We start from the raw sequence: 68,449 nt of genomic DNA, 5'->3' as shown, positions 1-68,449 counted from the left end.
CGCCAGATGTTCCGGAGACAAAAGATCAGGAAGGCACCGGGCCCAGACGGCGTGTCACCTTCCTGCTTGAAAGTCTGCGCTGAGCAGCTGGCGCCCACCTTTGCACGGATCTTCAACCGTTCCCTGGAGCTGTGTGAGGTGCCCTCGTGCTTCAAGAGCTCCACCATCGTTCCAGTGGCCAAGAAGCCCGCCATCACAGGTATGAATGACTATAGACCTGTTGCACTGACATCTGTGGTCATGAAATCTTTCGAGAGGTTAGTACTGAACCACCTGAAGGATGTCACGGGCCCCCTGCTGGACCCCCTCCAGTTTGCCTACCGGGCAAACAGGTCGGTAGATGATGCGGTCAACATGGGACTGCACTACATCCTGCAACACCTGGACACCCCAGGAAAGTACGCCAGGATCCTGTTTGTGGACTTCAGCTCGGCGTTCAACACCATCGCTCCTGACATCCTCCAACAGAAGCTCATCCAGCTTGCGGTGCCTGCCTCCACCTGTCAGTGGATCACCAGCTTCCTGACCAACAGGAGACAGCGTGTGAGGCTGGGGAGCATCACATCTGACACCCTGACCACCAACACTGGAGCCCCTCAGGGATGCGTCCTCTCCCCACTGCTCTTCTCCCTCTACACCAACGATTTCTCCGCAAGTGACTCTTCCGTGAAGCTCCTGAAGTATGCAGACGACACCACTCTCATCGGACTGATCCAGAACGGTGATGAGACTGCGTACAGACAGGAGGTGGAGCGGCTGGTCCACTGGTGCAGCCAAAACCACCTGGACCTGAACCCGCTCAAGACCGTGGAGATGACAGTGGACTTCAGGCGAGGCCCTTCACCACTTTCACCCCTCACTATCCGCAGTAATACTATTCTCTCCACAGACACCTTCAAGTTCCTGGGAACCACAATCTCTCAGGACCTGAAATGGACCGGCCACATAGACTCCGTCCGGAAGAAGGCCCAGCAGAGGCTGTACTTCCTGAGACAGCTCAAGAAGTTCAACCTGCCACGGGAGCTGCTGAAGACCTTCTACACTGCCATCATCCAGTCTGTCCTCTGCACCTCCATCACTGTCTGGTTTGGATCGGCCTCCAAACAAGACAAGCACAGACTGCAACGGACAATAAGGACTGCAGAAAAGATAATTGGAATCAACCTCCCATCTATCCAAGACTTGTACCTGTCCAGGACCAGGAAACGTGCAAGTAACATCTCAACAGACCCTTCGCACCCAGGTTGCAGCCTGTTTGAACTACTCCCCTCCGGACGCCGTTATAGAGCTCTGTACACTAAAACCAGCAGACACAGAGACAGCTTCTTCCCCCAGGCTGTCGCTCTGATGAACTCACACCACTCTTAGAGTCTCAGAGTCATTACTGTGCAATAACATCCCGCTTGCCACACCTTTCTTGTCTACACTGTTTGTACTATGTGTCCTCTCTGCATCCATTGCAGCCTGGTCATCCTAGAAGAGGGACCCTCCCATCTGTGGTCTCTTCTCAAGGTTTCTCATTTCCCCTAGCTGGAGTTTTGAGTTTTTCCTTGCCCTCTTGGGAGTTTAAGATCAGGGGGTGTTTGAGAATATCTTTCGTTCTTCACATGTCCTGAGTGTTGTTGTTAGTCACCTAAATGTTGAACAGAGGCTGTGATTTACCGAAGTCAAATTCCTTGTTTGGCACGCTCAAACATGGCGAATAAAAAACTCTTGAACTCTTGAACTCTTGATCTGCGGCAATACGGTGTCTTTTCAAAGGTGCAAATAAATCCAGCGTGGGCGGAACACGCACGTCTTCGGTTTTTCCCGCTTTGTTTGTGTGACAGCTGTTGTGAAAATTTTATACAAATAAAGTTGTATAGTACAGGTTTGGCCAAGCCGCAACTCCCGAACCGCATGCGGCTCTTTTATGTTCATATCAACATTTGTGTGTGTGTGGGGGGTTGTGCGTGTTGGCTTCACTTGAGTTCAATTTGGTATTTTGGTCAAAAGCGCATGTGGTGAAATTCCACAAAGTAGGATGGGCAAACACATTTCTTTAAACTATGAGTGTCAATTGGGCTCTCGAAATGGCAGGGAAAAGATGCACAGCAAAACGAAAATACGTAGATGAACACAGGACGTTTTAATCAGAGTGGGAAAGTTTCTATTTTTTGTTGAACGTGATGGCAAACCATTCTGCCTGATATGTCAGACCTCAGCGCATTTCAAAGATTCAAATCTTCAGCGCCATGCACTTCAGCTCACTCCATGCTAACATTGATCAGGCGTCGAACCCGCAACATCATGCTTAAGAGGTGGCCATGCTAACCAGTGCGCCATTATGTCAACGCATAATAACTGTAAGTCTACTGATCAAAACAGCGGTTACTATATGACGTCGCTACGTCGTGGTCACGTGACGCAGACAAGACGTCAATGGACGTGGGCAGAGTTAACTTGTTTAAAAGGGAGTGGGCAGAAGAAATATTTAATTTATTTAAATCTATTTTGAGTGCACACCATTATGCCAATGCATAACAACTGTAAATCTACTAAACAAAACAGCGGTTGCTATATGACATCTGCCACGTCGTGGTCACGTGACATACGTGACGTCGATGGGCGTAACTTTCGCCGGAATTCAAATCCGCGGGGAGAGTTAACTTGTTTAAAAGAGAGTGGGCAGAAGAATTATTTAATTTATTTAAATCTATTTGGTGTGTGCGCCATTATGTCAATGCATAACAACTGTAAGTCTACTAAACAAAACAGCGGTTGCTATATGACGTCTGCCACGTCGTGGTCACGTGACGCGGACGTGACGTCGACGCCTACTTTACATCCCACCGATCACAGGACCCCTCGGCTGCATAACCGTGCCCCCTTCCCAACCAATCGGATTTGCTATACGCGAAAACGACGCCAATGGAAAGAGCTTCCGCCCAAATTTAAATCCGTGGGCGTGGCTCGCAGCAGGAAGTAGGAAAACGGCGGCGATGTTGACAAAGACACAGCGGATGGTAACATACGACTAACAAGAGAAATATTTTTATTTTCTGCTTGCAACTGGACCGTCCAGAGCGTACACGGTAAGTACAACTCATCGTTTTTAAAAAGAAGTACTTTTGTTGCCCTGAAAAGCGAGTGAGCGTGGCGTTTGTGGGGGACGTCGAATTTCGACGATTCTTTCTGGTCAACGGTTGTAAATGATTGTGTTGATTAAAAAAGAAAACTTGATGTAACTCTACTTTTAACTGCCGTTTCAGATAGATTTGGAATTGCATCACATCCAATTTTGCCTAGAGCGTACACGGTAAGTAACACTCATTGTGTTTAAGGAGATTTACGTTTGTAATAGCAGAAGTGTAGCCGCGTTGCGTTGTACGTGTGAAAATTGGTCGAGGCGAAATGTTAATGTTTAATTTCATTCCTTTAGGTTCCACGGTGTTTGTTGGCTGCAAGTTTTCCACTGCAAGAAGAGGCTCGTATCATTGACCAGGAGCGAGCTACAATGGTGAGTAGCCATAACATTTATGTTAAACACTTCCTATTTCATGTCTAACAGTACTTGATTTAACAAATAACCATAAATAAATACAGTGTGGGCACTGAAGTTAACATATGTGATTATACTGCCTAATCTGTCACCGAGTAGATTGTTGCAAAGTAATATAAGATCCAAAGTTGTAATTCAGAATAGTTTTCAAAAGAAGGCCATTAGAATTATATACAAGTCTGATTACCCTGAACAAGCTATTAATTAAATCACAAATTCTTCAATTCAAAGATTTGGTAGATTATCAGACAAATAATGTCTAACAGTAATTGATTTAACACATCACGATAAGTAGATTGAGTGTGGGCACTCTCAAGTTAACATATGTGATTATACTGCCTAATCTGTTACAGAGTATGTTGTTGCCAAGTAATGTAGAATAGATCCAAAGTAGTAATCCAGAATAGTTTTGAAGAGGCCATTAGAATGATAAACAAATCTGATTACCTTGAACATAATAACAAGCTAAGTGTTTAATATGTCCTATGAAGTCAAAATTGGGCACCATCATGTGGTGAAATTTGGAATTGCATCACATCCAATTTTGCCTGGGAACAAACAGATTACATAAATCTTAGTTTTGAATAAACCACTCCTTCTCAAACAAGTAAACTCTGCCCATTTTGCGCAGTAGATGTTCTGTTAATATCTAGTATTTATACAAAGTCATAATTTAAATTGCTTTCAACCTTCATTCATCGGTTCAACCAACATTACTCGCTCTTATTACCAACTTGTATTGATTTAACTAAGCGTTTAATACTTCCTATCAGGTCTCAAATCGAGATTTGGCAAAATACAATTTCAGCAAATCCAATTTTGCCAGGGAACAAAAATAGATTAAATAAACTAAATAAGTCCTCTTCCCATTAAATAAATCAGAAAAGTCTGTCTTGTAACCAGTCCTCTTCAAACAAGTAAAGTCTGCCCATTTTGTGCCGTAGATTTTGTGTCTATGCCTAGTATTTAAACAAAATCATAATTTAAACGACTTCTTTCCTTCATTCACTTTGGAAATTTGGAATTGCAGCAAATCGAATTTTGCCAGGGAACAAAAATAGATCAATTAAACTAAATAAGTCTTCTTCCCATTAAATAAATTAAAAAAGTCTGTCTTGTAACCAGTCCTTTTCAAACAAGTAAAGTCTGCCCATTTTGTGCCGTCGATTTTGTGTTTATGCCTAGTATTTATACAAAATCATAATTTAAAGGACTTCATTCCTTCATTCACTTTGGAAATTTGGAATTGCAGCACATCAAATTTTGCCTGGGAAGAAAAGTAGATTAAATAAATTTAATAAGTCTTACTACTTCCCATTAAATAAATTAAATACGTCTTACTTGTTCCCACTCCTTTTCAAAACAGTAGTTTAAAACGAGGGCCCTTCACTCAACCTTTAACCCTATTTATTCACCTTCTAGGCTAAGTGTTAAAGGCTAAGTGTTAAAGGCTAAGTGTTAAAGGCTAAGTGTTAAAGGCTAAGTGTTAAAGGCTAAGTGTTAAAGGCTAAGTGTTAAAGGCTAAGTGTTAAAGGCTAAGTGTTAGAGGCTAAGTGCCAGAGGCTAGGCGCCAGAGGCGAGTTTTTGTGGGCTGAAGTTTTAGTGGGGTTAGTGTGAATACAATCCAAAAGAATACAACAGAATACAATACAATAGAATATAATACATAGATTAAATTCAATAGCTCTTACTACTTCCCATTAAATAAATTAAATACGTCTTACTTGTTCCCAATCCTTTTCAAAAAAGTAGTTTAAAACGAGGGCCCTTCACTCAACCTTTAACCTCAACCCCGCACGTCACATTGTGTTGTATCTGTGAATGTTGGTTGTGGCCAAATGATAGTTTTCTTTCATTCGTTTAGGTTCCACGGTGTTTGTTGGCTATGTTTTCCACTGTCAGAAGGATGAAAATACAAAGTACAACGCTTGGACGTGGGCGAAGACGTCACCGGTGAGTCCTTCCTTCCTATTTATTTACCTTCTAGATGCTAGAGGCTAAGTGTTAGAGGCTAAGTGTTAGAGGCTAAGTGTTAAAGGCAACACAATACGAACAACACAACACAATACGAACAACTCAACACAATATGAACAACACAATATGAACAACACAATATGAACAACACAACACAATACGAACAACACAACACAATACGAACAACACAACACAATACGAACAACACAACACATTACGAACAACACAACACAATACGAACAACACAACGATACTGCACTGAACAACACGATACCGCACTGAGAAACACGATACCGCACTGAACAACACGATACCGCACTGAACAACACCATGCCGCACTGAACACCATCCCGCACTGAACAACACCATGCCGCACTAAACAACACCATGCCGCACTGAACAACACCATGCCTCACTGAACGACACCATGCCGCACTGAAAGACACCATGCCGCACTGAACGACACCATGCCGCACTGAAAGACACCATCCCGCACTGAACACCATGCCGCACTGAACAACACCATCCTGCACTGAACAACACCATCCTGCACTGAACAACACCATGCCGCACTGAACAACATTATGCCGCACTGAACAACATTATGCCTCACTGAACATTATGCCGCACTGAACAACACCATGCCGCACTGAACAACACCATGCCGCACTGAACAACACCATGCCGCACTGAACAACACCATGCCGCACTGAACAACACCATGCCGCACTGAACAACACCATGCCGCACTGAACAACATTATGCCGCACTGAACAACACCATGCCGCACTGAACAACACCATCCTGCACTGAACAACACCATTCCGCATTGAACACCATGCCGCACTGAACAACACCATCCCGCACTGAACAACACCATCCCGCACTGAACAACATTATGCCGCACTGAACAACATTATGCCGCACTGAACAACACCATGGCGCACTGAACAACACCATGCCGCACTGAACAACATTATAACGCACTGAACAACACCATCCCGCACTGAACAACACCATGCCGCACTAAACAACATTATGCCGCACTGAACAACATTATGCCGAAATGAACAACACCATGCCGCACTAAACAACACCATGCCGCACTGAACAACACCATGCCGCACTGAACAACACCATGCCGCACTGAACAACACGATCCCGCATTGAACACCATCCCGCACTGAACAACACCATGCCGCACTGAACAACACCATGCCGCACTGAACAACACCATGCCGCACTGAACAACACCATGCCGCACTGAACAACACCATTCCGCACTGAACAACACCATGCCGCACTGAACAACATTATGCTGCACTGAACAACACCATGCCGCACTGAACAACAACATGCCGCACTGAAAAACATTATGCCGCACTGAACAACACCATGCCGCACTGAACAACACCATCCCGAACTGAACAACACCATGCCGCATTGAACAACACCATGCCGCACTGAACAACACCATCCTGCACTGAACAACACCATCCCGCACTGAACAACACCATGCCGCACTGAACAACACCATGCCGCACTGAACAACACCATGCCGCACTGAACAACACCATGCCGCAATGAACAACACCATCCCGCACTGAACAACATTATGCCGCACTGAACAACATTATGCCGCACTGAACAACATTATGCCGCACTGAACAACATTATGCCGCACTGAACAACACCATGCCGCACTGAACAACACCATGCCGCACTGAACAACACCATGCCGCACTGAACAACACCATGCCGCACTGAACAACACCATGCCGCACTGAACAACACGATCCCGCATTGAACAACACCATGCCGCACTGAACAACACCATCCTGCACTGAACAACACCATCCCGCACTGAACAACACCATGCCGCACTGAACAACATTATGGCGCACTGAACAACATTATGCCGCACTGAACAACACCATGCCACACTGAACAACACCATGCCGCACTGAACAACACCATGCCGCACTGAACAACACCATGCCGCACTGAACAACACCATCCCGCACTGAACAACACCATGCCGCACTGAGCAACACCATGCCGCACTGAGCAACACCATGCCGCACTGAACAACACCATCCCGCACTGAACAACACCATGCCGCACTGAACAACACCATTCCGCACTGAACAACACCATGCCGCACTGAACAACATTACGCTGCACTGAACAACACCATGCCGTACTGAACAACACCATGCCGCACTGAACAACACCATGCCGCATTGAACAACACCATGCCGCATTGAACAACACCATGCCGCACTGAACAACACCATCCTGCACTGAACAACACCATGCCGCATTGAACAACACCATGCCGCACTGAACAACACCATCCTGCACTGAACAACACCATCCCGCACTGAACAACACCATCCCGCACTGAACAACACCATCCCGCATTGAACAACACCATGCCGCACTGAACAACACCATGCCGCACTGAACAACACCATGCCGCACTGAACAACACCATTCCGCACTGAACAACACCATCCTGCACTGAACAACACCATCCCGCACTGAACAACACCATGCCGCATTGAACAACACCATCCTGCACTGAACAACACCATCCTGCACTGAACAACACCATGCCGCACTGAACAACACCATGCCGCACTGAACAACACCATGCCGCACTGAACAACACCATGCCGCACTGAACAACATTATGCCGCACTGAACAACATTATGTCGCACTGAACAACACCATGCCGCACTGAACAACACCATGCTGCACTGAACAACATTATGCCGCACTGAAAAACACCATGCCGCACTGAACAACACCATCCCGCACTGAACAACACCATGCCGCATTGAACAACACCATGCCGCACTGAACAACACCATGCTGCACTGAACAACACCATGCTGCACTGAACAACACGATCCTGCATTGAACAACACCATGCCGCACTGAACAACACCATCCTGCACTGAACAACACCATCCTGCACTGAACAACACCACCCCGTACTGAACAACACGATCCCGCATTGAACAACACCATCCCACACTGAACAACACCATGCCGCACTGAACAACACCATTCCGCACTGAACAACACCATGCCGCACTGAACAACACCATGCCGCACTGAACAACACCATGCCGCACTGAACAACACCATGCCGCATTGAACAACACCATGCCGCACTGAACAACACCATCCTGCACTGAACAACACCATCCCGCACTGAACAACACCATGCCGCATTGAACAACACCATGCCGCACTGAACAACACCATCCTGCACTGAACAACACCATCCCGCACTGAACAACACCATGCCGCACTGAACAACATTATGGCTTACTGAACAACATTATGCCGCACTGAACAACACCATGCCGCACTGAACAACACCATGCCGCACTGAACAACAACATGCCGCACTGAAAAACATTATGCCGCACTGAACAACACCATGCCGCACTGAACAACACCATCCCGAACTGAACAACACCATGCCGCATTGAACAACACCATGCCGCACTGAACAACACCATCCTGCACTGAACAACACCATCCCGCACTGAACAACACCATGCCGCACTGAACAACACCATGCCGCACTGAACAACACCATGCCGCAATGAACAACACCATCCCGCACTGAACAACATTATGCCGCACTGAACAACATTATGCCGCACTGAACAACATTATGCCGCACTGAACAACATTATGCCGCACTGAACAACATTATGCCGCACTGAACAACACCATGCCGCACTGAACAACACCATGCCGCACTGAACAACACCATGCCGCACTGAACAACACCATGCCGCACTGAACAACACGATCCCGCATTGAACAACACCATGCCGCACTGAACAACACCATCCTGCACTGAACAACACCATCCCGCACTGAACAACACCATGCCGCACTGAACAACATTATGGCGCACTGAACAACATTATGCCGCACTGAACAACACCATGCCACACTGAACAACACCATGCCGCACTGAACAACACCATGCCGCACTGAACAACACCATGCCGCACTGAACAACACCATCCCGCACTGAACAACACCATGCCGCACTGAGCAACACCATGCCGCACTGAGCAACACCATGCCGCACTGAACAACACCATCCCGCACTGAACAACACCATGCCGCACTGAACAACACCATTCCGCACTGAACAACACCATGCCGCACTGAACAACATTACGCTGCACTGAACAACACCATGCCGTACTGAACAACACCATGCCGCACTGAACAACACCATGCCGCATTGAACAACACCATGCCGCATTGAACAACACCATGCCGCACTGAACAACACCATCCTGCACTGAACAACACCATGCCGCATTGAACAACACCATGCCGCACTGAACAACACCATCCTGCACTGAACAACACCATCCCGCACTGAACAACACCATCCCGCACTGAACAACACCATCCCGCATTGAACAACACCATGCCGCACTGAACAACACCATGCCGCACTGAACAACACCATGCCGCACTGAACAACACCATTCCGCACTGAACAACACCATCCTGCACTGAACAACACCATCCCGCACTGAACAACACCATGCCGCATTGAACAACACCATCCTGCACTGAACAACACCATCCTGCACTGAACAACACCATGCCGCACTGAACAACACCATGCCGCACTGAACAACACCATGCCGCACTGAACAACACCATGCCGCACTGAACAACATTATGCCGCACTGAACAACATTATGTCGCACTGAACAACACCATGCCGCACTGAACAACACCATGCTGCACTGAACAACATTATGCCGCACTGAAAAACACCATGCCGCACTGAACAACACCATCCCGCACTGAACAACACCATGCCGCATTGAACAACACCATGCCGCACTGAACAACACCATGCTGCACTGAACAACACCATGCTGCACTGAACAACACGATCCTGCATTGAACAACACCATGCCGCACTGAACAACACCATCCTGCACTGAACAACACCATCCTGCACTGAACAACACCACCCCGTACTGAACAACACGATCCCGCATTGAACAACACCATCCCACACTGAACAACACCATGCCGCACTGAACAACACCATTCCGCACTGAACAACACCATGCCGCACTGAACAACACCATGCCGCACTGAACAACACCATGCCGCACTGAACAACACCATGCCGCATTGAACAACACCATGCCGCACTGAACAACACCATCCTGCACTGAACAACACCATCCCGCACTGAACAACACCATGCCGCATTGAACAACACCATGCCGCACTGAACAACACCATCCTGCACTGAACAACACCATCCCGCACTGAACAACACCATGCCGCACTGAACAACATTATGGCTTACTGAACAACATTATGCCGCACTGAACAACACCATGCCGCACTGAACAACACCATGCCGCACTGAACAACACCATGCCGCACTGAACAACATTATGCCGCACTGAACAACACCATGCCGCACTGAACAACACCATGCCGCACTGAACAACACCATGCCGCACTGAACAACACCATGCCGCACTGAACAACACAACGTCGCACTGAACAACACGACGCCGCACAGAACAACACGACGCCGCACAGAATAACACAATACCGCACAGAACAACACAATACCGCACAAACAGTTTTAGATAATATTTCGTCGCAGTCATGTCACGCGGACATGACGTCAATAGGCGGAACTCACGGCAAAATTATAATCCGTGGGCGTGGCTTGCAACAGGAAGTAGGAAAGCGGCAATTCTGGCAAACAAGACACAGCGGTTAGTAACACGATGACTTACAAGGCAAATATTTTTGTTTTCAGCTTGCAACTTGACCGTCTAGAGCGTACAAGGTAATTACAACTGTTTTTTTTTAGCCCTGAAAAGCGAGGGAGTGTGGCGTTTGGGAGGAATGTCGAACTCGGCGTCTGCTTCCAGCCACAGACGCCAAATTTCGACGATTATTTCGACTGGTCAACGGTTGTAAATTATTGCGTTGACTAAAAACTTTATTTAACTCTACTCTTAACTTTGCCGTTTCAGATATGCGGGTATTACACCGCGGAAATGACGTCAATAGGCTGAACTCTCGCCAAAATTCAAATCTGTGGGCGCAATGGCCTTGAGCGAGACACCGGATACAAACACGACGATTATCAACAGAAATATCTTTATTTTCTGCTTGCAAGTGGACCGTCTAGAGCGTACACGGTAAGTACAACTCATTGTGTTTAAAAAGATTTACGTTTGTGTAGTTTGCGTTGCGTTGTATCTGTGAATGTTGGTTGAGGCTAAATGTTAATGTTTAATTTCATTCCTTTAGGTTCCACGGTGTTTGTTGGCTGTATGTTTTCCACTGCAAGAAGAGGCTCGTATCATTGACCAGCAGGAGCTACAATGGTGAGTACCCCTTTCGTCTTCCATTTATGTTAAACACTTCCTATTTCATGTCTAACAGTACTCGATTTAACAAATAACCATAAATAAATACAGTGTGGGCAGTCACGTTAACATATGTGATTATCCTGCCTAATATGTCTATCACAAATATGTCACTAATCACTAATATGTTTATTTGTTTATCACAACACCTTTGGACCTTCAGCAATCGATTATTTCCCTTCATCTACATAGAGACAGAACGATGGTGTCTTAAACATCTCATTCATTTCACCAAATAACTTCACGCAGGTGGATAACGGCCGTCTCGGTCACGCTATGTTGCGTGATGCAGTTTTGAAGAACCAAATGCATTTATTCAATGAATAAGTCAAGCTAGTTCTATGTTTATGATGTTGTAAGTTACGGTACCGATTGAAGTTGAGTTCGAAGCCAGTGGAAAACAGCGCTGCGTTTGTGCTCTCCAGGTACAAATGTTGTGATCTCTGACTGACGACCGGGCGAGACTCGAGTAAGAGATGTCCAAACGAGCTCCGGCAGGGCGGGCCAAGGCGGAGCGAACGGACGCCCTTCAGGCCGCCAATGACGAGCTGAGAACCAAACTGATGGACGTCCAGTTAGAACTTCAGCAGGAGAAGAACAAGGTGAAAACCTCAACAGACAGACACTGCCTGCCTCCCTGCCTGCCTCCCTCCCTCCCAGTTTTCCCGATGTAGATTAGACATGCGTGTGCCATGACTGTGTCAGCCTACATCAACAAATGCACCGAGGACGTCAGCACCACTAAGAATATCATCACCCGGGGCAACCAACGACCCTGGATGACTGAGGAGGTACGTCAAACGCTACGAGCGCGGAACTCTGCCTTCAAGTCTGGCGACAAGGAGACACTGAGGACAGCGAGAGTCAACTTGAACCGTGCCATCAGGATAGCGAAGCGAGACCGCAGTCGAAAATTTCAGGATCGTTTCCACGACGTCAAAAACATCAGGAGTATGTGGCAAGGCATACGGGCGATTACAGACGACAACTCACCCTCCCCCCCCCCCGGTGGGTGTAGTTGATGCTGACTTTCTAAATGGTCTAAATAACTTCTTTGGGAGGTTCGAGGCACTAAACGGCACTCCAGCAGTTAAAACTGTCCCCCATCAGGAAGAGGAGGTACTCTGCCTTGACTCCGCCGATGTGTTGAAGACCCTGAGGAGAGTCAACCCCTGTAAGGCCCCTGGCCCGGACAACATTCCTGGGCGTGTGTTCAGGGAATGTGCAAGTCATCTGGCTGGGGTCATCACAGACATTTTTAACACCTCGCTGGGCCAAGCCACAGTGCCGGCGTGCTTTAAGACTGCCTCCATCATTCCGGTGCCGAAGAAACCTCAAATCACCTCATTTAATGATTACCGGCCTGTTGCACTGACTCCGGTTATGATGAAGTGCTTCGAAAGGCTGCTTAAAGGTCACATCGTTTCCAGACTCCCCCTATTATTTGACCCGTTCCAGTTTGCCGACCGGCAAAACCGCTCCACTCAGGAAGCCATCTCCTCCGTTCTTCACCTGAGCCTGGCTCACCTGGAGGAGAAGAACACCCATGTGCGGAGGCTGTTCCTGGACTTCAGCTCAGCGTTTAACACCATCATCCCACAGCATCTGGTAGGAAAATTGGAACACCTGGGCTTCAACACCCCCCTTCGCAACTGGCTGCTAGACTTCCTCACCAACAGACCTCAGTCAGTCCGGGTCGGACAGAACACCTCTGATGTCATCACCCTCAGCACAGGCTCCCTTCAGGGCTGCGTCCTGAGCCCCCTGCTGTGCACCCTGATGACACACGACTGCGTCCTCAGGTTCACCACCAATCACATCGTGAAGTCAGCAGACGACACAACGGTGGTGGGGCTCATCAGAGACAACAACGACCTGGACTACAGAGAGGAGGTGGAGCAGCTGGTGGGCTGGTGCAGAGAAAACAGCCTGATCCTGAATGAGGAGAAGATGAAGGAGATCATCGTCGACTTCAGGAAAAAACAGCCTCACCACGCTCCACTGATCATCAACAGCTCAGCTGTGGAGGTGGTCAGCAGCACCAAATTCCTGGGGGTCCACATCACAGAAGACCTCACCTGGACTATGAACACTACGGCACTGGTCAAGAGGGCACAGAAGCGCTTGTACTTCCTGCGGAGGATGAGGAGAGCCCACCTGCCCCCACCCATCATGAGGACGTTCTACAGGAGCACCATAGAGAGCATTCTGACAAGCTGTCTCTCTGTGTGGTGTGGAGGCTGCACCGCCTCCGATTGGAAGAACGTGAGGAGAGTGGTGAGGACAGCAGAGAGGATCATAGGGGCTCCTCTTCCCTCCATTCAGGACATTTCATCTCAGCGCTGCATGTCCCGTGCCCGTAACATCATCAATGACCCATCACACCCCCACCATGGACTGTTCTCCCTGCTGCCCTCTGGGAAGAGGTTTGCAGCATCCGCTGCAGGTCCACCAGGTTCTGCAACAGCTTTTTCCCTGCTGTCATCAGACTGTTGAACACTAGAACTGTTGAGCTCTAAACTGAACTCTGCATCACACATTCACAGAACTGTACTTTATGACACTACGGACCTCTATCTTGCACTATCTCGCACTACCAACTTTACTGAACTTGTATAAACCCTTTAAATAGAAGTTTAATACATGGTTTAGCATTCCTCTGCACACTCTTGAATACTGTTTTGCCTACTTGCACTATTGCATAATTATCACTGCTGCACTTTATACTTATTTTTAATATATATATATATATATATATATATATATATATATATATATATATATATATATATATATATATAGTATATATATATATATATAGTATATGTATATATATATATATATTTTCATAGGATATGTTACTTCTATTCAACTGCAATATCACTACTTTGTTGTAAGACGTATGCAACGGAATTTCGTTTTGTATGCACCATGTGCAGACAAGATGACAATAAAGTTTGTCTAAGTCTAAGTCATGTCAGGTCAGCTGTCTGGAGAGAGAGAGAAGTCAGGACCTGCGGGCGGAGCACCACCGTGCCACCGCCGCCATGACGGAACTCAAAAGCAAACTCCATGAGGAGAAGCAGAAAGAGTTAGCCATTACCAGGGAGACATTACTGCGGCAGCATGAAATGGAGCTGATGAGAGTGATCAAAATCAAAGATGGAGAGATCCAGCGACTGAATGCCTTGGTCCTCAGCCTGAGGGACGGCTCCATGGACAAGGTGATCCGCTCTATCCGTGTCTGACTATCCGCACGCCACGTCGGGCTTCGATGCGGCCGCTACCGTATTGTGTAGCTTGTCCCCAGTAAGCGTCGCGGCGCTCCGTTGCGGTCTCAACGGCCCGGTGTGGCGCAATGTCTGCTCAGGTGAGGAGGGGGGGCGCTTTGCTGGCGGAGGTGGAGGAGATGCGGCGGTGTCGGGAGACCGAGCGGTGTCGCCTCCACCAGGAGCGCGGAAGAAGCCCTGGCAGCGGCCCAGCAGGCCTGGCAGTCCCGAGCGGCCGAGCTCCGATCGGCTCATCACCAGCATCGGGAGGAGATGAGCCGAACCAAGAGAGACTGCGAGAGGGAGATCCGCCGACTGGTAGGACTGATCAGATGCGCGGTGCGTGGCTATGTTCCCAATTTCGTTGTATACCTGCAGTGCAATGACACCTAAGGCATTCTATTCTATTCTATTTCACAAGAAGAAAATGTCCGGTTGCTCGCTTCGCTTTTGTCACAGCAAAGGTGTTCTAGTCGATTCAAGAAAAAAATTGGCCGGTTGCTCTCTTTGTTTTTGTCACAATTCTGGCAAATGAGTTTGCCCGCCTGCCTGAGCGCTCCCCGTTTGTACATCCAGACGGATGAGATCAAGCTGAAAGACAGAGCGGTTAGTGTTTTGGATGAAGCCCTGGGGCCGGCCACGTCCACCGCCTTCAGCTGCAGACTCAGGCTGCCGAGCAGCAGATCGCTGCCCTGAGGGATTCCCAAAGGGCGGGCCTAAACTACCCTGGAAGTGGGGTCAACGCCGCTACTAGCAATCCTCTTCATTGCATAAGCCACCTCATCACACACTTGCAGTACGCATGACTTAGTTCGTTGCTGGAGGAAGGTAGCACAAAAACAGTTTTGAACTTTGAACGAGTGCTTGTGTGTGTGTGTTGCGGGGCGTTTTCAGTCTCAGGAGGATCGGGACACGCGACGGTTTCATCTGAAAATCGCTGAGCTCAGCGCAGTCATCAGGAAACTGGAGGATCGAAACGCCCTGCTTTCTGAAGAGCGCAATGAACTGGTAATTTATTGACGGCACGCTTGAAGGTTTGCGCTACGTTTGATGCGCGCCATCCAGCGAGGCACCCATTGCGCTTGCTTATTAGTTAAGCGGCGCGGCGAGTCGGTTGCCTGGTAGATGTCTTTTATTGGGAGCCAAAGCCACGATTCCGTTCAAACCGATGCAAAAGGAATGGATACGTTCTGGCCCGCGTGTTGTGCGTCTTTCACATCCCGCACTTCATGCTTGCAGCTAAAGCGACTGAGAGAAACAGAAAGCCAGTTTCTGCCACTCCTGTACAAAAACAAACGCCTGAGCAGGAAGAATGAAGAACTCTTGCTGGTGCTGTGTCGCCTTGAAAACAAAGTGCGCTTTGTCACCCAGGAGAACGAGGAGATGGCAAGCTTGGTAAGTCGACGCGGACAACGGCGGCGTGCCAACAGAGTCCACTGCATTTGTGTTCCACAGAGAAGGCCTAGTTCGCTCAATGACCTGGACCGCGGTTGCGGCCAGCAGGACGGTGAAATGGAGTTCCTTCAAGTTGTGGAGCAGCGGCACATCATCGACGACTTGTCCAAGGTCTTCAGGCAGGCGACTCGGTGCACGTACGGCAGCGCCGCGCTCGCTCGCTGTCGCCAGGAAACCTTTTCCGTCCAAAGCTTGGCCGGCGGCCGCCATCCAAAAAATTGGCCCCTTAAATTCCGACCTTTCAAGCAGGAGCATTGTGCGCACGCGTTTGAACACGCTTTAGACTTGTTTTGCCGTTTTCAGCAGCTCAAAGCTCCCGTTTTGTCCGCGCCTTTGCCACTCGCTGTGCGCTGAAAACGACGGACTTGCCCGGCTGCTCAGCCCGTCAACCATGAGCCGCGAGCGCGACGTCATTGTCCGTAGGCAGCTAGTGGCAAAATGCACCCTGTTAGAGTTGCGCTCGCTCCAACTTATTTTGCAAGAACCACACGGGAGACAAGTAAGTTCTTTTGGACACCTGCAGGTGGAGAGTCCATCCGTTGTACGAATGAAGTCTGACTCTCGGCTCCTGCACGAGCATTTTAATTAAGAGAAACAGGGTGGGTGTAAGAGTGGATTGAATAGAGGAAGCCCTTGACCTCTAGTCAAAACATAGCAAGGGGTGTTTTACGACTTTGTGTAGGAAGGGATAAGCGATAGGGATAAATAAGGGATAAATAATATTATTTATTACAGGTCGCAGTCAAAGTCAAAGCAACACAATGATACGATAAAGATAATCTGGAAAACCCTGACACACCCTGTAGTTGTCACTTTTGGAAAAGACGAGCGTCCCTCCAATCATCGCCGGTGACGTGTTTTTCAGGCTCTGGAGACAGGAGCTCATGTCAGAAATGTCATTGTGAGTCGCGTTTGTTTCTGCGCCGGAGCCGTTCGTTCCCTTTGCATCCAAAGAATCTCAAAGGCGGATTATTTGTGTCGACAGGAGAGAGATTTGCTGCTACGATACCGACGTCGAGAATCTCTGAGGAGGAACAAAGCGTGAGGTCCTGCAAGGTGAGTCTGTTTGTTTGCGGCTGCTTGGTGTTGCGCAAGATGAAATGGCCTTTTTCTCGCTATCGTTCCTCTCGTCGATTCATCGTGAGGTGTCGCTTCAGTTTGTTCAGAGAGATGTTTGCTTCCGCGCCCGCAGATCATCGAAACATTTTACGGCTACGACGAAGACGTGTTGGTGGACCCGGACGGATCGTCCTTGTCTTTTCACACCGACAGAACCCCCGACACGGAACCCGAAGAGGTAGCCCGCCATTTCTGCCAGCGTATTGGCACCAAACATTCCTCTTCAGCCTGGAATCGGACTCGTCTTTGCGTCGCGGGTGCTTTGTCGCCGGTCTGACTGATTCTGGTACTAGTGCTGTGTTGCATTGGTGTGTGCATGAAGAGGCGGAGCTTCGCTACCGCCAGCTGACGCAAGAATATCAAGCGCTGCAACGAGCCTACGCTCTGCTAGCCCAGACCAGCGAAGGGGACTACGACGCCGAGAAGGAGATCAAGGTGGCGCCCCTTCCCGCAACCCCCGGCCGGGTCGCAGCCTCCCCGTTCTCACCCAGCCTCGGGTGTTCTCTGGTCTGAAAGGAGGAGGAGGAGCCTCCCTCCTCCTCCTTTCAGACCAGAGAAAAGCTGATGGTAGAAATGGGTCACTATCAAAGCAGAGTAGCAGATCTGGAGTCAGCGCTGAAGCAACAAGGACAGGTAAGCTCATCAATGAGCACACCTTTTTCTCAGACAAAATAGCTACATTCTTCAGTCACTCATCCGTCTGGCATTACTGGACCAACCCCCCCCCCCCCCCGAACGTGGCTGGGAAAATGCGGAGAAAAGCAAATGTCATTTTCCAGTCAACCAAAGAATTTGTGGATGAAAATGACACAACATTCCAAAGCTGTCCACGCGTTTGTCTCTTCTAGAATGTCAAGTGGGTGGAGGAGAAGCAGCTGCTGCGTCAGAGCAATCAGCAGTTGGCCGAAAAGGTGACGGAAAGAAAGGCGCTGGGCGGAGTCGCTTGGCGTCACACCTGTCGGGAAGCCCCGCAGATGAGGTCTGACTGTCTTTTCAGGTCAGGCGGATGGAGGCGGAAGAAGCGCGTCTGAAAGAGCACATCCAGGATATCCGAGACCAAAACGAACTGCTTGAGTTCCGCATCCTGGAGCTGGAGGTGGGAAGACTCGCACAAGCGTGTTGAGGCCAGAGATGTGACGGACGGACGGACGGACGGACGGACGGACGGATGCATGCCTCTGCCTTTCAGGAGAGGGAGTGGCGCTCCCCCGTCTTGAAGTTTCTGCAAGTCCGTTTCCCAGACGGCCTCAGCCCTTTGCAGATCTACTGCGAGGCCGAGGGCGTGAGCGTACGTAAGGCGTCCCTTGCAACCCTAACCTTAACCCGAGGTCCCAGAACACCTTACATTGCTCCTTGCGCCTTTCCCCCGGACATCGTCATCAGTGATCTGATGAAGAAGCTGGACATCCTGGGCTATAACGCCGTAAGTGTATGTCGAACTCCTTATGTTCGCACTCCACGAGACTCGGCGGCTCAAATGTGACTTTTGGAAGGCTTTGCGCTGAAAGAAGCTTGTTGACGCTGTGCCTTTGGGCTCTTGCAGAATCTCACCAACGAGGAGCAGGTGGTCGTGATTCACGCCAGGACCCTTCTCACCCTAGCCGAGAAGGTAACGCGCACGTCCACGCACGCTCTCGCATTCTGCTTATGTGACAGCAGCCTTTCCTCAGTGGTTAGAATACATCAAAGTGACCAAGTCAGCACTTCAACAGAAGATGTTGGACATTGAAAGTGAGAAGGTAGACAGACACGCGACATCAGCCAAGGGGAACTCCGGCAATGTGCCCCAACAATTCTGACCTTGAGCTGTGCTAGGATATGTTCTGCAAGCAGAAGGGCTACCTGGATGAAGAGTTGGACTTCAGGAAGTGTTCCATGGACCAGGCTCATAAGGTAAGCCGCCCTCAAATCTCCCGCCGGACCACTGATGGACGAGGATTGCGGCCCAGAGGATCCTGGAGCTGGAGGCCATGTTGTACGAGGCGCTACCGCAGCGGGACTGCCCCGCCACGGACGGCGAAAAAGCCAGCCACGCTGGCGTGAATGACGTGCTGACGGCGGATCAGAGAGAAGAGCTTAGGAGCGCCGTGGACCAATGGAAGCGAGCCCTGATGTGCGAGTTGAGGGAGCGCGACGCTTGCAATCTCCAAGAGAGAATGGATCTGCTGCACAGCGCGCAACAGGTAAGGGCCCAAAGCCAGCCCGGCACTTACTTGCACGCTTACTGGCTTTTGAATGCCACTTTCCATTTGTCCGTCCTAGAGGAACAAAGAGCTGAAAGAATTCATCGAAGCTCAGAAGAGACAAATCAAACAATTGGAGGAGAAGTTTCTGTTTCTCTTTCTATTCTTCTCCTTGGCCTTCATTCTGTGGCCCTAACACCAGCTGGTGAGTGAGCTCCAGCGGCACCGCACTCGACACCTCCGATACACTGCCAGCCGGTCTCAGACGTTGGCAGACGCTCCGATGCCAACGTATACCCCCCGCCACGGTGACAGAGGCACCGCGTCACACCGGCGCTCATCCAATCAGAAGGCAGGAAAAGCAAATTCACATGCAGGGCACTTTTGAACCAGAAGAGAGCGCCACAAAAAACGGTTGTTGCCCCAAACGCGCACTAAAAAGGGTCAGAATAACAAGAGTCCCACTGGCCAGCCGGGGCCACCCGTCCAGCTGTTTCTTCAGGGGGGAAAAAAATTGGAGTCACCGGTGAGTACATTTTGCATTTAGCTCTGCTTTTCTGCTTCTGTCTTCAAGTGTGTGGCATCCTGCGATCAAAGATTCAGCCAACCCCAAAGCGGTTGACCTCAACGTCCCACCACCATGCCTACCAGAGCAGGTGACGTGATGCTTTGGACATCCTTCCGTCTCAGATGCCCAAAAGTACTCTTTGCCACATCTGCGGCAATACGGTGTCTTTTCAAAGGTGCAAATAAATCCAGCGTGGGCGGAACACGCACGTCTTCGGTTTTTCCCGCTTTGTTTGTGTGACAGCTGTTGTGAAAATTTTATACAAATAAAGTTGTATAGTACAGGTTTGGCCAAGCCGCAACTCCCGAACCGCATGCGGCTCTTTTATGTTCATATCAACATTTGTGTGTGTGTGTGTGGGGGAGGGGGTTGTGCGTGTTGGCTTCACTTCAGTTCAATTTGGTATTTTGGTCAAAAGCGCATGTGGTGAAATTCCACAAAGTAGGATGGGCAAACACATTTCTTTAAACTATGAGTGTCAATTGGGCTCTCGAAATGGCAGGGAAAAGATGCACAGCAAAACGAAAATACGTAGATGAACACAGGACGTTTTAATCAGAGTGGGAAAGTTTCTATTTTTTGTTGAACGTGATGGCAAACCATTCTGCCTGATATGTCAGACCTCAGCGCATTTCAAAGATTCAAATCTTCAGCGCCATGCACTTCAGCTCACTCCATGCTAACATTGATCAGGCGTCGAACCCGCAACATCATGCTTAAGAGGTGGCCATGCTAACCAGTGCGCCATTATGTCAACGCATAATAACTGTAAGTCTACTGATCAAAACAGCGGTTACTATATGACGTCGCTACGTCGTGGTCACGTGACGCAGACAAGACGTCAATGGACGTGGGCAGAGTTAACTTGTTTAAAAGGGAGTGGGCAGAAGAAATATTTAATTTATTTAAATCTATTTTGAGTGCACACCATTATGCCAATGCATAACAACTGTAAATCTACTAAACAAAACAGCGGTTGCTATATGACATCTGCCACGTCGTGGTCACGTGACATACGTGACGTCGATGGGCGTAACTTTCGCCGGAATTCAAATCCGCGGGGAGAGTTAACTTGTTTAAAAGAGAGTGGGCAGAAGAATTATTTAATTTATTTAAATCTATTTGGTGTGTGCGCCATTATGTCAATGCATAACAACTGTAAGTCTACTAAACAAAACAGCGGTTGCTATATGACGTCTGCCACGTCGTGGTCACGTGACGCGGACGTGACGTCGACGCCTACTTTACATCCCACCGATCACAGGACCCCTCGGCTGCATAACCGTGCCCCCTTCCCAACCAATCGGATTTGCTATACGCGAAAACGACGCCAATGGAAAGAGCTTCCGCCCAAATTTAAATCCGTGGGCGTGGCTCGCAGCAGGAAGTAGGAAAACGGCGGCGATGTTGACAAAGACACAGCGGATGGTAACATACGACTAACAAGAGAAATATTTTTATTTTCTGCTTGCAACTGGACCGTCCAGAGCGTACACGGTAAGTACAACTCATCGTTTTTAAAAAGAAGTACTTTTGTTGCCCTGAAAAGCGAGTGAGCGTGGCGTTTGTGGGGGACGTCGAATTTCGACGATTCTTTCTGGTCAACGGTTGTAAATGATTGTGTTGATTAAAAAAGAAAACTTGATGTAACTCTACTTTTAACTGCCGTTTCAGATAGATTTGGAATTGCATCACATCCAATTTTGCCTAGAGCGTACACGGTAAGTAACACTCATTGTGTTTAAGGAGATTTACGTTTGTAATAGCAGAAGTGTAGCCGCGTTGCGTTGTACGTGTGAAAATTGGTCGAGGCGAAATGTTAATGTTTAATTTCATTCCTTTAGGTTCCACGGTGTTTGTTGGCTGCAAGTTTTCCACTGCAAGAAGAGGCTCGTATCATTGACCAGGAGCGAGCTACAATGGTGAGTAGCCATAACATTTATGTTAAACACTTCCTATTTCATGTCTAACAGTACTTGATTTAACAAATAACCATAAATAAATACAGTGTGGGCACTGAAGTTAACATATGTGATTATACTGCCTAATCTGTCACCGAGTAGATTGTTGCAAAGTAATATAAGATCCAAAGTTGTAATTCAGAATAGTTTTCAAAAGAAGGCCATTAGAATTATATACAAGTCTGATTACCCTGAACAAGCTATTAATTAAATCACAAATTCTTCAATTCAAAGATTTGGTAGATTATCAGACAAATAATGTCTAACAGTAATTGATTTAACACATCACGATAAGTAGATTGAGTGTGGGCACTCTCAAGTTAACATATGTGATTATACTGCCTAATCTGTTACAGAGTATGTTGTTGCCAAGTAATGTAGAATAGATCCAAAGTAGTAATCCAGAATAGTTTTGAAGAGGCCATTAGAATGATAAACAAATCTGATTACCTTGAACATAATAACAAGCTAAGTGTTTAATATGTCCTATGAAGTCAAAATTGGGCACCATCATGTGGTGAAATTTGGAATTGCATCACATCCAATTTTGCCTGGGAACAAACAGATTACATAAATCTTAGTTTTGAATAAACCACTCCTTCTCAAACAAGTAAACTCTGCCCATTTTGCGCAGTAGATGTTCTGTTAATATCTAGTATTTATACAAAGTCATAATTTAAATTGCTTTCAACCTTCATTCATCGGTTCAACCAACATTACTCGCTCTTATTACCAACTTGTATTGATTTAACTAAGCGTTTAATACTTCCTATCAGGTCTCAAATCGAGATTTGGCAAAATACAATTTCAGCAAATCCAATTTTGCCAGGGAACAAAAATAGATTAAATAAACTAAATAAGTCCTCTTCCCATTAAATAAATCAGAAAAGTCTGTCTTGTAACCAGTCCTCTTCAAACAAGTAAAGTCTGCCCATTTTGTGCCGTAGATTTTGTGTCTATGCCTAGTATTTAAACAAAATCATAATTTAAACGACTTCTTTCCTTCATTCACTTTGGAAATTTGGAATTGCAGCAAATCGAATTTTGCCAGGGAACAAAAATAGATCAATTAAACTAAATAAGTCTTCTTCCCATTAAATAAATTAAAAAAGTCTGTCTTGTAACCAGTCCTTTTCAAACAAGTAAAGTCTGCCCATTTTGTGCCGTCGATTTTGTGTTTATGCCTAGTATTTATACAAAATCATAATTTAAAGGACTTCATTCCTTCATTCACTTTGGAAATTTGGAATTGCAGCACATCAAATTTTGCCTGGGAAGAAAAGTAGATTAAATAAATTTAATAAGTCTTACTACTTCCCATTAAATAAATTAAATACGTCTTACTTGTTCCCACTCCTTTTCAAAACAGTAGTTTAAAACGAGGGCCCTTCACTCAACCTTTAACCCTATTTATTCACCTTCTAGGCTAAGTGTTAAAGGCTAAGTGTTAAAGGCTAAGTGTTAAAGGCTAAGTGTTAAAGGCTAAGTGTTAAAGGCTAAGTGTTAAAGGCTAAGTGTTAGAGGCTAAGTGCCAGAGGCTAGGCGCCAGAGGCGAGTTTTTGTGGGCTGAAGTTTTAGTGGGGTTAGTGTGAATACAATCCAAAAGAATACAACAGAATACAATACAATAGAATATAATACATAGATTAAATTCAATAGCTCTTACTACTTCCCATTAAATAAATTAAATACGTCTTACTTGTTCCCAATCCTTTTCAAAAAAGTAGTTTAAAACGAGGGCCCTTCACTCAACCTTTAACCTCAACCCCGCACGTCACATTGTGTTGTATCTGTGAATGTTGGTTGTGGCCAAATGATAGTTTTCTTTCATTCGTTTAGGTTCCACGGTGTTTGTTGGCTATGTTTTCCACTGTCAGAAGGATGAAAATACAAAGTACAACGCTTGGACGTGGGCGAAGACGTCACCGGTGAGTCCTTCCTTCCTATTTATTTACCTTCTAGATGCTAGAGGCTAAGTGTTAGAGGCTAAGTGTTAGAGGCTAAGTGTTAAAGGCAACACAATACGAACAACACAACACAATACGAACAACTCAACACAATATGAACAACACAATATGAACAACACAATATGAACAACACAACACAATACGAACAACACAACACAATACGAACAACACAACACAATACGAACAACACAACACATTACGAACAACACAACACAATACGAACAACACAACGATACTGCACTGAACAACACGATACCGCACTGAGAAACACGATACCGCACTGAACAACACGATACCGCACTGAACAACACCATGCCGCACTGAACACCATCCCGCACTGAACAACACCATGCCGCACTAAACAACACCATGCCGCACTGAACAACACCATGCCTCACTGAACGACACCATGCCGCACTGAAAGACACCATGCCGCACTGAACGACACCATGCCGCACTGAAAGACACCATCCCGCACTGAACACCATGCCGCACTGAACAACACCATCCTGCACTGAACAACACCATCCTGCACTGAACAACACCATGCCGCACTGAACAACATTATGCCGCACTGAACAACATTATGCCTCACTGAACATTATGCCGCACTGAACAACACCATGCCGCACTGAACAACACCATGCCACACTGAACAACACCATGCCGCACTGAACAACACCATGCCGCACTGAACAACACCATGCCGCACTGAACAACACCATGCCGCACTGAACAACATTATGCCGCACTGAACAACACCATGCCGCACTGAACAACACCATCCTGCACTGAACAACACCATTCCGCATTGAACACCATGCCGCACTGAACAACACCATCCCGCACTGAACAACACCATCCCGCACTGAACAACATTATGCCGCACTGAACAACATTATGCCGCACTGAACAACACCATGGCGCACTGAACAACACCATGCCGCACTGAACAACATTATAACGCACTGAACAACACCATCCCGCACTGAACAACACCATGCCGCACTAAACAACATTATGCCGCACTGAACAACATTATGCCGAAATGAACAACACCATGCCGCACTAAACAACACCATGCCGCACTGAACAACACCATGCCGCACTGAAAAACACCATGCCGCACTGAACAACACGATCCCGCATTGAACACCATCCCGCACTGAACAACACCATGCCGCACTGAACAACACCATGCCGCACTGAACAACACCATGCCGCACTGAACAACACCATGCCGCACTGAACAACACCATTCCGCACTGAACAACACCATGCCGCACTGAACAACATTATGCTGCACTGAACAACACCATGCCGCACTGAACAACAACATGCCGCACTGAAAAACATTATGCCGCACTGAACAACACCATGCCGCACTGAACAACACCATCCCGAACTGAACAACACCATGCCGCATTGAACAACACCATGCCGCACTGAACAACACCATCCTGCACTGAACAACACCATCCCGCACTGAACAACACCATGCCGCACTGAACAACACCATGCCGCACTGAACAACACCATGCCGCAATGAACAACACCATCCCGCACTGAACAACATTATGCCGCACTGAACAACATTATGCCGCACTGAACAACACCATGCCGCACTGAACAACACCATGCCGCACTGAACAACACCATGCCGCACTGAACAACACCATGCCGCACTGAACAACACGATCCCGCATTGAACAACACCATGCCGCACTGAACAACACCATCCTGCACTGAACAACACCATCCCGCACTGAACAACACCATGCCGCACTGAACAACATTATGGCGCACTGAACAACATTATGCCGCACTGAACAACACCATGCCACACTGAACAACACCATGCCGCACTGAACAACACCATGCCGCACTGAACAACACCATGCCGCACTGAACAACACCATCCCGCACTGAACAACACCATGCCGCACTGAGCAACACCATGCCGCACTGAGCAACACCATGCCGCACTGAACAACACCATCCCGCACTGAACAACACCATGCCGCACTGAACAACACCATTCCGCACTGAACAACACCATGCCGCACTGAACAACATTACGCTGCACTGAACAACACCATGCCGTACTGAACAACACCATGCCGCACTGAACAACACCATGCCGCATTGAACAACACCATGCCGCATTGAACAACACCATGCCGCACTGAACAACACCATCCTGCACTGAACAACACCATGCCGCATTGAACAACACCATGCCGCACTGAACAACACCATCCTGCACTGAACAACACCATCCCGCACTGAACAACACCATCCCGCATTGAACAACACCATCCTGCACTGAACAACACCATGCCGCACTGAACAACACCATGCCGCACTGAACAACACCATTCCGCACTGAACAACACCATGCCGCACTGAACAACACCATCCTGCACTGAACAACACCATCCCGCACTGAACAACACCATGCCGCATTGAACAACACCATCCTGCACTGAACAACACCATCCTGCACTGAACAACACCATGCCGCACTGAACAACACCATGCCGCACTGAACAACACCATGCCGCACTGAACAACACCATGCCGCACTGAACAACATTATGCCGCACTGAACAACATTATGTCGCACTGAACAACACCATGCCGCACTGAACAACACCATGCTGCACTGAACAACATTATGCCGCACTGAACAACACCATGCTGCACTGAACAACATTATGCCGCACTGAAAAACACCATGCCGCACTGAACAACACCATCCCGCACTGAACAACACCATGCCGCATTGAACAACACCATGCCGCACTGAACAACACCATGCTGCACTGAACAACACCATGCTGCACTGAACAACACGATCCTGCATTGAACAACACCATGCCGCACTGAACAACACCATCCTGCACTGAACAACACCATCCTGCACTGAACAACACCACCCCGTACTGAACAACACGATCCCGCATTGAACAACACCATCCCACACTGAACAACACCATGCCGCACTGAACAACACCATTCCGCACTGAACAACACCATGCCGCACTGAACAACACCATGCCGCACTGAACAACACCATGCCGCACTGAACAACACCATGCCGCATTGAACAACACCATGCCGCACTGAACAACACCATCCTGCACTGAACAACACCATCCCGCACTGAACAACACCATGCCGCATTGAACAACACCATGCCGCACTGAACAACACCATCCTGCACTGAACAACACCATCCCGCACTGAACAACACCATGCCGCACTGAACAACATTATGGCTTACTGAACAACATTATGCCGCACTGAACAACACCATGCCGCACTGAACAACACCATGCCGCACTGAACAACACCATGCCGCACTGAACAACATTATGCCGCACTGAACAACACCATGCCGCACTGAACAACACCATGCCGCACTGAACAACACCATGCCGCACTGAACAACACCATGCCGCACTGAACAACACAACGTCGCACTGAACAACACGACGCCGCACAGAACAACACGACGCCGCACAGAATAACACAATACCGCACAGAACAACACAATACCGCACAAACAGTTTTAGATAATATTTCGTCGCAGTCATGTCACGCGGACATGACGTCAATAGGCGGAACTCACGGCAAAATTATAATCCGTGGGCGTGGCTTGCAACAGGAAGTAGGAAAGCGGCAATTCTGGCAAACAAGACACAGCGGTTAGTAACACGATGACTTACAAGGCAAATATTTTTGTTTTCAGCTTGCAACTTGACCGTCTAGAGCGTACAAGGTAATTACAACTGTTTTTTTTTAGCCCTGAAAAGCGAGGGAGTGTGGCGTTTGGGAGGAATGTCGAACTCGGCGTCTGCTTCCAGCCACAGACGCCAAATTTCGACGATTATTTCGACTGGTCAACGGTTGTAAATTATTGCGTTGACTAAAAACTTTATTTAACTCTACTCTTAACTTTGCCGTTTCAGATATGCGGGTATTACACCGCGGAAATGACGTCAATAGGCTGAACTCTCGCCAAAATTCAAATCTGTGGGCGCAATGGCCTTGAGCGAGACACCGGATACAAACACGACGATTATCAACAGAAATATCTTTATTTTCTGCTTGCAAGTGGACCGTCTAGAGCGTACACGGTAAGTACAACTCATTGTGTTTAAAAAGATTTACGTTTGTGTAGTTTGCGTTGCGTTGTATCTGTGAATGTTGGTTGAGGCTAAATGTTAATGTTTAATTTCATTCCTTTAGGTTCCACGGTGTTTGTTGGCTGTATGTTTTCCACTGCAAGAAGAGGCTCGTATCATTGACCAGCAGGAGCTACAATGGTGAGTACCCCTTTCGTCTTCCATTTATGTTAAACACTTCCTATTTCATGTCTAACAGTACTCGATTTAACAAATAACCATAAATAAATACAGTGTGGGCAGTCACGTTAACATATGTGATTATCCTGCCTAATATGTCTATCACAAATATGTCACTAATCACTAATATGTTTATTTGTTTATCACAACACCTTTGGACCTTCAGCAATCGATTATTTCCCTTCATCTACATAGAGACAGAACGATGGTGTCTTAAACATCTCATTCATTTCACCAAATAACTTCACGCAGGTGGATAACGGCCGTCTCGGTCACGCTATGTTGCGTGATGCAGTTTTGAAGAACCAAATGCATTTATTCAATGAATAAGTCAAGCTAGTTCTATGTTTATGATGTTGTAAGTTACGGTACCGATTGAAGTTGAGTTCGAAGCCAGTGGAAAACAGCGCTGCGTTTGTGCTCTCCAGGTACAAATGTTGTGATCTCTGACTGACGACCGGGCGAGACTCGAGTAAGAGATGTCCAAACGAGCTCCGGCAGGGCGGGCCAAGGCGGAGCGAACGGACGCCCTTCAGGCCGCCAATGACGAGCTGAGAACCAAACTGATGGACGTCCAGTTAGAACTTCAGCAGGAGAAGAACAAGGTGAAAACCTCAACAGACAGACACTGCCTGCCTCCCTGCCTGCCTCCCTCCCTCCCAGTTTTCCCGATGTAGATTAGACATGCGTGTGCCATGACTGTGTCAGCCTACATCAACAAATGCACCGAGGACGTCAGCACCACTAAGAATATCATCACCCGGGGCAACCAACGACCCTGGATGACTGAGGAGGTACGTCAAACGCTACGAGCGCGGAACTCTGCCTTCAAGTCTGGCGACAAGGAGACACTGAGGACAGCGAGAGTCAACTTGAACCGTGCCATCAGGATAGCGAAGCGAGACCGCAGTCGAAAATTTCAGGATCGTTTCCACGACGTCAAAAACATCAGGAGTATGTGGCAAGGCATACGGGCGATTACAGACGACAACTCACCCTCCCCCCCCCCCGGTGGGTGTAGTTGATGCTGACTTTCTAAATGGTCTAAATAACTTCTTTGGGAGGTTCGAGGCACTAAACGGCACTCCAGCAGTTAAAACTGTCCCCCATCAGGAAGAGGAGGTACTCTGCCTTGACTCCGCCGATGTGTTGAAGACCCTGAGGAGAGTCAACCCCTGTAAGGCCCCTGGCCCGGACAACATTCCTGGGCGTGTGTTCAGGGAATGTGCAAGTCATCTGGCTGGGGTCATCACAGACATTTTTAACACCTCGCTGGGCCAAGCCACAGTGCCGGCGTGCTTTAAGACTGCCTCCATCATTCCGGTGCCGAAGAAACCTCAAATCACCTCATTTAATGATTACCGGCCTGTTGCACTGACTCCGGTTATGATGAAGTGCTTCGAAAGGCTGCTTAAAGGTCACATCGTTTCCAGACTCCCCCTATTATTTGACCCGTTCCAGTTTGCCGACCGGCAAAACCGCTCCACTCAGGAAGCCATCTCCTCCGTTCTTCACCTGAGCCTGGCTCACCTGGAGGAGAAGAACACCCATGTGCGGAGGCTGTTCCTGGACTTCAGCTCAGCGTTTAACACCATCATCCCACAGCATCTGGTAGGAAAATTGGAACACCTGGGCTTCAACACCCCCCTTCGCAACTGGCTGCTAGACTTCCTCACCAACAGACCTCAGTCAGTCCGGGTCGGACAGAACACCTCTGATGTCATCACCCTCAGCACAGGCTCCCTTCAGGGCTGCGTCCTGAGCCCCCTGCTGTGCACCCTGATGACACACGACTGCGTCCTCAGGTTCACCACCAATCACATCGTGAAGTCAGCAGACGACACAACGGTGGTGGGGCTCATCAGAGACAACAACGACCTGGACTACAGAGAGGAGGTGGAGCAGCTGGTGGGCTGGTGCAGAGAAAACAGCCTGATCCTGAATGAGGAGAAGATGAAGGAGATCATCGTCGACTTCAGGAAAAAACAGCCTCACCACGCTCCACTGATCATCAACAGCTCAGCTGTGGAGGTGGTCAGCAGCACCAAATTCCTGGGGGTCCACATCACAGAAGACCTCACCTGGACTATGAACACTACGGCACTGGTCAAGAGGGCACAGAAGCGCTTGTACTTCCTGCGGAGGATGAGGAGAGCCCACCTGCCCCCACCCATCATGAGGACGTTCTACAGGAGCACCATAGAGAGCATTCTGACAAGCTGTCTCTCTGTGTGGTGTGGAGGCTGCACCGCCTCCGATTGGAAGAACGTGAGGAGAGTGGTGAGGACAGCAGAGAGGATCATAGGGGCTCCTCTTCCCTCCATTCAGGACATTTCATCTCAGCGCTGCATGTCCCGTGCCCGTAACATCATCAATGACCCATCACACCCCCACCATGGACTGTTCTCCCTGCTGCCCTCTGGGAAGAGGTTTGCAGCATCCGCTGCAGGTCCACCAGGTTCTGCAACAGCTTTTTCCCTGCTGTCATCAGACTGTTGAACACTAGAACTGTTGAGCTCTAAACTGAACTCTGCATCACACATTCACAGAACTGTACTTTATGACACTACGGACCTCTATCTTGCACTATCTCGCACTACCAACTTTACTGAACTTGTATAAACCCTTTAAATAGAAGTTTAATACATGGTTTAGCATTCCTCTGCACACTCTTGAATACTGTTTTGCCTACTTGCACTATTGCATAATTATCACTGCTGCACTTTATACTTATTTTTAATATATATATATATATATATATATATATATAGTATATGTATATATATATATATATTTTCATAGGATATGTTACTTCTATTCAACTGCAATATCACTACTTTGTTGTAAGACGTATGCAACGGAATTTCGTTTTGTATGCACCATGTGCAGACAAGATGACAATAAAGTTTGTCTAAGTCTAAGTCTAAGTCATGTCAGGTCAGCTGTCTGGAGAGAGAGAGAAGTCAGGACCTGCGGGCGGAGCACCACCGTGCCACCGCCGCCATGACGGAACTCAAAAGCAAACTCCATGAGGAGAAGCAGAAAGAGTTAGCCATTACCAGGGAGACATTACTGCGGCAGCATGAAATGGAGCTGATGAGAGTGATCAAAATCAAAGATGGAGAGATCCAGCGACTGAATGCCTTGGTCCTCAGCCTGAGGGACGGCTCCATGGACAAGGTGATCCGCTCTATCCGTGTCTGACTATCCGCACGCCACGTCGGGCTTCGATGCGGCCGCTACCGTATTGTGTAGCTTGTCCCCAGTAAGCGTCGCGGCGCTCCGTTGCGGTCTCAACGGCCCGGTGTGGCGCAATGTCTGCTCAGGTGAGGAGGGGGGGCGCTTTGCTGGCGGAGGTGGAGGAGACGCGGCGGTGTCGGGAGACCGAGCGGTGTCGCCTCCACCAGGAGCGCGGAAGAAGCCCTGGCAGCGGCCCAGCAGGCCTGGCAGTCCCGAGCGGCCGAGCTCCGATCGGCTCATCACCAGCATCGGGAGGAGATGAGCCGAACCAAGAGAGACTGCGAGAGGGAGATCCGCCGACTGGTAGGACTGATCAGATGCGCGGTGCGTGGCTATGTTCCCAATTTCGTTGTATACCTGCAGTGCAATGACACCTAAGGCATTCTATTCTATTCTATTTCACAAGAAGAAAATGTCCGGTTGCTCGCTTCGCTTTTGTCACAGCAAAGGTGTTCTAGTCGATTCAAGAAAAAAATTGGCCGGTTGCTCTCTTTGTTTTTGTCACAATTCTGGCAAATGAGTTTGCCCGCCTGCCTGAGCGCTCCCCGTTTGTACATCCAGACGGATGAGATCAAGCTGAAAGACAGAGCGGTTAGTGTTTTGGATGAAGCCCTGGGGCCGGCCACGTCCACCGCCTTCAGCTGCAGACTCAGGCTGCCGAGCAGCAGATCGCTGCCCTGAGGGATTCCCAAAGGGCGGGCCTAAACTACCCTGGAAGTGGGGTCAACGCCGCTACTAGCAATCCTCTTCATTGCATAAGCCACCTCATCACACACTTGCAGTACGCATGACTTAGTTCGTTGCTGGAGGAAGGTAGCACAAAAACAGTTTTGAACTTTGAACGAGTGCTTGTGTGTGTGTGTTGCGGGGCGTTTTCAGTCTCAGGAGGATCGGGACACGCGACGGTTTCATCTGAAAATCGCTGAGCTCAGCGCAGTCATCAGGAAACTGGAGGATCGAAACGCCCTGCTTTCTGAAGAGCGCAATGAACTGGTAATTTATTGACGGCACGCTTGAAGGTTTGCGCTACGTTTGATGCGCGCCATCCAGCGAGGCACCCATTGCGCTTGCTTATTAGTTGAGCGGCGCGGCGAGTCGGTTGCCTGGTAGATGTCTTTTATTGGGAGCCAAAGCCACGATTCCGTTCAAACCGATGCAAAAGGAATGGATACGTTCTGGCCCGCGTGTTGTGCGTCTTTCACATCCCGCACTTCATGCTTGCAGCTAAAGCGACTGAGAGAAACAGAAAGCCAGTTTCTGCCACTCCTGTACAAAAACAAACGCCTGAGCAGGAAGAATGAAGAACTCTCGCTGGTGCTGTGTCGCCTTGAAAACAAAGTGCGCTTTGTCACCCAGGAGAACGAGGAGATGGCAAGCTTGGTAAGTCGACGCGGACAACGGCGGCGTGCCAACAGAGTCCACTGCATTTGTGTTCCACAGAGAAGGCCTAGTTCGCTCAATGACCTGGACCGCGGTTGCGGCCAGCAGGACGGTGAAATGGAGTTCCTTCAAGTTGTGGAGCAGCGGCACATCATCGACGACTTGTCCAAGGTCTTCAGGCAGGCGACTCGGTGCACGTACGGCAGCGCCGCGCTCGCTCGCTGTCGCCAGGAAACCTTTTCCGTCCAAAGCTTGGCCGGCGGCCGCCATCCAAAAAATTGGCCCCTTAAATTCCGACCTTTCAAGCAGGAGCATTGTGCGCACGCGTTTGAACACGCTTTAGACTTGTTTTGCCGTTTTCAGCAGCTCAAAGCTCCCGTTTTGTCCGCGCCTTTGCCACTCGCTGTGCGCTGAAAACGACGGACTTGCCCGGCTGCTCAGCCCGTCAACCATGAGCCGCGAGCGCGACGTCATTGTCCGTAGGCAGCTAGTGGCAAAATGCACCCTGTTAGAGTTGCGCTCGCTCCAACTTATTTTGCAAGAACCACACGGGAGACAAGTAAGTTCTTTTGGACACCTGCAGGTGGAGAGTCCATCCGTTGTACGAATGAAGTCTGACTCTCGGCTCCTGCACGAGCATTTTAATTAAGAGAAACAGGGTGGGTGTAAGAGTGGATTGAATAGAGGAAGCCCTTGACCTCTAGTCAAAACATAGCAAGGGGTGTTTTACGACTTTGTGTAGGAAGGGATAAGCGATAGGGATAAATAAGGGATAAATAATATTATTTATTACAGGTTGCAGTCAAAGTCAAAGCAACACAATGATACGATAAAGATAATCTGGAAAACCCTGACACACCCTGTAGTTGTCACTTTTGGAAAAGACGAGCGTCCCTCCAATCATCGCCGGTGACGTGTTTTTCAGGCTCTGGAGACAGGAGCTCATGTCAGAAATGTCATTGTGAGTCGCGTTTGTTTCTGCGCCGGAGCCGTTCGTTCCCTTTGCATCCAAAGAATCTCAAAGGCGGATTATTTGTGTCGACAGGAGAGAGATTTGCTGCTACGATACCGACGTCGAGAATCTCTGAGGAGGAACAAAGCGTGAGGTCCTGCAAGGTGAGTCTGTTTGTTTGCGGCTGCTTGGTGTTGCGCAAGATGAAATGGCCTTTTTCTCGCTATCGTTCCTCTCGTCGATTCATCGTGAGGTGTCGCTTCAGTTTGTTCAGAGAGATGTTTGCTTCCGCGCCCGCAGGTCATCGAAACATTTTACGGCTACGACGAAGACGTGTTGGTGGACCCGGACGGATCGTCCTTGTCTTTTCACACCGACAGAACCCCCGACACGGAACCCGAAGAGGTAGCCCGCCATTTCTGCCAGCGTATTGGCACCAAACATTCCTCTTCAGCCTGGAATCGGACTCGTCTTTGCGTCGCGGGTGCTTTGTCGCCGGTCTGACTGATTCTGGTACTAGTGCTGTGTTGCATTGGTGTGTGCATGAAGAGGCGGAGCTTCGCTACCGCCAGCTGACGCAAGAATATCAAGCGCTGCAACGAGCCTACGCTCTGCTAGCCCAGACCAGCGAAGGGGACTACGACGCCGAGAAGGAGATCAAGGTGGCGCCCCTTCCCGCAACCCCCGGCCGGGTCGCAGCCTCCCCGTTCTCACCCAGCCTCGGGTGTTCTCTGGTCTGAAAGGAGGAGGAGGAGCCTCCCTCCTCCTCCTTTCAGACCAGAGAAAAGCTGATGGTAGAAATGGGTCACTATCAAAGCAGAGTAGCAGATCTGGAGTCAGCGCTGAAGCAACAAGGACAGGTAAGCTCATCAATGAGCACACCTTTTTCTCAGACAAAATAGCTACATTCTTCAGTCACTCATCCGTCTGGCATTACTGGACCAACCCCCCCCCCCCCCCCCCCCCCGAACGTGGCTGGGAAAATGCGGAGAAAAGCAAATGTCATTTTCCAGTCAACCAAAGAATTTGTGGATGAAAATGACACAACATTCCAAAGCTGTCCACGCGTTTGTCTCTTCTAGAATGTCAAGTGGGTGGAGGAGAAGCAGCTGCTGCGTCAGAGCAATCAGCAGTTGGCCGAAAAGGTGACGGAAAGAAAGGCGCTGGGCGGAGTCGCTTGGCGTCACACCTGTCGGGAAGCCCCGCAGATGAGGTCTGACTGTCTTTTCAGGTCAGGCGGATGGAGGCGGAAGAAGCGCGTCTGAAAGAGCACATCCAGGATATCCGAGACCAAAACGAACTGCTTGAGTTCCGCATCCTGGAGCTGGAGGTGGGAAGACTCGCACAAGCGTGTTGAGGCCAGAGATGTGACGGACGGACGGACGGACGGACGGACGGACGGATGCATGCCTCTGCCTTTCAGGAGAGGGAGTGGCGCTCCCCCGTCTTGAAGTTTCTGCAAGTCCGTTTCCCAGACGGCCTCAGCCCTTTGCAGATCTACTGCGAGGCCGAGGGCGTGAGCGTACGTAAGGCGTCCCTTGCAACCCTAACCTTAACCCGAGGTCCCAGAACACCTTACATTGCTCCTTGCGCCTTTCCCCCGGACATCGTCATCAGTGATCTGATGAAGAAGCTGGACATCCTGGGCTATAACGCCGTAAGTGTATGTCGAACTCCTTATGTTCGCACTCCACGAGACTCGGCGGCTCAAATGTGACTTTTGGAAGGCTTTGCGCTGAAAGAAGCTTGTTGACGCTGTGCCTTTGGGCTCTTGCAGAATCTCACCAACGAGGAGCAGGTGGTCGTGATTCACGCCAGGACCCTTCTCACCCTAGCCGAGAAGGTAACGCGCACGTCCACGCACGCTCTCGCATTCTGCTTATGTGACAGCAGCCTTTCCTCAGTGGTTAGAATACATCAAAGTGACCAAGTCAGCACTTCAACAGAAGATGTTGGACATTGAAAGTGAGAAGGTAGACAGACACGCGACATCAGCCAAGGGGAACTCCGGCAATGTGCCCCAACAATTCTGACCTTGAGCTGTGCTAGGATATGTTCTGCAAGCAGAAGGGCTACCTGGATGAAGAGTTGGACTTCAGGAAGTGTTCCATGGACCAGGCTCATAAGGTAAGCCGCCCTCAAATCTCCCGCCGGACCACTGATGGACGAGGATTGCGGCCCAGAGGATCCTGGAGCTGGAGGCCATGTTGTACGAGGCGCTACCGCAGCGGGACTGCCCCGCCACGGACGGCGAAAAAGCCAGCCACGCTGGCGTGAATGACGTGCTGACGGCGGATCAGAGAGAAGAGCTTAGGAGCGCCGTGGACCAATGGAAGCGAGCCCTGATGTGCGAGTTGAGGGAGCGCGACGCTTGCAATCTCCAAGAGAGAATGGATCTGCTGCACAGCGCGCAACAGGTAAGGGCCCAAAGCCAGCCCGGCACTTACTTGCACGCTTACTGGCTTTTGAATGCCACTTTCCATTTGTCCGTCCTAGAGGAACAAAGAGCTGAAAGAATTCATCGAAGCTCAGAAGAGACAAATCAAACAATTGGAGGAGAAGTTTCTGTTTCTCTTTCTATTCTTCTCCTTGGCCTTCATTCTGTGGCCCTAACACCAGCTGGTGAGTGAGCTCCAGCGGCACCGCACTCGACACCTCCGATACACTGCCAGCCGGTCTCAGACGTTGGCAGACGCTCCGATGCCAACGTATACCCCCCGCCACGGTGACAGAGGCACCGCGTCACACCGGCGCTCATCCAATCAGAAGGCAGGAAAAGCAAATTCACATGCAGGGCACTTTTGAACCAGAAGAGAGCGCCACAAAAAACGGTTGTTGCCCCAAACGCGCACTAAAAAGGGTCAGAATAACAAGAGTCCCACTGGCCAGCCGGGGCCACCCGTCCAGCTGTTTCTTCAGGGGGGAAAAAAATTGGAGTCACCGGTGAGTACATTTTGCATTTAGCTCTGCTTTTCTGCTTCTGTCTTCAAGTGTGTGGCATCCTGCGATCAAAGATTCAGCCAACCCCAAAGCGGTTGACCTCAACGTCCCACCACCATGCCTACCAGAGCAGGTGACGTGATGCTTTGGACATCCTTCCGTCTCAGATGCCCAAAAGTACTCTTTGCCACATCTTTGTCTTTGTCATGGTGTTGAAAGAGTTTTGCAGCCCTCTCCTAGAAACACTTTTCATAAACTGCCGGCCGTTCTATTCACCACGGGAGTTCTCCTCGATCGTCATGGCGGCTGTTTACATCCCACCACACGCACGTGCGAGTGAAGCCACGCAGATGCTGGCTGACCAGGTGACAGATATGGAGAAACTTCTACCAAATTCACTAATCATTGTTCTGGGTGATCTTAACAGGGCGAACCTCACACACGAACTCCCCAGATACAGACAGCACATAACGTGTCCCACCAGAGGGGCACAGACACTGGACCACTGCTACACCGTAATTAAGGATGCATACCACTCTGTGGCTCGTGCAGCTTTAGGACTCTCGGACCACTGTCTAGTTCATCTGGTCCCTGCCTACAGACAGAAACTAAAAACTTCTAAGCCTGTGGTGAGGACTGTCAGGAAGTGGACAGTGGAGTCAAGGCAGGACCTCCAAGCCTGCTTTGACTGCACCGATTGGAGTGTTTTTGATGCTGCAAATTCAGACTTGCATGAACTCACTGACACTGTCACATCATACATCAGTTTTTGTGAGGATCTGTGTGTGCAGACTAAGACCTTCTGCACGTACAACAACGACAAACCTTGGTTTACACCGAACCTTAGGAGGCTGCGCAAAGTCAAGGAGGAGGCCTACAGGAGCGGCGACCGGGACCTGTTCAAGCAGACCAGAAACACACTGAACCGAGAGGTCAGGAAAGCCAGGAGGTGTTACGGGGAGAGCCTGGAGAGACACCTCTCTGCCAATCCTGATCCCTCAACAGTGTGGAAAGGCCTGCAGAGCATCACGGGCTTCAAGAAACGAACCCCCCGTCCTGTGGAGAGCCCAAGGCTCGCTGACCAGCTAAACAGGTTCTACTGCAGGTTTGATCGGTCCTCCCACACAACGGGACCTCCTGCAGCACAACCCACACAATCCACATACTCACCTCCCCCCACAACTGCTCTGTCCGCACCTCCATCACCCTGGTCACCGACTCTCTCTCTTGCAGAGGCCGCGCCCGCACTCCAGATTCGCGAGGAGGAAGTGCGCCAGATGTTCCGGAGACAAAAGATCAGGAAGGCACCGGGCCCAGACGGCGTGTCACCTTCCTGCTTGAAAGTCTGCGCTGAGCAGCTGGCGCCCACCTTTGCACGGATCTTCAACCGTTCCCTGGAGCTGTGTGAGGTGCCCTCGTGCTTCAAGAGCTCCACCATCGTTCCAGTGGCCAAGAAGCCCGCCATCACAGGTATGAATGACTATAGACCTGTTGCACTGACATCTGTGGTCATGAAATCTTTCGAGAGGTTAGTACTGAACCACCTGAAGGATGTCACGGGCCCCCTGCTGGACCCCCTCCAGTTTGCCTACCGGGCAAACAGGTCGGTAGATGATGCGGTCAACATGGGACTGCACTACATCCTGCAACACCTGGACACCCCAGGAAAGTACGCCAGGATCCTGTTTGTGGACTTCAGCTCGGCGTTCAACACCATCGCTCCTGACATCCTCCAACAGAAGCTCATCCAGCTTGCGGTGCCTGCCTCCACCTGTCAGTGGATCACCAGCTTCCTGACCAACAGGAGACAGCGTGTGAGGCTGGGGAGCATCACATCTGACACCCTGACCACCAACACTGGAGCCCCTCAGGGATGCGTCCTCTCCCCGCTGCTCTTCTCCCTCTACACCAACGATTTCTCCGCAAGTGACTCTTCCGTGAAGCTCCTGAAGTATGCAGACGACACCACTCTCATCGGACTGATCCAGAACGGTGATGAGACTGCGTACAGACAGGAGGTGGAGCGGCTGGTCCACTGGTGCAGCCAAAACCACCTGGACCTGAACCCGCTCAAGACCGTGGAGATGACAGTGGACTTCAGGCGAGGCCCTTCACCACTTTCACCCCTCACTATCCGCAGTAATACTATTCTCTCCACAGACACCTTCAAGTTCCTGGGAACCACAATCTCTCAGGACCTGAAATGGACCGGCCACATAGACTCCGTCCGGAAGAAGGCCCAGCAGAGGCTGTACTTCCTGAGACAGCTCAAGAAGTTCAACCTGCCACGGGAGCTGCTGAAGACCTTCTACACTGCCATCATCCAGTCTGTCCTCTGCACCTCCATCACTGTCTGGTTTGGATCGGCCTCCAAACAAGACAAGCACAGACTGCAACGGACAATAAGGACTGCAGAAAAGATAATTGGAATCAACCTCCCATCTATCCAAGACTTGTACCTGTCCAGGACCAGGAAACGTGCAAGTAACATCTCAACAGACCCTTCGCACCCAGGTTGCAGCCTGTTTGAACTACTCCCCTCCGGACGCCGTTATAGAGCTCTGTACACTAAAACCAGCAGACACAGAGACAGCTTCTTCCCCCAGGCTGTCGCTCTGATGAACTCACACCACTCTTAGAGTCTCAGAGTCATTACTGTGCAATAACATCCCGCTTGCCACACCTTTCTTGTCTACACTGTTTGTACTATGTGTCCTCTCTGCATCCATTGCAGCCTGGTCATCCTAGAAGAGGGACCCTCCCATCTGTGGTCTCTTCTCAAGGTTTCTCATTTCCCCTAGCTGGAGTTTTGAGTTTTTCCTTGCCCTCTTGGGAGTTTAAGATCAGGGGGTGTTTGAGAATATCTTTCGTTCTTCACATGTCCTGAGTGTTGTTGTTAGTCACCTAAATGTTGAACAGAGGCTGTGATTTACCGAAGTCAAATTCCTTGTTTGGCACGCTCAAACATGGCGAATAAAAAACTCTTGAACTCTTGAACTCTTGATCTGCGGCAATACGGTGTCTTTTCAAAGGTGCAAATAAATCCAGCGTGGGCGGAACACGCACGTCTTCGGTTTTTCCCGCTTTGTTTGTGTGACAGCTGTTGTGAAAATTTTATACAAATAAAGTTGTATAGTACAGGTTTGGCCAAGCCGCAACTCCCGAACCGCATGCGGCTCTTTTATGTTCATATCAACATTTGTGTGTGTGTGGGGGGTTGTGCGTGTTGGCTTCACTTGAGTTCAATTTGGTATTTTGGTCAAAAGCGCATGTGGTGAAATTCCACAAAGTAGGATGGGCAAACACATTTCTTTAAACTATGAGTGTCAATTGGGCTCTCGAAATGGCAGGGAAAAGATGCACAGCAAAACGAAAATACGTAGATGAACACAGGACGTTTTAATCAGAGTGGGAAAGTTTCTATTTTTTGTTGAACGTGATGGCAAACCATTCTGCCTGATATGTCAGACCTCAGCGCATTTCAAAGATTCAAATCTTCAGCGCCATGCACTTCAGCTCACTCCATGCTAACATTGATCAGGCGTCGAACCCGCAACATCATGCTTAAGAGGTGGCCATGCTAACCAGTGCGCCATTATGTCAACGCATAATAACTGTAAGTCTACTGATCAAAACAGCGGTTACTATATGACGTCGCTACGTCGTGGTCACGTGACGCAGACAAGACGTCAATGGACGTGGGCAGAGTTAACTTGTTTAAAAGGGAGTGGGCAGAAGAAATATTTAATTTATTTAAATCTATTTTGAGTGCACACCATTATGCCAATGCATAACAACTGTAAATCTACTAAACAAAACAGCGGTTGCTATATGACATCTGCCACGTCGTGGTCACGTGACATACGTGACGTCGATGGGCGTAACTTTCGCCGGAATTCAAATCCGCGGGGAGAGTTAACTTGTTTAAAAGAGAGTGGGCAGAAGAATTATTTAATTTATTTAAATCTATTTGGTGTGTGCGCCATTATGTCAATGCATAACAACTGTAAGTCTACTAAACAAAACAGCGGTTGCTATATGACGTCTGCCACGTCGTGGTCACGTGACGCGGACGTGACGTCGACGCCTACTTTACATCCCACCGATCACAGGACCCCTCGGCTGCATAACCGTGCCCCCTTCCCAACCAATCGGATTTGCTATACGCGAAAACGACGCCAATGGAAAGAGCTTCCGCCCAAATTTAAATCCGTGGGCGTGGCTCGCAGCAGGAAGTAGGAAAACGGCGGCGATGTTGACAAAGACACAGCGGATGGTAACATACGACTAACAAGAGAAATATTTTTATTTTCTGCTTGCAACTGGACCGTCCAGAGCGTACACGGTAAGTACAACTCATCGTTTTTAAAAAGAAGTACTTTTGTTGCCCTGAAAAGCGAGTGAGCGTGGCGTTTGTGGGGGACGTCGAATTTCGACGATTCTTTCTGGTCAACGGTTGTAAATGATTGTGTTGATTAAAAAAGAAAACTTGATGTAACTCTACTTTTAACTGCCGTTTCAGATAGATTTGGAATTGCATCACATCCAATTTTGCCTAGAGCGTACACGGTAAGTAACACTCATTGTGTTTAAGGAGATTTACGTTTGTAATAGCAGAAGTGTAGCCGCGTTGCGTTGTACGTGTGAAAATTGGTCGAGGCGAAATGTTAATGTTTAATTTCATTCCTTTAGGTTCCACGGTGTTTGTTGGCTGCAAGTTTTCCACTGCAAGAAGAGGCTCGTATCATTGACCAGGAGCGAGCTACAATGGTGAGTAGCCATAACATTTATGTTAAACACTTCCTATTTCATGTCTAACAGTACTTGATTTAACAAATAACCATAAATAAATACAGTGTGGGCACTGAAGTTAACATATGTGATTATACTGCCTAATCTGTCACCGAGTAGATTGTTGCAAAGTAATATAAGATCCAAAGTTGTAATTCAGAATAGTTTTCAAAAGAAGGCCATTAGAATTATATACAAGTCTGATTACCCTGAACAAGCTATTAATTAAATCACAAATTCTTCAATTCAAAGATTTGGTAGATTATCAGACAAATAATGTCTAACAGTAATTGATTTAACACATCACGATAAGTAGATTGAGTGTGGGCACTCTCAAGTTAACATATGTGATTATACTGCCTAATCTGTTACAGAGTATGTTGTTGCCAAGTAATGTAGAATAGATCCAAAGTAGTAATCCAGAATAGTTTTGAAGAGGCCATTAGAATGATAAACAAATCTGATTACCTTGAACATAATAACAAGCTAAGTGTTTAATATGTCCTATGAAGTCAAAATTGGGCACCATCATGTGGTGAAATTTGGAATTGCATCACATCCAATTTTGCCTGGGAACAAACAGATTACATAAATCTTAGTTTTGAATAAACCACTCCTTCTCAAACAAGTAAACTCTGCCCATTTTGCGCAGTAGATGTTCTGTTAATATCTAGTATTTATACAAAGTCATAATTTAAATTGCTTTCAACCTTCATTCATCGGTTCAACCAACATTACTCGCTCTTATTACCAACTTGTATTGATTTAACTAAGCGTTTAATACTTCCTATCAGGTCTCAAATCGAGATTTGGCAAAATACAATTTCAGCAAATCCAATTTTGCCAGGGAACAAAAATAGATTAAATAAACTAAATAAGTCCTCTTCCCATTAAATAAATCAGAAAAGTCTGTCTTGTAACCAGTCCTCTTCAAACAAGTAAAGTCTGCCCATTTTGTGCCGTAGATTTTGTGTCTATGCCTAGTATTTAAACAAAATCATAATTTAAACGACTTCTTTCCTTCATTCACTTTGGAAATTTGGAATTGCAGCAAATCGAATTTTGCCAGGGAACAAAAATAGATCAATTAAACTAAATAAGTCTTCTTCCCATTAAATAAATTAAAAAAGTCTGTCTTGTAACCAGTCCTTTTCAAACAAGTAAAGTCTGCCCATTTTGTGCCGGCGATTTTGTGTTTATGCCTAGTATTTATACAAAATCATAATTTAAAGGACTTCATTCCTTCATTCACTTTGGAAATTTGGAATTGCAGCACATCAAATTTTGCCTGGGAAGAAAAGTAGATTAAATAAATTTAATAAGTCTTACTACTTCCCATTAAATAAATTAAATACGTCTTACTTGTTTCCACTCCTTTTCAAAACAGTAGTTTAAAACGAGGGCCCTTCACTCAATCTTTAACCTCAACCCCGCACGTTGTGTTGTATCTGTGAATGTTGGTTGTGGCCAAATGATAGTTTTCTTTCATTCGTTTAGGTTCCAAGAAAACTTGATGTAACTCTACTTTTAACTGTCGTTTCAGATAAGCGGGTATTACGTCGCAGTCATGTGCCGCGGATATGACGTAATTGCCGGAACCTCCGCCAAAATTCAAATCTGTTGGCGCGATGGCCGTGAGCCACTGAGCAGCGACGATTATCAACAGAAATATCTTTATTTTCTGCTTGCAACTGGACCGTCTAGAGCGTACACGGTAAGTAACACTCATTGTGTTTAAGGAGATTTACGTTTGTAATAGCAGAAGTGTAGCCGCGTTGCGTTGTACGTGTGAAAATTGGTCGAGGCGAAATGTTAATGTTTAATTTCATTCCTTTAGGTTCCACGGTGTTTGTTGGCTGCAAGTTTTCCACTGCAAGAAGAGGCTCGTATCATTGACCAGGAGCGAGCTACAATGGTGAGTAGCCATAACATTTATGTTAAACACTTCCTATTTCATGTCTAACAGTACTTGATTTAACAAATAACCATAAATAAATACAGTGTGGGCACTGAAGTTAACATATGTGATTATACTGCCTAATCTGTCACCGAGTAGATTGTTGCAAAGTAATATAAGATCCAAAGTTGTAATTCAGAATAGTTTTCAAAAGAAGGCCATTAGAATTATATACAAGTCTGATTACCCTGAACATAACAACAAGCTATTAATTAAATCACAAATTCTTCAATTCAAAGATTTGGTAGATTATCAGACAAATAATGTCTAACAGTAATTGATTTAACACATCACAATAAGTAGATTGAGTGTGGGCACTCTCAAGTTAACATATATGATTATACTGCCTAATCTGTTACAGAGTATGTTGTTGCCAAGTAATGTAGAATAGATCCAAAGTAGTAATCCAGAATAGTTTTGAAGAGGCCATTAGAATAATAAACAAATCTGATTACCTTGAACATAATAACAAGCTAAGTGTTTAATATGTCCTATGAAGTCGAAATTGGGCACCGTCATGTGGTGAAATTTGGAATTGCATCACATCCAATTTTGCCTGGGAACAAACAGATTAAATAAATCTTAGTTTTGAATAAGCCACTCCTTCTCAAACAAGTAAACTCTGCCCATTTCGCGCAGTAGATGTTCTGTTAATATCTAGTATTTATACAAAGTCATAATTTAAATTGCTTTCAACCTTCATTCATCGGTTCAACCAACATTACTCGCTCTTACTACCAACTTGTATTGATTTAACTAAGCGTTTAATACTTCCTATCAGGTCTCAAGGCAAGATTTGGCAAAATACAGTTTCAGCAAATCCAATTTTGCCAGGGAACAAAAATAGATTAAATAAACTAAATAAGTCTTCTTCCCAATAAATAAATCAGAAAAGTCTGTCTTGTAACCAGTCCTCTTCAAACAAGTAAAGTCTGCCCATTTTGTGCCGTAGATTTTGTGTCCATGCCTAGTATTTAAACAAAATCATAATTTAAACGACTTCTTGCCTTCATTCACTTTGGAAATTTGGAATTGCAGCAAATCGAATTTTGCCAGGGAACAAAAATAGATCAATTAAACTAAGTCTTCTTCCCATTAAATAAATTAAAAAAGTCTGTCTTGTAACCAGTCCTTTTCAAACAAGTAAAGTCTGCCCATTTTGTGCCGTTGATTTTGTGTTAATGCCTAGTATTTATACAAAATCATAATTTAAAGGACTTCATTCCTTCATTCACTTTGGAAATTTGGAATTGCAGCACATCAAATTTTGCCTGGGAAGAAAAGTAGATTAAATAAATTTAATAAGTCTTACTACTTCCCATTAAATAAATTAAATACGTCTTACTTGTTCCCACTCCTTTTCAAAACAGTAGTTTAAAACGAGGGCCCTTCACTCAACCTTTAACCCTATTTATTCACCTTCTAGGCTAAGTGTTAAAGGCTAAGTGTTAAAGGCTAAGTGTTAAAGGCTAAGTGTTAAAGGCTAAGTGTTAAAGGCTAAGTGTTAAAGGCTAAGTGTTAAAGGCTAAGTGTTAGAGGCTCAGTGCCAGAGGCTAGGCGCCAGAGGCGAGTTTTTGTGGGCTGAAGTTTTAGTGGGGTTAGTGTGAATACAATCCAAAAGAATACAACAGAATACAATACAATAGAATATAATACATAGATTAAATTCAATAGCTCTTACTACTTCCCATTAAATAAATTAAATACGTCTTACTTGTTCCCAATCCTTTTCAAAAAAGTAGTTTAAAACGAGGGCCCTTCACTCAACCTTTAACCTCAACCCCGCACGTCACATTGTGTTGTATCTGTGAATGTTGGTTGTGGCCAAATGATAGTTTTCTTTCATTCGTTTAGGTTCCACGGTGTTTGTTGGCTATGTTTTCCACTGTCAGAAGGATGAAAATACAAAGTACAACGCTTGGACGTGGGCGAAGACGTCACCGGTGAGTCCTTCCTTCCTATTTATTTACCTTCTAGATGCTAGAGGCTAAGTGTTAGAGGCTAAGTGTTAGAGGCTAAGTGTTAAAGGCAACACAATACGAACAACACAACACAATACGAACAACTCAACACAATATGAACAACACAATATGAACAACACAACACAATACGAACAACACAACACAATACGAACAACACAACACAATACGAACAACACAACACATTACGAACAACACAACACAATACGAACAACACAACGATACTGCACTGAACAACACGATACCGCACTGAGAAACACGATACCGCACTGAACAACACGATACCGCACTGAACAACACCATGCCGCACTGAACACCATGCCACACTGAACAACACCATCCCGCACTGAACAACACCATGCCGCACTAAACACCATGCCGCACTGAACAACACCATGCCTCACTGAACGACACCATGCCGCACTGAAAGACACCATGCCGCACTGAACGACACCATGCCGCACTGAAAGACACCATGCCGCACTGAACAACACCATCCTGCACTGAACAACACCATCCCGCACTGAACAACACCATCCCGCACTGAACAACACCATGCCGCACTGAACAACATTATGCCGCACTGAACAACATTATGCCGCACTGAACATTATGCCGCACTGAACAACACCATGCCGCACTGAACAACACCATGCCGCACTGAACAACACCATGCCGCACTGAACAACACCATGCCGCACTGAACAACACCATGCCGCACTGAACAACACCATGCCGCACTGAACAACACCATGCCGCACTGAACAACACCATGCCGCACTGAACAACACCATGCCGCACTGAACAACATTATGCCGCACTGAACAACACCATGCCGCACTGAACAACACCATCCTGCACTGAACAACACCATTCCGCATTGAACACCATGCCGCACTGAACAACACCATCCCGCACTGAACAACACCATCCCGCACTGAACAACATTATGCCGCACTGAACAACATTATGCCGCACTGAACAACACCATGCCGCACTGAACAACACCATGCCGCACTGAACAACACCATGCCGCACTGAACAACATTATAACGCACTGAACAACACCATCCCGCACTGAACAACACCATGCCGCACTAAACAACATTATGCCGCACTGAACAACATTATGCCGAAATGAACAACACCATGCCGCACTAAACAACACCATGCCGCACTGAACAACACCATGCCGCACTGAACAACACCATGCCGCACTGAACAACACGATCCCGCATTGAACACCATCCCGCACTGAACAACACCATGCCGCACTGAACAACACCATGCCGCACTGAACAACACCATGCCGCACTGAACAACACCATGCCGCACTGAACAACACCATGCCGCACTGAACAACACCATTCCGCACTGAACAACACCATGCCGCACTGAACAACATTATGCTGCACTGAACAACACCATGCCGCACTGAACAACAACATGCCGCACTGAAAAACATTATGCCGCACTGAACAACACCATGCCGCACTGAACAACACCATCCCGAACTGAACAACACCATGCCGCATTGAACAACACCATGCCGCACTGAACAACACCATCCTGCACTGAACAACACCATCCCGCACTGAACAACACCATGCCGCACTGAACAACACCATGCCGCACTGAACAACACCATGCCGCAATGAACAACACCATCCCGCACTGAACAACATTATGCCGCACTGAACAACATTATGCCGCACTGAACAACATTATGCCGCACTGAACAACATTATGCCGCACTGAACAACATTATGCCGCACTGAACAACATTATGCCGCACTGAACAACACCATGCCGCACTGAACAACACCATGCCGCACTGAACAACACCATGCCGCACTGAACAACACCATGCCGCACTGAACAACACGATCCCGCATTGAACAACACCATGCCGCACTGAACAACACCATCCTGCACTGAACAACACCATCCCGCACTGAACAACACCATGCCGCACTGAACAACATTATGGCGCACTGAACAACATTATGTCGCACTGAACAACACCATGCCGCACTGAACAACACCATGCCGCACTGAACAACACCATGCCGCACTGAACAACACCATCCCGCACTGAACAACACCATGCCGCACTGAGCAACACCATGCCGCACTGAACAACACCATCCCGCACTGAACAACACCATGCCGCACTGAACAACACCATTCCGCACTGAACAACACCATGCCGCACTGAACAACATTACGCTGCACTGAACAACACCATGCCGCACTGAACAACACCATGCCGCACTGAACAACACCATGCCGCATTGAACAACACCATGCCGCATTGAACAACACCATGCCGCACTGAACAACACCATCCTGCACTGAACAACACCATGCCGCATTGAACAACACCATGCCGCACTGAACAACACCATCCTGCACTGAACAACACCATCCCGCACTGAACAACACCATCCCGCATTGAACAACACCATCCTGCACTGAACAACACCATGCCGCACTGAACAACACCATGCCGCACTGAACAACACCATGCCGCACTGAACAACACCATTCCGCACTGAACAACACCATTCCGCACTGAACAACACCATGCCGCACTGAACAACACCATCCTGCACTGAACAACACCATCCCGCACTGAACAACACCATGCCGCATTGAACAACACCATCCTGCACTGAACAACACCATCCTGCACTGAACAACACCATGCCGCACTGAACAACACCATGCCGCACTGAACAACACCATGCCGCACTGAACAACACCATGCCGCACTGAACAACATTATGCCGCACTGAACAACATTATGTCGCACTGAACAACACCATGCCGCACTGAACAACACCATGCTGCACTGAACAACATTATGCCGCACTGAAAAACACCATGCCGCACTGAACAACACCATCCCGCACTGAACAACACCATGCCGCATTGAACAACACCATGCCGCACTGAACAACACCATGCTGCACTGAACAACACCATGCTGCACTGAACAACACGATCCTGCATTGAACAACACCATGCCGCACTGAACAACACCATCCTGCACTGAACAACACCATCCTGCACTGAACAACACCACCCCGTACTGAACAACACGATCCCGCATTGAACAGCACCATCCCACACTGAACAACACCATGCCGCACTGAACAACACCATTCCGCACTGAACAACACCATGCCGCACTGAACAACACCATGCCGCACTGAACAACACCATGCCGCACTGAACAACACCATGCCGCATTGAACAACACCATGCCGCACTGAACAACACCATCCTGCACTGAACAACACCATCCCGCACTGAACAACACCATGCCGCATTGAACAACACCATGCCGCACTGAACAACACCATCCTGCACTGAACAACACCATCCCGCACTGAACAACACCATGCCGCACTGAACAACATTATGGCCTACTGAACAACATTATGCCGCACTGAACAACACCATGCCGCACTGAACAACACCATGCCGCACTGAACAACACCATGCCGCACTGAACAACATTATGCCGCACTGAACAACATTATGCCGCACTGAACAACACCATGCCGCACTGAACAACACCATGCCGCACTGAACAACACCATGCCGCACTGAACAACACGACGTCGCACTGAACAACACGACGCCGCACAGAACAACACGACGCCGCACAGAATAACACAATACCGCACAGAACAACACAATACCGCACAAACAGTTTTAGATAATATTACGTCGCAGTCATGTGACGCGGACATGACGTCAATAGGCGGAACTCACGGCAAAATTATAATCCGTGGGCGTGGCTTGCAACAGGAAGTAGGAAAGCGGCAATTCTGGCAAACAAGACACAGCGGTTAGTAACACGATGACTTACAAGGCAAATATTTTTGTTTTCAGCTTGCAACTTGACCGTCTAGAGCGTACAAGGTAATTACAACTGTTTTTTTTTTCGCCCTGAAAAGCAAGGGAGTGTGGCGTTTGGGAGGAATGTCGAACTCGGCGTCTGCTTCCAGCCACAGACGCCAAATTTCGACGATTATTTCGACTGGTCAACGGTTGTAAATTATTGCGTTGACTAAAAACTTTATTTAACTCTACTCTTAACTTTGCCGTTTCAGATATGCGGGTATTACACCGCGGAAATGACGTCAATAGGCTGAACTCTCGCCAAAATTCAAATCTGTGGGCGCAATGGCCTTGAGCGAGACACCGGATACAAACACGACGATTATCAACAGAAATATCTTTATTTTCTGCTTGCAAGTGGACCGTCTAGAGCGTACACGGTAAGTACAACTCATTGTGTTTAAAAAGATTTACGTTTGTGTAGTTTGCGTTGCGTTGTATCTGTGAATGTTGGTTGAGGCTAAATGTTAATGTTTAATTTCATTCCTTTAGGTTCCACGGTGTTTGTTGGCTGTATGTTTTCCACTGCAAGAAGAGGCTCGTATCATTGACCAGCAGGAGCTACAATGGTGAGTACCCCTTTCGTCTTCCATTTATGTTAAACACTTCCTATTTCATGTCTAACAGTACTCGATTTAACAAATAACCATAAATAAATACAGTGTGGGCAGTCACGTTAACATATGTGATTATCCTGCCTAATATGTCTATCACAAATATGTCACTAATCACTAATATGTTTATTTGTTTATCACAACACCTTTGGACCTTCAGCAATCGATTATTTCCCTTCATCTACATAGAGACAGAACGATGGTGTCTTAAACATCTCATTCATTTCACCAAATAACTTCACGCAGGTGGATAACGGCCGTCTCGGTCACGCTATGTTGCGTGATGCAGTTTTGAAGAACCAAATGCATTTATTCAATGAATAAGTCAAGCTAGTTCTATGTTTATGATGTTGTAAGTTACGGTACCGATTGAAGTTGAGTTCGAAGCCAGTGGAAAACAGCGCTGCGTTTGTGCTCTCCAGGTACAAATGTTGTGATCTCTGACTGACGACCGGGCGAGACTCGAGTAAGAGATGTCCAAACGAGCTCCGGCAGGGCGGGCCAAGGCGGAGCGAACGGACGCCCTTCAGGCCGCCAATGACGAGCTGAGAACCAAACTGATGGACGTCCAGTTAGAACTTCAGCAGGAGAAGAACAAGGTGAAAACCTCAACAGACAGACACTGCCTGCCTCCCTGCCTGCCTCCCTCCCTCCCAGTTTTCCCGATGTAGATTAGACATGCGTGTGCCATGACTGTGTCAGCCTACATCAACAAATGCACCGAGGACGTCAGCACCACTAAGAATATCATCACCCGGGGCAACCAACGACCCTGGATGACTGAGGAGGTACGTCAAACGCTACGAGCGCGGAACTCTGCCTTCAAGTCTGGCGACAAGGAGACACTGAGGACAGCGAGAGTCAACTTGAACCGTGCCATCAGGATAGCGAAGCGAGACCGCAGTCGAAAATTTCAGGATCGTTTCCACGACGTCAAAAACATCAGGAGTATGTGGCAAGGCATACGGGCGATTACAGACGACAACTCACCCTCCCCCCCCCCGGTGGGTGTAGTTGATGCTGACTTTCTAAATGGTCTAAATAACTTCTTTGGGAGGTTCGAGGCACTAAACGGCACTCCAGCAGTTAAAACTGTCCCCCATCAGGAAGAGGAGGTACTCTGCCTTGACTCCGCCGATGTGTTGAAGACCCTGAGGAGAGTCAACCCCTGTAAGGCCCCTGGCCCGGACAACATTCCTGGGCGTGTGTTCAGGGAATGTGCAAGTCATCTGGCTGGGGTCATCACAGACATTTTTAACACCTCGCTGGGCCAAGCCACAGTGCCGGCGTGCTTTAAGACTGCCTCCATCATTCCGGTGCCGAAGAAACCTCAAATCACCTCATTTAATGATTACCGGCCTGTTGCACTGACTCCGGTTATGATGAAGTGCTTCGAAAGGCTGCTTAAAGGTCACATCGTTTCCAGACTCCCCCTATTATTTGACCCGTTCCAGTTTGCCGACCGGCAAAACCGCTCCACTCAGGAAGCCATCTCCTCCGTTCTTCACCTGAGCCTGGCTCACCTGGAGGAGAAGAACACCCATGTGCGGAGGCTGTTCCTGGACTTCAGCTCAGCGTTTAACACCATCATCCCACAGCATCTGGTAGGAAAATTGGAACACCTGGGCTTCAACACCCCCCTTCGCAACTGGCTGCTAGACTTCCTCACCAACAGACCTCAGTCAGTCCGGGTCGGACAGAACACCTCTGATGTCATCACCCTCAGCACAGGCTCCCTTCAGGGCTGCGTCCTGAGCCCCCTGCTGTGCACCCTGATGACACACGACTGCGTCCTCAGGTTCACCACCAATCACATCGTGAAGTCAGCAGACGACACAACGGTGGTGGGGCTCATCAGAGACAACAACGACCTGGACTACAGAGAGGAGGTGGAGCAGCTGGTGGGCTGGTGCAGAGAAAACAGCCTGATCCTGAATGAGGAGAAGATGAAGGAGATCATCGTCGACTTCAGGAAAAAACAGCCTCACCACGCTCCACTGATCATCAACAGCTCAGCTGTGGAGGTGGTCAGCAGCACCAAATTCCTGGGGGTCCACATCACAGAAGACCTCACCTGGACTATGAACACTACGGCACTGGTCAAGAGGGCACAGAAGCGCTTGTACTTCCTGCGGAGGATGAGGAGAGCCCACCTGCCCCCACCCATCATGAGGACGTTCTACAGGAGCACCATAGAGAGCATTCTGACAAGCTGTCTCTCTGTGTGGTGTGGAGGCTGCACCGCCTCCGATTGGAAGAACGTGAGGAGAGTGGTGAGGACAGCAGAGAGGATCATAGGGGCTCCTCTTCCCTCCATTCAGGACATTTCATCTCAGCGCTGCATGTCCCGTGCCCGTAACATCATCAATGACCCATCACACCCCCACCATGGACTGTTCTCCCTGCTGCCCTCTGGGAAGAGGTTTGCAGCATCCGCTGCAGGTCCACCAGGTTCTGCAACAGCTTTTTCCCTGCTGTCATCAGACTGTTGAACACTAGAACTGTTGAGCTCTAAACTGAACTCTGCATCACACATTCACAGAACTGTACTTTATGACACTACGGACCTCTATCTTGCACTATCTCGCACTACCAACTTTACTGAACTTGTATAAACCCTTTAAATAGAAGTTTAATACATGGTTTAGCATTCCTCTGCACACTCTTGAATACTGTTTTGCCTACTTGCACTATTGCATAATTATCACTGCTGCACTTTATACTTATTTTTAATATATATATATATATATATATATATATATATATATATATATATATATATATATATATATATATATATATATAGTATATGTATATATATATTTTTTCATAGGATATGTTACTTCTATTCAACTGCAATATCACTACTTTGTTGTAAGACGTATGCAACGGAATTTCGTTTTGTATGCACCATGTGCAGACAAGATGACAATAAAGTTTGTCTAAGTCTAAGTCATGTCAGGTCAGCTGTCTGGAGAGAGAGAGAAGTCAGGACCTGCGGGCGGAGCACCACCGTGCCACCGCCGCCATGACGGAACTCAAAAGCAAACTCCATGAGGAGAAGCAGAAAGAGTTATCCATTACCAGGGAGACATTACTGCGGCAGCATGAAATGGAGCTGATGAGAGTGATCAAAATCAAAGATGGAGAGATCCAGCGACTGAATGCCTTGGTCCTCAGCCTGAGGGACGGCTCCATGGACAAGGTGATCCGCTCTATCCGTGTCTGACTATCCGCACGCCACGTCGGGCTTCGATGCGGCCGCTACCGTATTGTGTAGCTTGTCCCCAGTAAGCGTCGCGGCGCTCCGTTGCGGTCTCAACGGCCCGGTGTGGCGCAATGTCTGCTCAGGTGAGGAGGGGGGGCGCTTTGCTGGCGGAGGTGGAGGAGACGCGGCGGTGTCGGGAGACCGAGCGGTGTCGCCTCCACCAGGAGCGCGGAAGAAGCCCTGGCAGCGGCCCAGCAGGCCTGGCAGTCCCGAGCGGCCGAGCTCCGATCGGCTCATCACCAGCATCGGGAGGAGCTGAGCCGAACCAAGAGAGACTGCGAGAGGGAGATCCGCCGACTGGTAGGACTGATCAGATGCGCGGTGCGTGGCTATGTTCCCAATTTCGTTGTATACCTGCAGTGCAATGACACCTAAGGCATTCTATTCTATTCTATTTCACAAGAAGAAAATGTCCGGTTGCTCGCTTCGCTTTTGTCACAGCAAAGGTGTTCTAGTCGATTCAAGAAAAAAATTGGCCGGTTGCTCTCTTTGTTTTTGTCACAATTCTGGCAAATGAGTTTGCCCGCCTGCCTGAGCGCTCCCCGTTTGTACATCCAGACGGATGAGATCAAGCTGAAAGACAGAGCGGTTAGTGTTTTGGATGAAGCCCTGGGGCCGGCCACGTCCACCGCCTTCAGCTGCAGACTCAGGCTGCCGAGCAGCAGATCGCTGCCCTGAGGGATTCCCAAAGGGCGGGCCTAAACTACCCTGGAAGTGGGGTCAACGCCGCTACTAGCAATCCTCTTCATTGCGTAAGCCACCTCATCACACACTTGCAGTACGCATGACTTAGTTCGTTGCTGGAGGAAGGTAGCACAAAAACAGTTTTGAACTTTGAACGAGTGCTTGTGTGTGTGTGTTGCGGGGCGTTTTCAGTCTCAGGAGGATCGGGACACGCGACGGTTTCATCTGAAAATCGCTGAGCTCAGCGCAGTCATCAGGAAACTGGAGGATCGAAACGCCCTGCTTTCTGAAGAGCGCAATGAACTGGTAATTTATTGACGGCACGCTTGAAGGTTTGCGCTACGTTTGATGCGCGCCATCCAGCGAGGCACCCATTGCGCTTGCTTATTAGTTGAGCGGCGCGGCGAGTCGGTTGCCTGGTAGATGTCTTTTATTGGGAGCCAAAGCCACGATTCCGTTCAAACCGATGCAAAAGAAATGGATACGTTCTGGCCCGCGTGTTGTGCGTCTTTCACATCCCGCACTTCATGCTTGCAGCTAAAGCGACTGAGAGAAACAGAAAGCCAGTTTCTGCCACTCCTGTACAAAAACAAACGCCTGAGCAGGAAGAATGAAGAACTCTCGCTGGTGCTGTGTCGCCTTGAAAACAAAGTGCGCTTTGTCACCCAGGAGAACGAGGAGATGGCAAGCTTGGTAAGTCGACGCGGACAACGGCGGCGTGCCAACAGAGTCCACTGCATTTGTGTTCCACAGAGAAGGCCTAGTTCGCTCAATGACCTGGACCGCGGTTGCGGCCAGCAGGACGGTGAAATGGAGTTCCTTCAAGTTGTGGAGCAGCGGCACATCATCGACGACTTGTCCAAGGTCTTCAGGCAGGCGACTCGGTGCACGTACGGCAGCGCCGCGCTCGCTCGCTGTCGCCAGGAAACCTTTTCCGTCCAAAGCTTGGCCGGCGGCCGCCATCCAAAAAATTGGCCCCTTAAATTCCGACCTTTCAAGCAGGAGCATTGTGCGCACGCGTTTGAACACGCTTTAGACTTGTTTTGCCGTTTTCAGCAGCTCAAAGCTCCCGTTTTGTCCGCGCCTTTGCCACTCGCTGTGCGCTGAAAACGACGGACTTGCCCGGCTGCTCAGCCCGTCAACCATGAGCCGCGAGCGCGACGTCATTGTCCGTAGGCAGCTAGTGGCAAAATGCACCCTGTTAGAGTTGCGCTCGCTCCAACTTATTTTGCAAGAACCACACGGGAGACAAGTAAGTTCTTTTGGACACCTGCAGGTGGAGAGTCCATCCGTTGTACGAATGAAGTCTGACTCTCGGCTCCTGCACGAGCATTTTAATTAAGAGAAACAGGGTGGGTGTAAGAGTGGATTGAATAGAGGAAGCCCTTGACCTCTAGTCAAAACATAGCAAGGGGTGTTTTACGACTTTGTGTAGGAAGGGATAAGCGATAGGGATAAATAAGGGATAAATAATATTATTTATTACAGGTCGCAGTCAAAGTCAAAGCAACACAATGATACGATAAAGATAATCTGGAAAACCCTGACACACCCTGTAGTTGTCACTTTTGGAAAAGACGAGCGTCCCTCCAATCATCGCCGGTGACGTGTTTTTCAGGCTCTGGAGACAGGAGCTCATGTCAGAAATGTCATTGTGAGTCGCGTTTGTTTCTGCGCCGGAGCCGTTCGTTCCCTTTGCATCCAAAGAATCTCAAAGGCGGATTATTTGTGTCGACAGGAGAGAGATTTGCTGCTACGATACCGACGTCGAGAATCTCTGAGGAGGAACAAAGCGTGAGGTCCTGCAAGGTGAGTCTGTTTGTTTGCGGCTGCTTGGTGTTGCGCAAGATGAAATGGCCTTTTTCTCGCTATCGTTCCTCTCGTCGATTCATCGTGAGGTGTCGCTTCAGTTTGTTCAGAGAGATGTTTGCTTCCGCGCCCGCAGGTCATCGAAACATTTTACGGCTACGACGAAGACGTGTTGGTGGACCCGGACGGATCGTCCTTGTCTTTTCACACCGACAGAACCCCCGACACGGAACCCGAAGAGGTAGCCCGCCATTTCTGCCAGCGTATTGGCACCAAACATTCCTCTTCAGCCTGGAATCGGACTCGTCTTTGCGTCGCGGGTGCTTTGTCGCCGGTCTGACTGATTCTGGTACTAGTGCTGTGTTGCATTGGTGTGTGCATGAAGAGGCGGAGCTTCGCTACCGCCAGCTGACGCAAGAATATCAAGCGCTGCAACGAGCCTACGCTCTGCTAGCCCAGACCAGCGAAGGGGACTACGACGCCGAGAAGGAGATCAAGGTGGCGCCCCTTCCCGCAACCGCCGGCCGGGTCGCAGCCTCCCCGTTCTCACCCAGCCTCGGGTGTTCTCTGGTCTGAAAGGAGGAGGAGGAGCCTCCCTCCTCCTCCTTTCAGACCAGAGAAAAGCTGATGGTAGAAATGGGTCACTATCAAAGCAGAGTAGCAGATCTGGAGTCAGCGCTGAAGCAACAAGGACAGGTAAGCTCATCAATGAGCACACCTTTTTCTCAGACAAAATAGCTACATTCTTCAGTCACTCATCCGTCTGGCATTACTGGACCAACCCCCCCCCCCCGAACGTGGCTGGGAAAATGCGGAGAAAAGCAAATGTCATTTTCCAGTCAACCAAAGAATTTGTGGATGAAAATGACACAACATTCCAAAGCTGTCCACGCGTTTGTCTCTTCTAGAATGTCAAGTGGGTGGAGGAGAAGCAGCTGCTGCGTCAGAGCAATCAGCAGTTGGCCGAAAAGGTGACGGAAAGAAAGGCGCTGGGCGGAGTCGCTTGGCGTCACACCTGTCGGGAAGCCCCGCAGATGAGGTCTGACTGTCTTTTCAGGTCAGGCGGATGGAGGCGGAAGAAGCGCGTCTGAAAGAGCACATCCAGGATATCCGAGACCAAAACGAACTGCTTGAGTTCCGCATCCTGGAGCTGGAGGTGGGAAGACTCGCACAAGCGTGTTGAGGCCAGAGATGTGACGGACGGACGGACGGACGGACGGACGGATGCATGCCTCTGCCTTTCAGGAGAGGGAGTGGCGCTCCCCCGTCTTGAAGTTTCTGCAAGTCCGTTTCCCAGACGGCCTCAGCCCTTTGCAGATCTACTGCGAGGCCGAGGGCGTGAGCGTACGTAAGGCGTCCCTTGCAACCCTAACCTTAACCCGAGGTCCCAGAACACCTTACATTGCTCCTTGCGCCTTTCCCCCGGACATCGTCATCAGTGATCTGATGAAGAAGCTGGACATCCTGGGCTATAACGCCGTAAGTGTATGTCGAACTCCTTATGTTCGCACTCCACGAGACTCGGCGGCTCAAATGTGACTTTTGGAAGGCTTTGCGCTGAAAGAAGCTTGTTGACGCTGTGCTTTTGGGCTCTTGCAGAATCTCACCAACGAGGAGCAGGTGGTCGTGATTCACGCCAGGACCCTTCTCACCCTAGCCGAGAAGGTAACGCGCACGTCCACGCACGCTCTCGCATTCTGCTTATGTGACAGCAGCCTTTCCTCAGTGGTTAGAATACATCAAAGTGACCAAGTCAGCACTTCAACAGAAGATGTTGGACATTGAAAGTGAGAAGGTAGACAGACACGCGACATCAGCCAAGGGGAACTCCGGCAATGTGCCCCAACAATTCTGACCTTGAGCTGTGCTAGGATATGTTCTGCAAGCAGAAGGGCTACCTGGATGAAGAGTTGGACTTCAGGAAGTGTTCCATGGACCAGGCTCATAAGGTAAGCCGCCCTCAAATCTCCCGCCGGACCACTGATGGACGAGGATTGCGGCCCAGAGGATCCTGGAGCTGGAGGCCATGTTGTACGAGGCGCTACCGCAGCGGGACTGCCCCGCCACGGACGGCGAAAAAGCCAGCCACGCTGGCGTGAATGACGTGCTGACGGCGGATCAGAGAGAAGAGCTTAGGAGCGCCGTGGACCAATGGAAGCGAGCCCTGATGTGCGAGTTGAGGGAGCGCGACGCTTGCATCCTCCAAGAGAGAATGGATCTGCTGCACAGCGCGCAACAGGTAAGGGCCCAAAGCCAGCCCGGCACTTACTTGCACGCTTACTGGCTTTTGAATGCCACTTTCCATTTGTCCGTCCTAGAGGAACAAAGAGCTGAAAGAATTCATCGAAGCTCAGAAGAGACAAATCAAACAATTGGAGGAGAAGTTTCTGTTTCTCTTTCTATTCTTCTCCTTGGCCTTCATTCTGTGGCCCTAACACCAGCTGGTGAGTGAGCTCCAGCGGCACCGCACTCGACACCTCCGATACACTGCCAGCCGGTCTCAGACGTTGGCAGACGCTCCGATGCCAACGTATACCCCCCGCCACGGTGACAGAGGCACCGCGTCACACCGGCGCTCATCCAATCAGAAGGCAGGAAAAGCAAATTCACATGCAGGGCACTTTTGAACCAGAAGAGAGCGCCACAAAAAACGGTTGTTGCCCCAAACGCGCACTAAAAAGGGTCAGAATAACAAGAGTCCCACTGGCCAGCCGGGGCCACCCGTCCAGCTGTTTCTTCAGGGGGGAAAAAAATTGGAGTCACCGGTGAGTACATTTTGCATTTAGCTCTGCTTTTCTGCTTCTGTCTTCAAGTGTGTGGCATCCTGCGATCAAAGATTCAGCCAACCCCAAAGCGGTTGACCTCAACGTCCCACCACCATGCCTACCAGAGCAGGTGACGTGATGCTTTGGACATCCTTCCGTCTCAGATGCCCAAAAGTACTCTTTGCCACATCTGCGGCAATACGGTGTCTTTTCAAAGGTGCAAATAAATCCAGCGTGGGCGGAACACGCACGTCTTCGGTTTTTCCCGCTTTGTTTGTGTGACAGCTGTTGTGAAAATTTTATACAAATAAAGTTGTATAGTACAGGTATTGCCAAGCCGCAACTCCCGAACCGCATGCGGCTCTTTTATGTTCATATCAACATGTGTGTGTGTGTGTGTGGGGGGGGGGTTGTGCGTGTTGGCTTCACTTGAGTTCAATTTGGTATTTTGGTCAAAAGCGCATGTGGTGAAATTCCACAAAGTAGGATGGGCAAACACATTTCTTTAAACTATGAGTGTCAATTGGGCTCTCGAAATGGCAGGGAAAAGATGCACAGCAAAACGAAAATACGTAGATGAACACAGGACGTTTTAATCAGAGTGGGAAAGTTTCTATTTTTTGTTGAACGTGATGGCAAACCATTCTGCCTGATATGTCAGACCTCAGCGCATTTCAAAGATTCAAATCTTCAGCGCCATGCACTTCAGCTCACTCCATGCTAACATTGATCAGGCGTCGAACCCGCAACATCATGCTTAAGAGGTGGCCATGCTAACCAGTGCGCCATTATGTCAACGCATAATAACTGTAAGTCTACTGATCAAAACAGCGGTTACTATATGACGTCGCTACGTCGTGGTCACGTGACGCAGACAAGACGTCAATGGACGTGGGCAGAGTTAACTTGTTTAAAAGGGAGTGGGCAGAAGAAATATTTAATTTATTTAAATCTATTTTGAGTGCACACCATTATGCCAATGCATAACAACTGTAAATCTACTAAACAAAACAGCGATTGCTATATGACATCTGCCACGTCGTGGTCACGTGACATACGTGACGTCGATGGGCGTAACTTTCGCCGGAATTCAAATCCGCGGGGAGAGTTAACTTGTTTAAAAGAGAGTGGGCAGAAGAATTATTTAATTTATTTAAATCTATTTGGTGTGTGCGCCATTATGTCAATGCATAACAACTGTAAGTCTACTAAACAAAACAGCGGTTGCTATATGACGTCTGCCACGTCGTGGTCACGTGACGCGGACGTGACGTCGACGCCTACTTTACATCCCACCGATCACAGGACCCCTCGGCTGCATAACCGTGCCCCCTTCCCAACCAATCGGATTTGCTATACGCGAAAACGACGCCAATGGAAAGAGCTTCCGCCCAAATTTAAATCCGTGGGCGTGGCTCGCAGCAGGAAGTAGGAAAACGGCGGCGATGTTGACAAAGACACAGCGGATGGTAACATACGACTAACAAGAGAAATATTTTTATTTTCTGCTTGCAACTGGACCGTCCAGAGCGTACACGGTAAGTACAACTCATCGTTTTTAAAAAGAAGTACTTTTGTTGCCCTGAAAAGCGAGTGAGCGTGGCGTTTGTGGGGGACGTCGAATTTCGACGATTCTTTCTGGTCAACGGTTGTAAATGATTGTGTTGATTAAAAAAGAAAACTTGATGTAACTCTACTTTTAACTGCCGTTTCAGATAGATTTGGAATTGCATCACATCCAATTTTGCCTAGAGCGTACACGGTAAGTAACACTCATTGTGTTTAAGGAGATTTACGTTTGTAATAGCAGAAGTGTAGCCGCGTTGCGTTGTACGTGTGAAAATTGGTCGAGGCGAAATGTTAATGTTTAATTTCATTCCTTTAGGTTCCACGGTGTTTGTTGGCTGCAAGTTTTCCACTGCAAGAAGAGGCTCGTATCATTGACCAGGAGCGAGCTACAATGGTGAGTAGCCATAACATTTATGTTAAACACTTCCTATTTCATGTCTAACAGTACTTGATTTAACAAATAACCATAAATAAATACAGTGTGGGCACTGAAGTTAACATATGTGATTATACTGCCTAATCTGTCACCGAGTAGATTGTTGCAAAGTAATATAAGATCCAAAGTTGTAATTCAGAATAGTTTTCAAAAGAAGGCCATTAGAATTATATACAAGTCTGATTACCCTGAACAAGCTATTAATTAAATCACAAATTCTTCAATTCAAAGATTTGGTAGATTATCAGACAAATAATGTCTAACAGTAATTGATTTAACACATCACGATAAGTAGATTGAGTGTGGGCACTCTCAAGTTAACATATGTGATTATACTGCCTAATCTGTTACAGAGTATGTTGTTGCCAAGTAATGTAGAATAGATCCAAAGTAGTAATCCAGAATAGTTTTGAAGAGGCCATTAGAATGATAAACAAATCTGATTACCTTGAACATAATAACAAGCTAAGTGTTTAATATGTCCTATGAAGTCAAAATTGGGCACCATCATGTGGTGAAATTTGGAATTGCATCACATCCAATTTTGCCTGGGAACAAACAGATTACATAAATCTTAGTTTTGAATAAACCACTCCTTCTCAAACAAGTAAACTCTGCCCATTTTGCGCAGTAGATGTTCTGTTAATATCTAGTATTTATACAAAGTCATAATTTAAATTGCTTTCAACCTTCATTCATCGGTTCAACCAACATTACTCGCTCTTATTACCAACTTGTATTGATTTAACTAAGCGTTTAATACTTCCTATCAGGTCTCAAATCGAGATTTGGCAAAATACAATTTCAGCAAATCCAATTTTGCCAGGGAACAAAAATAGATTAAATAAACTAAATAAGTCCTCTTCCCATTAAATAAATCAGAAAAGTCTGTCTTGTAACCAGTCCTCTTCAAACAAGTAAAGTCTGCCCATTTTGTGCCGTAGATTTTGTGTCTATGCCTAGTATTTAAACAAAATCATAATTTAAACGACTTCTTTCCTTCATTCACTTTGGAAATTTGGAATTGCAGCAAATCGAATTTTGCCAGGGAACAAAAATAGATCAATTAAACTAAATAAGTCTTCTTCCCATTAAATAAATTAAAAAAGTCTGTCTTGTAACCAGTCCTTTTCAAACAAGTAAAGTCTGCCCATTTTGTGCCGTCGATTTTGTGTTTATGCCTAGTATTTATACAAAATCATAATTTAAAGGACTTCATTCCTTCATTCACTTTGGAAATTTGGAATTGCAGCACATCAAATTTTGCCTGGGAAGAAAAGTAGATTAAATAAATTTAATAAGTCTTACTACTTCCCATTAAATAAATTAAATACGTCTTACTTGTTTCCACTCCTTTTCAAAACAGTAGTTTAAAACGAGGGCCCTTCACTCAATCTTTAACCTCAACCCCGCACGTTGTGTTGTATCTGTGAATGTTGGTTGTGGCCAAATGATAGTTTTCTTTCATTCGTTTAGGTTCCAAGAAAACTTGATGTAACTCTACTTTTAACTGTCGTTTCAGATAAGCGGGTATTACGTCGCAGTCATGTGCCGCGGATATGACGTAATTGCCGGAACCTCCGCCAAAATTCAAATCTGTTGGCGCGATGGCCGTGAGCCACTGAGCAGCGACGATTATCAACAGAAATATCTTTATTTTCTGCTTGCAACTGGACCGTCTAGAGCGTACACGGTAAGTAACACTCATTGTGTTTAAGGAGATTTACGTTTGTAATAGCAGAAGTGTAGCCGCGTTGCGTTGTACGTGTGAAAATTGGTCGAGGCGAAATGTTAATGTTTAATTTCATTCCTTTAGGTTCCACGGTGTTTGTTGGCTGCAAGTTTTCCACTGCAAGAAGAGGCTCGTATCATTGACCAGGAGCGAGCTACAATGGTGAGTAGCCATAACATTTATGTTAAACACTTCCTATTTCATGTCTAACAGTACTTGATTTAACAAATAACCATAAATAAATACAGTGTGGGCACTGAAGTTAACATATGTGATTATACTGCCTAATCTGTCACCGAGTAGATTGTTGCAAAGTAATATAAGATCCAAAGTTGTAATTCAGAATAGTTTTCAAAAGAAGGCCATTAGAATTATATACAAGTCTGATTACCCTGAACATAACAACAAGCTATTAATTAAATCACAAATTCTTCAATTCAAAGATTTGGTAGATTATCAGACAAATAATGTCTAACAGTAATTGATTTAACACATCACAATAAGTAGATTGAGTGTGGGCACTCTCAAGTTAACATATATGATTATACTGCCTAATCTGTTACAGAGTATGTTGTTGCCAAGTAATGTAGAATAGATCCAAAGTAGTAATCCAGAATAGTTTTGAAGAGGCCATTAGAATAATAAACAAATCTGATTACCTTGAACATAATAACAAGCTAAGTGTTTAATATGTCCTATGAAGTCGAAATTGGGCACCGTCATGTGGTGAAATTTGGAATTGCATCACATCCAATTTTGCCTGGGAACAAACAGATTAAATAAATCTTAGTTTTGAATAAGCCACTCCTTCTCAAACAAGTAAACTCTGCCCATTTCGCGCAGTAGATGTTCTGTTAATATCTAGTATTTATACAAAGTCATAATTTAAATTGCTTTCAACCTTCATTCATCGGTTCAACCAACATTACTCGCTCTTACTACCAACTTGTATTGATTTAACTAAGCGTTTAATACTTCCTATCAGGTCTCAAGGCAAGATTTGGCAAAATACAGTTTCAGCAAATCCAATTTTGCCAGGGAACAAAAATAGATTATATAAACTAAATAAGTCTTCTTCCCAATAAATAAATCAGAAAAGTCTGTCTTGTAACCAGTCCTCTTCAAACAAGTAAAGTCTGCCCATTTTGTGCCGTAGATTTTGTGTCCATGCCTAGTATTTAAACAAAATCATAATTTAAACGACTTCTTGCCTTCATTCACTTTGGAAATTTGGAATTGCAGCAAATCGAATTTTGCCAGGGAACAAAAATAGATCAATTAAACTAAGTCTTCTTCCCATTAAATAAATTAAAAAAGTCTGTCTTGTAACCAGTCCTTTTCAAACAAGTAAAGTCTGCCCATTTTGTGCCGTTGATTTTGTGTTAATGCCTAGTATTTATACAAAATCATAATTTAAAGGACTTCATTCCTTCATTCACTTTGGAAATTTGGAATTGCAGCACATCAAATTTTGCCTGGGAAGAAAAGTAGATTAAATAAATTTAATAAGTCTTACTACTTCCCATTAAATAAATTAAATACGTCTTACTTGTTCCCACTCCTTTTCAAAACAGTAGTTTAAAACGAGGGCCCTTCACTCAACCTTTAACCCTATTTATTCACCTTCTAGGCTAAGTGTTAAAGGCTAAGTGTTAAAGGCTAAGTGTTAAAGGCTAAGTGTTAAAGGCTAAGTGTTAAAGGCTAAGTGTTAGAGGCTAAGTGCCAGAGGCTAGGCGCCAGAGGCGAGTTTTTGTGGGGTTAGTGTGAATACAATCCAAAAGAATACAACAGAATACAATACAATAGAATATAATACATAGATTAAATTCAATAGCTCTTACTACTTCCCATTAAATAAATTAAATACGTCTTACTTGTTCCCAATCCTTTTCAAAAAAGTAGTTTAAAACGAGGGCCCTTCACTCAACCTTTAACCTCAACCCCGCACATCACATTGTGTTGTATCTGTGAATGTTGGTTGTGGCCAAATGATAGTTTTCTTTCATTCGTTTAGGTTCCACGGTGTTTGTTGGCTATGTTTTCCACTGTCAGAAGGATGAAAATACAAAGTACAACGCTTGGACGTGGGCGAAGACGTCACCGGTGAGTCCTTCCTTCCTATTTATTTACCTTCTAGATGCTAGAGGCTAAGTGTTAGAGGCTAAGTGTTAGAGGCTAAGTGTTAAAGGCAACACAATACGAACAACACAACACAATACGAACAACTCAACACAATATGAACAACACAATATGAACAACACAACACAATACGAACAACACAACACAATACGAACAACACAACACAATACGAACAACACAACACATTACGAACAACACAACACAATACGAACAACACAACGATACTGCACTGAACAACACGATACCGCACTGAGAAACACGATACCGCACTGAACAACACGATACCGCACTGAACAACACCATGCCGCACTGAACACCATGCCACACTGAACAACACCATCCCGCACTGAACAACACCATGCCGCACTAAACAACACCATGCCGCACTGAACAACACCATGCCTCACTGAACGACACCATGCCGCACTGAAAGACACCATGCCGCACTGAACGACACCATGCCGCACTGAAAGACACCATGCCGCACTGAACAACACCATCCTGCACTGAACAACACCATCCCGCACTGAACAACACCATCCCGCACTGAACAACACCATGCCGCACTGAACAACATTATGCCGCACTGAACAACATTATGCCGCACTGAACATTATGCCGCACTGAACAACACCATGCCGCACTGAACAACACCATGCCGCACTGAACAACACCATGCCGCACTGAACAACACCATGCCGCACTGAACAACACCATGCCGCACTGAACAACACCATGCCGCACTGAACAACACCATGCCGCACTGAACAACATTATGCCGCACTGAACAACACCATGCCGCACTGAACAACACCATCCTGCACTGAACAACACCATTCCGCATTGAACACCATGCCGCACTGAACAACACCATCCCGCACTGAACAACACCATCCCGCACTGAACAACATTATGCCGCACTGAACAACATTATGCCGCACTGAACAACACCATGCCGCACTGAACAACACCATGCCGCACTGAACAACACCATGCCGCACTGAACAACATTATAACGCACTGAACAACACCATCCCGCACTGAACAACACCATGCCGCACTAAACAACATTATGCCGCACTGAACAACATTATGCCGAAATGAACAACACCATGCCGCACTAAACAACACCATGCCGCACTGAACAACACCATGCCGCACTGAACAACACCATGCCGCACTGAACAACACGATCCCGCATTGAACACCATCCCGCACTGAACAACACCATGCCGCACTGAACAACACCATGCCGCACTGAACAACACCATGCCGCACTGAACAACACCATGCCGCACTGAACAACACCATGCCGCACTGAACAACACCATCCCGCACTGAACAACACCATCCCGCACTGAACAACACCATGCCGCACTGAACAACATTATGCCGCACTGAACAACATTATGCCGCACTGAACATTATGCCGCACTGAACAACACCATGCCGCACTGAACAACACCATGCCGCACTGAACAACACCATGCCGCACTGAACAACACCATGCCGCACTGAACAACACCATGCCGCACTGAACAACACCATGCCGCACTGAACAACACCATGCCGCACTGAACAACATTATGCCGCACTGAACAACACCATGCCGCACTGAACAACACCATCCTGCACTGAACAACACCATTCCGCATTGAACACCATGCCGCACTGAACAACACCATCCCGCACTGAACAACACCATCCCGCACTGAACAACATTATGCCGCACTGAACAACATTATGCCGCACTGAACAACACCATGCCGCACTGAACAACACCATGCCGCACTGAACAACACCATGCCGCACTGAACAACATTATAACGCACTGAACAACACCATCCCGCACTGAACAACACCATGCCGCACTAAACAACATTATGCCGCACTGAACAACATTATGCCGAAATGAACAACACCATGCCGCACTAAACAACACCATGCCGCACTGAACAACACCATGCCGCACTGAACAACACCATGCCGCACTGAACAACACGATCCCGCACTGAACACCATCCCGCACTGAACAACACCATGCCGCACTGAACAACACCATGCCGCACTGAACAACACCATGCCGCACTGAACAACACCATGCCGCACTGAACAACACCATGCCGCACTGAACAACACCATTCCGCACTGAACAACACCATGCCGCACTGAACAACATTATGCCGCACTGAACAACACCATGCCGCACTGAACAACAACATGCCGCACTGAAAAACATTATGCCGCACTGAACAACACCATGCCGCACTGAACAACACCATGCCGCACTGAACAACACCATCCCGAACTGAACAACACCATGCCGCATTGAACAACACCATGCCGCACTGAACAACACCATCCTGCACTGAACAACACCATCCCGCACTGAACAACACCATGCCGCACTGAACAACACCATGCCGCACTGAACAACACCATGCCGCAATGAACAACACCATCCCGCACTGAACAACATTATGCCGCACTGAACAACATTATGCCGCACTGAACAACATTATGCCGCACTGAACAACATTATGCCGCACTGAACAACATTATGCCGCACTGAACAACATTATGCCGCACTGAACAACACCATGCCGCACTGAACAACACCATGCCGCACTGAACAACACCATGCCGCACTGAACAACACCATGCCGCACTGAACAACACGATCCCGCATTGAACAACACCATGCCGCACTGAACAACACCATCCTGCACTGAACAACACCATCCCGCACTGAACAACACCATGCCGCACTGAACAACATTATGGCGCACTGAACAACATTATGCCGCACTGAACAACACCATGCCGCACTGAACAACACCATGCCGCACTGAACAACACCATGCCGCACTGAACAACACCATGCCGCACTGAACAACACCATCCCGCACTGAACAACACCATGCCGCACTGAGCAACACCATGCCGCACTGAACAACACCATCCCGCACTGAACAACACCATGCCGCACTGAACAACATTACGCTGCACTGAACAACACCATGCCGCACTGAACAACATTACGCTGCACTGAACAACACCATGCCGCACTGAACAACACCATGCCGCACTGAACAACACCATGCCGCATTGAACAACACCATGCCGCATTGAACAACACCATGCCGCACTGAACAACACCATCCTGCACTGAACAACACCATGCCGCATTGAACAACACCATGCCGCACTGAACAACACCATCCTGCACTGAACAACACCATCCCGCACTGAACAACACCATCCCGCATTGAACAACACCATCCTGCACTGAACAACACCATGCCGCACTGAACAACACCATGCCGCACTGAACAACACCATTCCGCACTGAACAACACCATGCCGCACTGAACAACACCATCCTGCACTGAACAACACCATCC

At 47.7% G+C, this 68,449-nt stretch overlaps 3 long non-coding RNA genes and 3 pseudogenes across 3 annotated transcripts in view; all 6 read left to right on the top strand.

Annotated features, from left to right (window-relative positions):
• Positions 1-11,866: 11,866 nt before the first annotated feature.
• LOC137840000 (uncharacterized) lies at positions 11,867-12,916 on the top strand. Its single transcript, XR_011086387.1, has 3 exons — positions 11,867-11,944; positions 12,412-12,588; positions 12,692-12,916. It is a non-coding gene; the product is annotated as an uncharacterized lncRNA (long non-coding RNA).
• Positions 12,917-15,363: 2,447 nt separating this feature from the next.
• Positions 15,364-20,208, top strand: LOC137839991 (janus kinase and microtubule-interacting protein 3-like; annotated as a pseudogene).
• Positions 20,209-28,761: 8,553 nt separating this feature from the next.
• On the top strand, positions 28,762-29,816 carry LOC137840004 (uncharacterized). Its single transcript, XR_011086392.1, has 3 exons — positions 28,762-28,839; positions 29,307-29,483; positions 29,587-29,816. It is a non-coding gene; the product is annotated as an uncharacterized lncRNA (long non-coding RNA).
• Positions 29,817-32,295: 2,479 nt separating this feature from the next.
• Positions 32,296-35,774, top strand: LOC137839990 (janus kinase and microtubule-interacting protein 3-like; annotated as a pseudogene).
• A 14,746-nt stretch (positions 35,775-50,520) lies between these two features.
• Positions 50,521-59,492, top strand: LOC125966008 (janus kinase and microtubule-interacting protein 3-like; annotated as a pseudogene).
• A 3,497-nt stretch (positions 59,493-62,989) lies between these two features.
• Positions 62,990-68,449, top strand: part of LOC137839993 (uncharacterized) — a 7,115-nt gene continuing 1,655 nt past the window's right edge. Inside the window, exons 1-2 of the long non-coding RNA XR_011086380.1 lie at positions 62,990-63,068; positions 64,921-65,009. This is a non-coding gene — a long non-coding RNA (uncharacterized lncRNA). The remainder of the gene's footprint in view (positions 63,069-64,920; positions 65,010-68,449) is intronic.

Source organism: Syngnathus scovelli, unplaced genomic scaffold (assembly GCF_024217435.2).
Source record: "Syngnathus scovelli strain Florida unplaced genomic scaffold, RoL_Ssco_1.2 HiC_scaffold_30, whole genome shotgun sequence".
Lineage (NCBI taxonomy): Eukaryota > Metazoa > Chordata > Actinopteri > Syngnathiformes > Syngnathidae > Syngnathus > Syngnathus scovelli.
This window is presented reverse-complemented; position numbering and strand designations above follow the sequence as displayed.